Source organism: Equus przewalskii, chromosome 1 (assembly GCF_037783145.1).
Source record: "Equus przewalskii isolate Varuska chromosome 1, EquPr2, whole genome shotgun sequence".
In the NCBI taxonomy this organism is placed as follows: domain Eukaryota; kingdom Metazoa; phylum Chordata; class Mammalia; order Perissodactyla; family Equidae; genus Equus; species Equus przewalskii.
This window is the reverse complement of record NC_091831.1, coordinates 163,852,157-163,924,245: the sequence shown is the minus strand read 5'-3', so window position 1 is coordinate 163,924,245 and position 72,089 is coordinate 163,852,157.

Genomic DNA, 72,089 nt, shown 5'->3' with positions numbered 1-72,089 from the left:
GGTTACAACTAACTTTTAGCACCCATTTACAATCACAAGACCTGAGAAGATGTATTGCCTCATTTCAGTACCTCCTACGAACAAAATTCATTTAGATGGGTTCTCACATTGGTCCTTCATGTTTGCTCACAAGCCAATATGCCTGACCGTCACCTTAGGGATCTGCCACATTCTTCCACTCCTACTAAAACTGCCCTTGACCAAAGTCATCTTCTCTCAAAACAAGCAGAAGCAGCTTTACTTTTACCATTTCTGATATAGCTCTCATGAGATCACCAGTGTCCATGCTAAGGATGCTTTATTCCTCTCATTCGAAGCTTCTACTCCTCAAGGTTGTATATACAGTTGGATTTTGTGTGATGATGAGAAAACAATCTTCCACCTGAATCTGAGGCATACTGTTTGTTCAGATCCCAAAGCAAAGTATTGGGGTTGAGTAGCTTGTGCTCAACATCTGGAAAAGTTTCTCACAAAGCCCTTTCTTTATTTCCTCCTCTCTTCAGCTCCTGCAAGCAACTCTTCAATGATTCTCCCAAACCAGAAGGAATGCTTCCAATAAAGACAGACAAACACAAACAACACAAACCAAACCACACTTGTGTAGAATCAAACAACAGTTCAGATACAGTACTTTATCCACACACAGACAAAGAAAGTCCCATGTCTCTTTTCCCCAAGAATTTCTAACCTCTTCTTCCTGCTCACCCCTCAAAGGGAGACAATATTAAGGGGGTGGTCCTGGCTTGATCTTCTTAGTCTACCTCTATTAAAGATAATTCAGTTTGCTTGTTTTATAGTTAGAAAAGCATGTAGTACATTCATAACTCAATGGCTTATTCAAGGGGTTTAACGAAATAGTCTTTCCAAATGTGAAGTTTATATCTCTAAAGGAAAAAAAGGTAAATTTTTAAATGATTGTGGGTTTTTTTCCCCCAGGCTTCACCTTCAAAGTTTCCCCCAAAATTAGAATCTAAGTTTCCACCAATGAGCATCGATACATTTAGTTAAATTGGAATTTTCACCTGTGTGATATTTGGGTTACCTCTTTGGCTCAAGAGTCTGAGAGATAATTGCAGAGCTGATACTAAATCAAGGTGATAAGGACCTGAAGGAGTTAATGAGATTTCTAGTACTGCTAGAATCCTGGCTCTGTTGTGGTAGAATTTATTTCTAAGATACTATTAGCCCAAAAAAGTGATATAAATGCTTTTGAAAAGTATCTGCAGCAATCTTCAAAAAGCCAAGACAAAATAAAACTAAAAACAAAATGAATGATCCGGAATTCACCACTCTGTCTCTGACAGAACCTACATTAAGGAAAACGCCTGGGTGTTGAAACATCCCTTGAAATATTAAAAGGGTGGTATGTATTATTTGGTTAAGTTGCAAGTATCAGGAAGAAAGATCACTCATAACAAAGATGCTCCATGCTCATTGTTCTAGTAACAATAGACTCAGATGAATAATGGCATGATAACAGGAGATAGGGTTTCAGTTTATCACAGAAATCCTCATAATTAGACTTGCTACACCCGTGTGTGTCTCATTTGAATTGCCCATGTATTACTGATAAACTTTATTGGATTATTTTCTATACCGTATATTCATCTTGGTCTGATCAAGGCTCAGTTGGGTATTGCAATTTGCCGGCTGTGGTCCGTTGGCCAGTGCACTGGAGTTCATTGGCCCCCAGTTCTAAGTCAAGACGTCACTGAGGTATGAACAGATTAGGTTATTCTGCAGCCCGGAGGTTGATCCTTTATTAGCTCTTCAGTATTTGATAATTATAATGAAGATCCCAAAACTGCAAGATCTAATTAAGTTTGGAACTTTCCAAATTGACGTTCTGTAGAAAATTTCATGCTGAATGAATGTGACAATCCAGAAAATTAAAGAAATAGCCTTTTGCATGACTATATTTCATTTTCCTCTTCATACATAGAAGCATAGAATCTTGAGGCTAAAAACAGGGTGGAACAACTTCCTAAATTAAGAACAATTTTGCACATGGCCAAGATTTTAATGTCTAGTTCCATCCAAGAAAAGTTTGTACATAATAATGTTTTTCACGAGTATAAACCAGTTTAATTTTCCAAGTATTTTTATCTGTGTCATCTTGCTTTATCCTCACATCATCTGAATTAGGTAGGAGGGATGGTATCTTGCCACCTCATGTAGCTGTGTGACTGCGCACTGAGCGAGGAGATCGTGGGCTCCATGAGCAGTAAGATAACTTTGTGAGCCACCATTCCTTCCTCTGAAAAATGGGGATGATAACACTTCACAGGGTTCTTGTGAGGATTAGAAATGATACCTAGTGAGTCTGACCTTTCTAGTATACGGTTGTGGTGATCCTCTCTTTGATAGGGCCTGATTGCCTTTGAGCTAGAATCCTGCCCTAGGCAGACAGTGTTTCGTTTCCAGGCCAGGGTGCCTCATCCATTCTGGGATGTGGGAATGAAATAATGTGAGCATCTCAGTCGCAGTGTTTGCTCTTAGGATTAGGAGTTGCAGCAACCAATTTAGCTGTATTTTCTCTCGTGAGTATAAAAACAACCAAGGGAGCTAACTCTTAATCACCAGATTCCATACAAATTTTGTCCACCAAACTGACATAGCGGTTCATTTTGTCCTTGTTTTTCATAGGAGGATAAACCGTCTCAGATGGTGCACCATATTTCTGATAAGTCCACTTTAAACGTGTGTTGTACTCTCTGCTCTTCAGCAGGCCTCATGTGAACTGTTTTCTAGGTTGTATTTGGACTGGTCAGTCTCAGTTTCCTTTTTTCCTCCTGATTTGGAGTTGATCATATCCCAGATGCAGGCTGGTCCAATCTAAGAAGGCTGAGTTATTGCCAATGCAGTGTGCTTTGTCAACCTAGGAAGGACTCCTTCGGCGTGGAAGGCCTCCTCCATGTGCAACCGTCACCCTATCCTTTCATCACTAATATGAGCCAACTCAGCAGAGATGGATTCCTTAGTAATCAACAAAAACTTACTACTCTTGCCTATTTTATTCTGGACAGTTTATCAGATTCTCTGAATGAGGCATAAAGCTTAGGAAAATCCCAGGGTAATAAGATGCAGAGCAGGTGGATTTTCATTGTGCAGAACGGTGGAACACGAGATGGTCTTGAGTTCACCAAAGAAATGGCCCCTCAACAGGTGCTGGGGAGTTTGGGTCCTGGTGGGTGGGGAGATTTGGTGTTCAAAGGGAAGGGGGACAGCACCAAAGTGCTGATGTCTATCATTATGATTTCCTTGGGCCACTCCTGCCATCAAGACTTTCTTGACACACTTCCTACCTTGCAGGAAGGTGGAGTCCTTTGCACTCAACTTCTCCCTCTGTGTGTTCCCTCTGCTCGGGCTTAGGTCATTGCCATTGATTATTTTGGCCTCTTGGCAAGAACAGGCGTAGGCTCACCCCATGGGGAGTTAGATTCTGTTCTCTCTGTCTCTATACTTCTCAGTGTCCCAAGGTGTTTATTTCATTGTCGTTCTGAGAGAATTGAGGAGGAGAGAAACTCACTGCGTCCCTTTTGCCTCCACACTTTCCTCTCTGCCCTGCTTCCTGACTTCCTTGGGAATCCTCAGTTGTCACATAAAAACAGGCACAAGTACAGCCCTTATTTTGATCTGAGAGACAGAACTGCAATTCATTTCACAACTCCATACTTTAGACAAATCTGCCAAATGGCTAATTGCACTATGTTATGCCATTCATTTATTCAACAGATATGTATTAAAATCCCACTCTGTTTCAGGGACTGCTGTAGGTACTGGAGATACATCAGTGAAAAACATACAGATAAAAGGCCTTGCCTTCGTGACTCACACATTCTCGTGGACTAGCTAACATTTACAGAGCGCTTGCTATATAACAGGCACCTTTCACAGCCCTTTCCATGCAATTCGAAGGGCAGTAAGAGTGAATGCTGTTTTCCATAGTCTAGATATATTATGATACTTAGCCTCTAATGGCTTCTCTGATGATAAATAAACCTTTCAGAGCAGATGTGGAAACAGTCCTATCTTCCAGTTTTCCTTCTCTGTGTTAAATATAGTATATGTTCTGAAGTGGTAAGCTTGATGTAAAACCCTGAAAGGATGAAATGAAAGAAAAATAAATAGTCAAAAGTGTATGATCTGTTTTCAGAAGCATTAGGGCACAGAATGTCTAAGTTTGAGTGATTTTCCTTACAATTGGTTAAAGTAAAAACATTGAGAACCCTGTAAATGTACAGTTACCCATATTTTGAAGATTCCTTGGTAACCAGCCAAACTTCTCGACCTGTTGGCTGAGGAGCCCAGACTCTATCACGCAGTGGGTTATTCTCTCAGAAATAACCGGCCATCCCTGCCCGCAACATTTTGTAAACTGCAGGACTCTGGGGAAACAACTCACGTGAAACCAAACACATTAAAATGGAGATTCCCTAGGGCCAGAGATCAGTGCCTGAAATGCCTACTTTTTGTAGTTTTCATTACGGAAGAGCCTTTTTTCAAAATCAAATCTGTATTATGTATTAAGAGTAGTTAGAACTGTTATCAGCTAATTTTTTAATAGTTAATTGGCAGAAAATGGGAAAAACATCAATTAGAATATGGTTAGGAGATATGTCAATTAAAAACAAAGGAAAAATAAACTTAGAGGAACGACAAGAGTGCTCACTTCCCCATCTCGTCTCCAGAGGTCCCTGAGAAAGCGCCAGAAGGTGGAGTTCCCACCAGAAGGTAGGGTGCAGGAAGGCGAAGCTTTGTTCTGCTCATTGCTGTGTCTCTAGTGTTTAGCCAGTTTAGGCGTATGGCAAGCGCTCAATCAGTTTTGTTGAGTCAATGGTTAGTGAACATCAACAGGTTAAAGGAAATAATATATAATTGCTGAATAAAGGTTCCGTTGGCATGGTTCCGAATACTTAAAGAAGATGACCTTTCATGATCAAGACACTGAGATTTACTTTATTATCTTTAGTGACTATCATCTAAACCACAGGGTTTTAAGATCAGTAACAAGAAGGATATTGTTGGTTTTCTTTTTTCTTAAACCACTAATGAATGACTAATAAATAAATTAGCAGGCAAAATCAAGAATAACAACAGCGATTTAAGTGGTAAGTAGGAAATATTGTATTATTGTCATGAGTCAGACCAGTCATTTTGTTTGGAGAATAGGAAGGAAAGAATAGGGGACGGCAGTAAGAAAAGTGCATTCTTTTCAATCTATGTTTTAAATTCTGTACAATGGGCTCCCAATAAATGTTTCTTGACTGCTTTACTGATGTCCACTCTCACTCCAAAGTCAGCAGTATGAACTCAAATGATGACCCAATTTAAAATGGATTAAAAAGAAACATTTATTTCATTTTCACTATGCTCATGTTATCGAAACCCAGTTCCACTCATTATCAGAACTAGTATGCAAATTACTAAGACTCCAAAACTCATCTCTTCACCTCTCATTCTCCCTCATTGCCCCATTCATTCACTCATTCTTCCATTCAGTCATTCTTCTATGCAATAAGTGTTTGTTGAGTGCCCACGATCACAGGGTCTCGCATATGATGGACACTCAACAGACAATTCATTTATTTTGATTTGAAAAATCAAATCCTCTTTGCAGTGTGGAAGATGAGTTGGAAGTATGTAAGTCAGGAGAACCAATTAAGTGTAATAGTCTTGAAAAACTTTTGCTCACACCACATCAGAATAAAACTCTTGACTCCACACACCCTCAAAACTTGTTTGTTCATGACTTATGAACGTGGAATACTGTACTTATATACTATATATGTCATAAAACAGAAGCAAAAATAGAAATAAAAAAGGATACCATAAAATTGAAAAAAGCCAGCATTTTTCTGTCATGCTATTTTTTACTGTAATTAACCAGGATCTCAAGGCATAATATACACTTTGGGAAGATATGGATACAAATCCTTATCAGTCTTTACAATTTAAAAACTTTCTTTCTGAATTTTTGTCAGATGGAATTAGATGCTCATTGTTTGTACCTCACAATGCAGCTGACGAAGAAGATCTTGTCCCAGACATAGGAAATGGTTTGTGCTTCCATTTACTTGAGGTTGGCTTGCGCTTGTATTTTTAGGATTACTCTTACTTTATGTTTGTTTTTGTTTTTTGCAGCAATCTTTTTCAGCCTCGTGTCCTGTGGTAAAAGTTGATTTTGTCAGAATGAGATAATATGATATGGAAACCCACTTGCTAAGTACTGTGATGTTTGGGATAAGTTGAAAGTAAATAAAAATGTCCGTAAAATGACGTCAGTCCCTCCATGTTGTAGAATGCTCACTCTTCCTGTAAGATTCCTTTGCCAATCTGACATGGTATTTGAACATCTGATGTGCAGACCAAGAAAGGGTACAGAATAAATTTGTGTTTTACCTAAAAGTAGAGCTCAATTTTTTCCTAACTTGTGGGTAAAAAATAGAACAATCTAGTATTCTCTTCCTACACTCCAGGGAATCATCATAGGAAGTTGGGGGGCTCACATGTCTGCTTTTGAGGTTATTACCCTAGAGAATGCCAGAATGAAGCGTGGAAGGAGAGATGTGGAAAAAAATATAAAATAGAAGCAAGCAAATGTGGTGCAAAGGTCTTATTCTTTTAATGATTCTTATTGAATCGATTGAATTTTTGTTTTTTAATTTCTACTTCTACAACTCTTATTTTGGTCCACACCTTCTATCTGAAGTGCTACAAGGTAGAATTGTAATTTCAGGTTATTTTAATTTTCTTATTTGTATTTACTTATATTTTCAAAATGTTACACTGTGGCATGCATTGTGAGGTATAAACAATGAAAATCTAATTACAGTTGACAAAAATTCAGAAATATAACTTTTGTGACACTATATTAAATTAAAATGTAAAGAACCTAATTAAACACAGAAAAGATATTTTAAAAATGTTTTGTATTTCTTTTCCAAAGATCTAGAAAAATATGTTAATTTTGGACTTATACTTTCGTATTTTACATATTGAAAATCTTCAGAGTAGCATGAGAGAATCTGAATCCTGTCTGAAATTTTAAATATGCAATAAGATTTTGATAATTTTTATTTTATATATACATATTATATTACATATAGCCCTTTATATATGATGTGTCTAACATATATTAATGTTATATATATAGTTTGTGAATTATATATCCCTTTTCAATTTCATTTTTCTTTATCTTGTTGTTTATTTTTGTCATTTCTTCAATCATAAACATCTTAGCCAGAACCCAGGTAGAGGAAATAAAAAGATACAACTCATCAATTTAATTTTATCTTACCCAGCAGCTACAATAGCAATAATGAAAATTAATATTTATGTTTGACTTTTCGTTTAAATGTTTTCACATTTATCTTTTCATTTAATTCTTCCAAAATTCCGAGGTAGACATTAATATTATTAGTGGTGGCATGTCTCCATTTTATTGATGAAAAAAATTAATGGCAAAGTGGCTTGTTCAATGGCATTATACCATATGTTTTAATAAGCAACTGGCTTTTTCCAATTCAACATCATCCTGCTGTGAGGAGTCAATTCATTCATTTACACTCCTGTTTAGTATTCCATCCCATGAATAAGCTACATTGCGTTGCCTAATCGAGGGCAACTTTGGTGTTCACACTTTTTTTCTGTCACAAACATTACTACGGTAAGCATCCTTTATATGTCTCCTTCTGCACACATTTGAGAGACTTTTAAAGTTGGTATCTAAGAAGAGTAATGGCTGGGTCTTAAGGCATGTTTGTCATCAACCTTCCAGGGAACTCTAAATTGCTCACCAAAAAGGTGGTACCACTTTACACTCTCACCAGAATTTCCATATTCTAATGCCCTTATTTTCATGGTATTAACAGGCTATTCATTTTTTGCCAAGCTAATGGATACGGAATAGTGTTTATTGTTTAATTTTTATGTCCTTGATTATTAGTGAAGTTGAGAGTGCTAAAATATTTTATCAACAAGTCATGTTTACTTTCTGCGTTTCCTTATAACTTTTGTCCATTTTTTTCTATTGAGTTACTTATCTTTTTCTTATTGATTCATGAAAGCTTTTACAGATTCTGGATTATGATCTGGTTTTAGATGTAAGAGTTATAAAAATCTTCTAATTGGTGTCTGTTTTTTAAATTTCATTTATTTTGTCTTACAAAAGTTTTTAATTTAAAAGTAATATTTATCAGTCTTTTCTTCTACAAGCCTTAGTTTTTATACTTTGTTTAGAAAATCTCTCCTCTCTCTTTAAATTTTTGCACAGGAATCTTTAAGTCTTAATGTCTCATTTGAAGTACCTTCTACTTTCTTCCTGAGGATGAGATCTCACTTAACACCAAGGATTTAAAAATTTAAAAACAAATGATTGCAAAGAAGTCAATTGGAACAGGCTACGCACTATGTGATTTCAAAGATATGACATTCTGGAAAAGCCAAAACTATGGAGACAGTAAAAACATCAGTAGTTGCCAAGGGCTTAGGGCGAGGGAGGGAGGGATGAGTAGATGGAGCACAGAGTATTTTTAGGGCAGTGAAACTATTCCCTATGATGCTGTAATGGTGGATACCTGACACTATACATTTGTCAAAACTCATGGAATGTACGAACACAATGAATCCTAATGTAAACTGTGGACTTTAGTTAATAAAAATGTATCAATATCTGCTCATCAATGACAACAAATGCACTAAAATGATAATACTAATGCAAGCTGTTAACAATAGGGGAAAAGAAATTGGGGTTACAGGGGGTACATGGGAATTCTCTGTACCTAAAACTGCTCTCAAAATATTCTATTAAAAATAAGAATTCTATTAATTTAAAGGATGCATGCTCTGACAGTGAACTTGTTTTCACATATGAAAGAAATTGGAATCCTTAAGGAAGCTTTAGAGGAGAACTTATTTGCAGTTCAGAGATAAATTATCTGGTGAGTAAGGTGTCCAGACCAGTATCGGTTTAAGCCTGTTGTCCCAGTGTAATTGCTAATAGTATCCTCTATCACTCTCAAAAAGTGTCCCATTTAGACAACAAATTATATGACCATTCTGCTGGTAGCTCTACAGGTTTGACTGTCAAATATGGGATACACAGATTTCCTTGTGATGAAAACAGGTCGAGGGTGGTTTATAGGTGTTTTCCCAGATTTCCTCATTCTCAGTATAAAAAGCAGCTTGGTTTTCAGCACTGTAATTACCTCTGGCTCTGGGCTCAGAAATGACAGTTATAATTAATAACTAGGGGAAAAAATCATAGTTTATGCCAGGAGACAAGAGTGGTGTCAGTAGAGGTGTATGTCAGAAAGCAACAGATCTTATTCACTGGGAAAAGTAATTGAAATATTTCTTCTGGATATGAAGCATGGAGATAAGTTTACCATTCTCGATTCTTCTGCTCTGCCATTTACCTCGCTCTGCTAGCTCCTTTGCAGGAATAAGTGCAACTGGGCTCCAGGACCAACTCTGCTAAGTGGTCTGAGGTAAGCCACTTAATCTTTTTGGGTCTCAGTTTCCTCATCTGGAAAATGAAATGCTTGAGTCAGATAATCTTCTTTTTCTTTTAGTTCTAAAATTGGATGATTAGATGTTCTACAGTTTTTAGATATGCCACTAGAAGATAAGCGGGACATAAGGCTAGAAAAATAAAGGAGGCAAACAAGTGGAGGGTTCTAGGAAGTTCACACTTGGCATTGGCATGTCCCATGTGAAAGAGTAGCTGGCATCGACCTAACATTCCCACTGAGAATAACTAGGAAATCAGATAAAATGCAATAAACAGCTGTTTGAAAGCATTAGTGAGAGGCAGCTGATTCTTGAGGTGCTGTGATCACAGAGACGAGGGAACCAGTATCCCATGCTTTGCTTATCCCTTATTTGATTCCAATTTCTAGCTAGGTATGCGGTTGAGAATCTAGAGAGCTCTTGCTAAGAGAGAAAGCAGCCTGCAAAGCTTTAGCAACCATGTGGGCTGGAGAGACAAAACTTGGATTTCAGGGCTGTCAAAGCAGCCAGGACTTGAGGGTCCAAGTTCCTGGAGTGAAGAGAAGCGCAAGAAAGTAAGCCTGACCCTTAGCGTTTTCCCCTTTTGGGAACATGCTAAGTTCTTAAGCTGCTCGGGGTTAGAATTTAAGAAGCTAAGCAAAAATGTGCTGAAAAACTGTTGTTGGCAGTCTCATCATCTCAAGGAGAGAAAAAAATAGGATTCAGCACATGTCGAAGAGACGGGGCCTAGTACATAGCTCGGGCTCTCAGTCAGGAGCCTGGGAGAGCCCTGCTGTGGGACTGTGAGGGCAGGGGGAGCAGATATAGATGGAAGCTTACTAAAACCAAATCCAGTCTCTACTCAGCTCAGTCCTGGATAAGGCGAAGGCATTCTGTTTTTACTCTAGCTGAGCGGGGAGGACGACAGACAATATCTTACGACTTTACTCATTTTCATGCACAATGTATAATATTCACTTTAAAAGATGCATGCACACATACACACAAAAAACAGGTCCAGGTCAGTAATGAAGAATGGACTTTTCCATCTGTAGCACTAGCATAATTGGTTAGACATGAAAAAGAAAGAAATGGACTTCAGACTTATGCAAAAATGAATTTCAAGTGGATTAAAGACCTAAATATAAAGTGACAAAACTATTAAATTTTAAAAAGAAAACAGAAGAGAATAATTTTAATATCTTAGGCAAAGAAGGAGTTCTAAAGCAAGACATAAAAATGTCAGAACCCGAAGGGGGAAAAAAAGGATTAATTTGACTCGAATAAAACCAGGGACTTGTGTTTATCCAAAGATACCTTAAAGAAAGTGCTGGTAAAATTTGAAAACAATCAGAACTCTCAGGCATCGTTGGTGGCAAGGTAAGTCAGTATAGCCATGTTGGAAAGCAGTTTGCATATCAGGGAAAGAAACCCAGCTACTACACTTTCTTGATACGCCCTGGAGAAAATGATACATGTGAGCCCCGGATGTAGTATAAGAATGTTTGTAGCAGCACAGTTTGTAAAAGTAAAAGCAAACAAACAAATGCTGGAAATAACCCAAATATCACTCAGGAATAGAATGAATGAATTCTTTATGGCCGCATTCCACTGAATGCTAGCAACTTGTGTTAAGGAGAAAACTGCACCTCTTGCAAGAACATAGATAAACCTCAGGCACACAGGATTGAGGGGAACAAAGCAAGTCATGGCAGGATACACAGGATGTGATTCTATTTGTATGGAATGCAAAGCTTGAGATGATTTCTCAGAAATTATTGAGATAGAAAAAAATAGTGGCAGAAGCAATGCAGAAGTATGAGTTGGATCTTCAAAATATCAAAACCAAACCCAAAACTAGATAATACTGTCTAATTTAATCAAGAAACAAAGAAGAAACACAAATATATGCACAAATTGAAAATGCATGTTTTCTATTGCTTCTCTAATGAATCACCACAAAGGAGTTTGGAACAACACAAATTTATTATCTCACAATTCCGTAGGTCAGAAGTTCAGGTAGGCTCAGCTGGTCATCTGGTTCCTCTGCTCCAGGACACCCAGGATGAAGTCAAGGCGTCAGCAACCTGGGTTGTCAATCAGAGGCCCTGGGGAAGCACCTGCTTCCCAGCTCATTTCAGTATTGGCAGAATTCAGCTGCTCGCCGTTTGAGGGCTAAGGTTACTGTTTCCTTGCTGGCTGTCAGTGGGGAGCCTCTCCCAACTCCTTACGGTTTCTTGCATTCCTTGTCAACATGCCCCTCCAACTTCAAACCAGCAACAGTGTCTCAATGCTTCCAATCTCTCTCACATTCCTCCTGCCACGCTTTCTGACTCCAATCGGAGAAAGTTCTCTGCTTTTAAGGATTCACATGCTTTCATTGTGTCCATCAGGATAATCCAGGAAAATTCTCCTTCTCAAGGTCTGTAGCCTTAACCACATCTGCAAAGTCCCTTTTGTCGTGTCACGTAACATATTCACAAATTCTGTAGATTAGGGCATGGGCGTCTTTGGGGGTAGGGAGCATCAAAACAGAGCACTAATCTGCCCACTATAAAATTGAGGAAGAGACAACAACTACTGATGCAGAAAAACATCAATTATGAAGCACAAGTCTATGCAAATAACTGTGAAAACCTACTGAAATGGATGATTTTCTAAGAACATATAATTTACTAAGTTTTACATGAGAAGAGGCAGAAAAAAAATTTATCCATGGAAAGGAACTAAGAATATCCAATTTCTCACAAAAGTACCAGTCCAAGTGGTTCCAGAGTTGATTTTTTTAAACTTTCAAAACATAGATTGTTTCAGCGTTATCTACATGATTCCAGAAAGTGGAGGAAAGGGTGTGCCAGGTATTATTTGTTGGAATCCAGCCTCTTATCTGACCATCTGTGTTCTCCTTTGTGTTTCAAGGGTCTGGAAGCAGGGCTTTTGCTAGCGGGGTTCTGGTTAGTTCTGCCAGTTGGAGGCGCCAATGCAAGATTAGGAAGGGAAAGAAACGGAGCGGCCAAGTTCTCCTTCTGGCAGTGGTGATGGGTCCAGGGCTGGAGTGAACAGGCTCCTGAGCGGTGGTGATGGACAGTCCAGAGGCAACAGTGGCCACAGCAAATGCATGGCTATTTCTCCTGCAGTGGCTGTAGCTGCTTCCTATAGGTCCTGATTTGGGTGAAAGAAAGTTCTCTTTTGCTCTTCCAGTCCTTCCAAACATTTTGAGATCTAATTTCCTATCTTAACTCCCTCTATGCTTGAAATGCCCTGAGAGATTTCTGTGGTTGGAACCTGAGAGATACAGAAAGTAAGCTTTTGAGTTATTTTTATAAAGCCTGCTCAAACTGGTCACATAATTTGACAAACACAGCATAACAAGAAAATGACTAACTGGTTTTATTAATGAATGTGAATGAAAAACTTCTAAATAAAATATTAAAATAGAAACAGAATTTAAAGAATAAATTTATAAATTATAAATCATGAGTAACTGGGGCTCATCTCAAAATCATTTTTCATATGAATATGTCAAAGAAGGACAAGGGAATAAAAAAACAAGTGTAAGTTTTCTAAAGAAGGAGACAGATTTGTTTCTTGTGGTAATGTACTTACATAGCCCCAAAGCCTCATCTGAAAAGCTATTAGAAACAATATGAATATTTAATAAACTGACTGGTTACAAAATTAATTTATAAAATAATTAGCTTTTATTTCAAAAACAACTAATATTAAAGAACATATCATAGTTACAAAAGCAAGGAGAAAAAACAGAAAAAAGCTTTTGAAAATGTGCAAACCTGCATGAAGAAAACTTTAGAACGCCGATGAGGGGCATAAAAAACCTGAAGATATGAAAAAAATGTATCTTCTTGTTTGTTTAGAAAGCTCAACGTTGCAAAGATATTAATTCTTTGTAAATTAATCTGCTAAAACCATATGTTCTCATCAAAATATCAAAGTGTTAAATTTATTTTTAATTTTTTGAATCTGACAAAATGATTCTAAAATATAAATTTGAGTGAGTACTGAGAGAGAAAAGAAAAGTAATGTGGGCGGTCTAACTGTATCCGAAAATAAAATGTACCATGAATGTTACAGTAATTAAAACAGTATGGCACTGATGCGGGAACAGACCAGCTGACAATAAAGCAGAGCAGGAAGTCCAAAATAGACTCGAGGCCCTGTGAGAATTTGGTATATGATGCAGTTGACATTTCAAATCTTCACAAATATGTATTTTTTAATAAACAGTAATAGGATAATTAGCTAGTTGTATAACACAAGTTTAAATAAACCTAGATTCCACCCTCTCTCATTATATCAAAATAAATTCTGCATTAGTAAAAAATGTACAAGTGAAAATTGTAAATATTAGAAGTGTGCATGAGTGAATCAGGTTTTGTTCTTTGAGTAGAGAAAGCTTTTCTAAGAATAGACCCAGAAACCATACAGGAAAACAACTGATGTATTTTGAACATAAGTATTAAAAATTTTCTTTTAAGTAGGATAGACGGATGGATGGATGGATAGATAGAGTCAAAAGTCAAATTTTGTTTCACTGAGCAAAAAAAGGCTTGCAAAATGTATGTCAAGCAAAAGAATTGAATCCCTAAATATACAGACCAGCACATCAAAATCAAGGTGAAAAGATTAACAAACAACCCAATAGAAAAATGGTCAAAAGATATAAACAAATAATCAAAGAGAAAGAAATACAAATGCCTAAAAACCTTTGAAATATAATCCTAACATTCTTCAAAATTAATGAAACACAGTTTAAAATAATGAAACAGTCTCTCATTAATCACGAGGAAAAATTAAACTAGTCTATCCTTCCATTGTTGGCAAAATAGAATACAATAATTGATACACTTTGTGTAAGTATGAAATGGTTCAATCTTTTTGGAAGTAAGTAGGCAATTCCTACACAAGTTTTAAATTCTTATATCCCATGAAGAAAGACTGTGCCTGGGGATTTCCCCTGCAGACTTCATTGATATAATTAACACGCATTTATTGAACACTTAGCCCGTGCCATTCTCTGTGTTAAACACCAGGATACACCAGTGATCAAGAAAGTCTTTGCCTGTAAGATACCGGCAATCTAAAAAGTGGCAATGCTTAATGACTGAAGAAAAAAAACCTGGATGGTGGGAGAATCTTTGTGTGTTGGTAATCCGCATAACATGATACCATGAAATTATTAAAGAGAATGAGATAAATGTAGATGTACTTTGTGGGAAAAGTTCACGAACTATCACAAAGCAGGAAAACAAGTCACAGAAAGTATGCATAGTAGGGTTTCCCCCCCAAACTTATAAAGATGCACACACACATTCACGCTCAGATACCTATAAAATAACAAAACATCCGGAAGAATACACACCTCAATCAAGAGGTCACCTGTGGGAAGTCGCATGGGAAAGGAACGGGATGTCAGACTATTTCTCTTAATTTCATAAAATTCCAATGGTTTCTTTTTTCCCATAACCATATATTAATTTTTTGATAATTAAAAAATCCATCACAAGTCTTTTTAGAATGAGTTCTCTCAAAGGGTCTTCTGTATTTATTTCTGCAGCATGTTGAGATCTGTTGGTGAGCTCTGACTTCTCAGCTCCCCCCGTGGGAATGGATTCCAGCCTAATTACACAATGCAGCCAGCAGGGACGGTACAGGCAACTTCATTGGGAGCACCCAGCGCACTCCTTAATTGTCTGGCTGTCCATCTCAGCTGGAAGTGACTTCATTCTTGAAGTTGAGCACTTTCTGGCATCGTTGACTAAGCCTCCTCTCACCTTTGTGGAGTCCTCACTTGAGAAGTCATCGTTGCTGTCGTTAACTATTTGAAGGTGCCAATGGGAGGGCTGTCGTTTATTTTGTAATCCAAAAGTAATCATAAAGTGATTATTTTAATATTCTCTCCTTTATATTCAGTGCCTGGGCCACAGTGGAAAAACTCTGTGGGCTTGACACTTCATTTTGCAAATAAACCTTTTCTGGCTTCATTGATGGTCCCAAGGCAGCAGGGCCGCGGGCATCTCAGAATAAAACATCTTTCTTACACAGAAGAGGTTCACAATTCTGTAAAGGTTTTGCCATGGCATTTAAGTAGCCTGATATTCTATGATGCAGTCATACCTGCAAATATGATGGATTATATTTTAGGCACAATGATTGTTTCAGGGGGAAAAAACCTCCACAGATGAATTGATACCCGGCTCCATGCTGGGTCTTATGCATTAATCATGAAGTATCATGCTTATGCAAATGCGTAGAAGCCCAATTAGGCAGAGAGCACAGAGCCCTGGGAATAATGTTATGGGCGATTGGGCCTTTGAAATACACTCCTTGGCCAAATTTTCAAAAGCAAAGCAGATTTGAGATGCCTTTTTACTCTTGAAAACAGGTGTACAATTGTCTTCTTAGTGCTTATTTCATGCCTTCAACCTTAAAATAAAGCTTTCTCCCAGTTGGCATGATTTTCTCTCATTGCTCAACGGGAGCTGGGGAAATTCTGAATCACTGACAAGAAAAGAAAATGTTCATTCAAAATCTAGACGTGCTGAGAATATTGAGGATACATCAATATTGGGGTTTTTTTTGCCACACATTTTGAATGTTTCATATATTCAGTTTTCCTCTGGCAAACTCTGCCATCTCTTATATTTTGTGCGATTAATCAAAATATTCTGCTTTCTATTTTGCAAATCCTCTGCACACAAGGCAAATATTGTGAAGAGAAAACACAAAATTCTGGAAGACAAGCTCTCACTTTTATGTATTACTTCCCATTTTCAAACTTTATTTTGTTAACTTGAAACTGCTGATGTCTTACCCCTGGCTCTTATTCTCATAAGATATGTGTTGGAACTGTTCCAAAATTTAGAGAGGATGCAGTGGTGGGTGAGAATGAGGATGAATAACAAGAAAGATTAGAGAAGTGTGCTATCCCCTATTTAAACTACTCTAAGGTGGTCACTTTGAATGTGATTATGTCTACACTGCTAATTACTCAGCTTAGGCAGATAAATTGGCAAATCAAGTGTTGCTACCCAAGGAAAGTTCATAGGTTAGGAAAAAAACCCAAAAGATTTCTTGCAGTCTTATATATTGTAATTCTTACCTCTATCTAGTTTAGCAAAAGCTTCGGGCACATATTGAAACATTTTCTTATTCAACTGGAAACCAGCTATGTTCTTAAAACCTCATTTCCTTCATCAAAAATATCTAGGAAACTGCTTATTGATAGGTCATTTACTGTATAATGCTTCCAACAGAGCACTCACTGATGGCTAGGGCTGGGGTGGAGGATTGGTGGGGAATAGACAGAGGAGGGGAAGAATGGATGGAGAAGGGGTGGAAAGCGGAGAGAAGACTAGAGGGTCAAGAGAAAGAGAGAGAAAGGGAGACTTTATGGTGTTTGGCAGTCAAAGTTAATGTCTGGAAAACTCTCCTTAGGAAGGAGAAAAGACTTCTTGACTTTTAAAAATGGTGTTAATCCACTGCTCTGTTTTTCCAAATGCCCCTGGCTATGTGAGTAGCACTTCCAATTAGATCTGGTTGAAAAGTTGGTACAGAAATCTGAAGCCCTCCAAATGTGATTTATTACGTTAGGCTATTCAACAAAAGATTGGTTTCTCTTAGCCCAAACCATATTATGGCCTTGGTAAGTTAGTCCAGTCGATCTTTTTTTGATGTAGCTTCTTCATTCTGGCCACGAATCATCCTTTTTTTCTTCTCTCTCTGTCTCTGTCTCTCTCTCTCTTTCTCTGACTATCTCTCCCTTTCTCTTTCTCACATGCACACATTCACAACTTTAATAGTTAGAAAAAAATTTTTAAGTAGCAAGTGTTCCTCACTCTATGAAGACCATAGGAAAAAATTTCTCTGTGTAATCATTTCAATGGAGAAATTCATTTCTAAATACATTTTTTAAAAGCCAGAACCATCAAGTGGGCTTTGTAGGACAAGCACCATATTTCCTACAACTTTCGAGTAGTTATGAAAAGAGAGCTGCACCCACTTACCCAAAGCAGAACCCACTATACAATGCGGTCCTCCCCTGATCTTCAAACTTGCAAAGTATTCCCCTCCCCCAAACCAGAAACCCACAAAGAGAATGATCAAAGGATGAGAGCAAGGTCATGGTCCATCTTCCCAGGAAAACATCTGATTTCCATTGTGCATAGGTTTATTTAGGTGTTTTCTGTTTCCATAGCAAAGAATGAAACAGCAACTAGAGAAATAAGGTGATAGAAAATGATGATGTCAAGTCGAAATTTGTCGAGCAGAAGTTAACAAAACTTGATGATACTCCAGAGTTTTCTTCTCTACAAGCGAGGTTATGAAAAGGACTTTTGTGTCAACGTTTTGCTTCTTCGCTTGCTTTTTGTTTTTGATTTTTGTGTTTACTCTGCAAGACAAGTATCTCTTCCAAATGTGGTTGGGAACAAAGTGACAGAGTGATGCTTGGAGCTGAGAGACAAGTAAAATCATAGCCTTAAGGATTTATACGAAGATCTGGTGAAATGGGACCATTTCAGACAGGAGAGCCTTTGGCAGGAGAAGGTGGTGACCAGTCCCTACAGAGATGCAGAGAAAGAAGAAAAGACAGACTTAAATTTCCTAGGGCACTCCACCACCCCTCACTAGCCACCTCTTACATCAAATACATCCTCTAACTCTGTGGGGGGTTCTCAGGAAAAATATCTTGGCATGACTCTGCCAGTTAGTTGCCAGCAAATTTGCTCCATCCCTAACAGAACCTTGTCCTCTCTCAGGTAGCTGTGGTAAGCTGTTCTGCATTTACTGTCTACACTACTGTTCCTCACTCTATTTAGCCTTTACTTCTAATTAGAACAAATAGCAGCAGTTCTCAAAGTGTGGTCTGGGGACTCTTGGGAGAAACCCAAGCCCCTTTCAGGAGGTCCTGGAGGTCAAAACTATGTTTTTGTAATGTTATTTGTCTTTTCTACTCTTATTCTCTCACAAGTATGCAGTAGAGCTTTCCAAAGCAGCATGAAGTGTGATATCAGAACAGATTGAAGGCAGAAACAGATATGAGATTCCAGCTATCTTTCATTAATAGATATTAAAAAAATTTGCAAGGGCCGGCCAGGTGGCAAGTCTGTGCCCTCCACTTCAGCAGCCTGGGGTTCACCACTCCTCAAGCCACACTGTGGCAGCATCCCACATAAATAGAGGAAGATTGGCACAGACGTCAGCTCAGGGCCAGTCTTCCTCACCAAAAAAAAAAAAATAATAATAATTGCAAAATGTTACAACAATGCTTATTCTTGCTAATTTTTTTTTTTTTTTGAGGAAGATTAGCCCTGAGCTAACTGCTGCCAATCCTCTTCTTTTCACTGAGGAAGACTGGCCCTGAGCTAACATCCGTGCCCATCTTCTTCTACATAACGTGGGATGCCTACCACAGCATGGCATACCAAGTGGTGCCATGTTGGCACCTGGGATCCGAAGCGGCGAACCCCGGGCTGCTGAAGCGAAACGTGCACACTTAACCACTGCACCACCAGGCTGGCCCCTCTAATTTTTTTATTTTGGAAAATATAATGATGTTTCATTAAAATACGTTGTTCATGTTAACATATGATGAGTTTATTGTTATTTTAAATTATTAATAAATAAATGTTCTTAAATTTTCTGGGTTTTAATTTCTAATATGATAAGTACTGGTAGATATAACCAACATAAAAAAAAGGCCTTTGGGATCCTGCAAAGTTTAAGAATGTTAAAGGATCCTGGGACCAAAACATTTGAGAATTCTTGGGCTACAAAGTGAGCAGAGCAGAGCTGAAGTAGGAAGTAACGTCTTGATCTTTGGTGCCAGAAAGTTCTTACAGATTAAGTACAGGTGGGCCTTGCTTTACAATGTGTTAACATTAGAATTCACAAGGAAGATAAAGTATGTGGTGAAATTCCAATTATAAAAAGATATTGAAGAGATTCTTTCAAGTGCACTGCACTTTAAGAATATTTAAATCGGAACTAGTTTTCAAAACCATAAGTGCATTTTCAACTTCTAAGGACACACATAGCGCAGCCTGTGAATACCCTGGCCTTAAGTGTAGGTGGATTTGTTGTAACACTCTTTAGATATGGAAAAATAAAAGTAATTTAATTGGATTTTAAAGGCAACGAAGCTAAGAAATATATATTTGGCCTTTTTTACAAAAAACTCAAAATCTAGAATAAGAGATAGGGAAAGTAAAAATGTGACCGGCTCCAGAAGAAAGAGATTAATATCCTTTTCAGAACCAATTGATTTTAGCATGAGTTTTTTTAAGGTAGAAATAAGAAGAGCAAAGAATCATCCTAGGAGAAAATAGATTATCCTGCCAGATTTGCGGCACAGTGTGGCTATTTGAGGTATTATTAAAAGAAATTAGAGCAAGGAAATTCGATTAAAGTTGGTTTGGGGGGAATCAAGGGAATTAAGGATTGCAAAGTAGAAGCCCAGAGTTGAGTCTGGGGACCTGCAAAGAGAGCCGTTCAACTTGGAATTAACGAATGGGTTTAGAGTCCAGCAAGGAAAGGCTGAACTTGAACTACACAAGAGCCAAGGACGCAACTTGTCCTAGGAGAAAGGTAAAAGAAATGGCTAATGAGCAAGTTCACAAGTTGCACCTAGTTAGTCACAAGAGCATGTGCTGGCAGTGTGTGCAGGGGGTAAGGGGGGGTTGTGTGCGTATATGTGTGTGTGGTGTTGGTGCCCAGATGTTCAGATCCTGCAGCACGTGACCCTGATGACAGGGAGCTTGCAATATTGATGGACCCTGTAGGCGGCCCCTCCTGAGGAGGAAGTGCGGGGGACCACAGGCATGCGGTTTTTTAATAAGTCTCTCCTTCGCAGGAGAAATGCGTACACACTTCTCTGATCTCCGGAGTGCATTTCCTGCCCACAGAGTGGCCACAGTCTTCTCTGAGTCCTGTTCTTGACAGCTACTTAAAGTGCCACGTTTTCAGCAAGGGCTCCTATTCTGACATTTTATTTTCAGCCCTTTGGATGAATTGACATTTGACTGGCTCTCAAGTTTAGCATGAGGAGATGACTTTTGCTTCTCTGCAGTTATAAGACTTGCTGAACTCATTTTTATCAATTTTTTCTGAATATCATCATCTTCAGCCGAAGAAAGGACAAGGAAGATCTTTCTTTAAATGAGAGCTCTTTATAAAGTCGACATTAGCTGAATACAAAAGGTTAGAATGGAAAATTTGGGCCACCTTCGTCGTAGATGTGGCCATAGCCTCTACTTAAAATTTTCATTTAATTTGTTTCATTTAATATATGTCACCTCTATGTGTGGCTAAATTGGAGCTACTAAAATCAAAGCCACCTAATGGTATGGAAACTATTTAAATGGTTAAACCACATGATGGAAAAGAAAAAGCACCAGTCTTTCTGCTCAAACACTGCAGGGTTCCAAGAAATTACGAGAAATGATTTTCTACAATATAGTATCTAATCTGTCTATAATTCCTAGGTTATCCAAGGATCTTAGTCACTTACAGCTCATACATACAAATGCATACACAAAAACACACATTCTGCTAAATGTGGCTTAAGAAATATAGGAAAAAATTTTATGTGGAAAATATACATTAAAATAGAATTTAAACTGAGAAGCTTGGCCTGATAGAACACTTAAGTTAGGAAGCAAGCTTCCAAAATGTACAACCAGAATTAAAGAGGAGGGGAGGATGAGAGAAGTAAGCTTCCGTGGGAAAACAAGGTAAGATTGAAAAAGCTTAAGAGAAAAAAACCACACACACACAGGACATAGGGCCTGTTCTTACTAGTCGTATAAAAATGTTTGAAGGAAATTTCAGGTTTCTTTGGATATTCCAGAGCCACAAGAAGCTCATTTCTGGTAAGGAGAGCTAACAACACCCTAGACACCTACAGTTAGTGGTCAGATACACCTTGCAGAAGATTTCCTCACAAGAAGAAAGTCAATCTGGTGATTGGCCTCTGGCAAAAGATACTTAAAATCATCTTAGTTTTCTTTCCAACTTTAGAGCCATGAACATAAGGGACCCAGGGTAGCTTTCTTTGCTTGGGATTCCATATCTACTTCCTTTTACTTATTCAGCTGCGCTAGGTTCAAAGTTTGCTCCAGATTCTTGGGCATGTTCTGAGATTAGGGTCAGAACTATGTTAGAAATGAATAACACCCCAGAAAACTTTTCTGAATGAGAAATAATCTTAAGAATATTTTTAAAATGTTTAGCCAAGAGAGAAGACCCTAGGAAAGTGATAAAATAAATGATAACATTATTCAATTAAAGTGTAAAACTCATATTCTAACAAAACGAAAGGCCTTCTTTCACAGCTTAGGTGGTGATCGTTATTGTCTGGACACTAGCTTTCTGTAGGGTCCCAGATAGGAACCAACTCCAGATCTTCTAAATCAGAAGATCTTAAAATGTTTTGTGACATGGACTGCTTGGACCATGTGGTGAAGCCTCTGGACTCCTTAGAATAATGTTTTTACAAAGGCAATCAATTATATTGAATAGGAAGTCCTAGCTTCAGAATATATTCATATTATATCCATATATAGGGATATAATATACATATCCAGCATCTATATCCATATTGTACCCGTTTTATATATTTATATTCTAAAGCTGGGGCCAACAGAATCTCCTGATGAACTAGATTTGACCTGGGAGAGGGAAAGTTAAAAAATGACTCCAAGCTTTTTGGGCAGAGCAAATGAGAGGCTGGAATGTCCATGGACATATCTTTACTGGACACTTAGAGAGATGCAGGGGAAGCAACAGTGGCCTATTGCCTTTGATAATTTTTCCTCATCATTAAGCATTCACTAAGCATGTGATGGTCATTGGGCTTTCTTTCTTTCTCTAGATGGAATTTATGATGATCCCTGATGAGAAAGGAAACTAATGAAAAATGGCCATTTAAAAGCTCATCCTGCAATGCAATGTGATCTACTTGTTCTACTACGCTTTCCTTTATTGGCCATTAATTGAGTTATTAAATATTTTTCATGCTGTAATGATGTCAGTTCCTTACATGGCTGCCACTCATGGTCAGACATTCCCTGTGAGGGACTGCTCATGGCCAGCACAGGTGTAATGCTTGATAAAGTGTAAAGAATGCAAAGAAGCCACTGAAGAAAGCATCATAAGCACTCACTGTGAGCTCAGCAAATTCAGGGTATCACTGACGTCAATAGTACTCCTTTATTTAGAACACATTGTATTTGGCTTTTATTTCTGAGTATATCTGATTATTGTTTTATGTGTTATTCTTGGGAGTAGTTAATTAAATGTCCAAGGTCAACTCTCATCAAGGAACTGAGAAGTGTCGCTGGACAGCCCTCCCCATACATAGCCAGCTAGCACAGAAGACCAGTTAATGAATGGCCCTGCTCAGTTCACAGTGATAGGACACTGGGTCCAGCATGTGGCTGGGGCTTCGATTCCTGAGTCTAATTGTCTTAGCTGCTGGAAGAAAAGGAGATGGGGAGCTCACTGTGTGTGCCTTGAAATGTTCCTTGCTTTACCTTTGAAACTGCTCGTTTTATGGTCCAAACTGTTTTAGAAAACTCTGTGCTCTGTAACTATTTAGAGCTGTCAATAAGGAAAGAAAGGAATAGGGAGATCAGAGATGAAGTTTAAACTATGAGGAGAATGATGCCAATTTACACTGTGCTGGGATTTTTTTGAATGTTTTCACTTTCCTTCAGTTTGGCGACTTGGGTTTCAGATTTTGAAGTAGATAAATTCTTAGAGCATCTCCCTGTTTTTCTGACAATAAACGGAAATCTTTCCTAGACTAACATGTGTGCCAGAGAAGGTAAAGTCATAAAAACTATGTGTGTTCAGCAAGGGGTATTGTGGACTTGGAAGTGGGAGAGAAGAGGAAATTGTTGGGATGGAGAAAAGGGGTGAGGAGATAGAAGACAAGAACTAAAGGGGCAAAGAATTTGGTTCCTTCTCCTTTATCTGTACAGTTCTAAACGCGTTGAAACCCAAATTAAGAAAACCACAGAGAAAATGAGTTCTTGCTTTACCAAGTACAATGTGTAATTCACTCTTACAGTTAAGGATATATAACACCTACAGCCAGTGCTAGGCAAAAGTAGAACGTAATTGAAGTTCTTTTAAAAATCTTTCCATTCCTCTCTCATTGGTCTTTAGCCTCCCTTTGGGTGCAATCATAATGCATAGACTGACACTCAGCTTGAGCATCCTGGAAATTTCCATGTGCATGTGCTAAATCTTCTCCAACCCTCCCTTAAAATATACTTGTCCAGTGTCCCAGACTTTGAGTCCAAAATATGACTAGTTAATTACATATTGCTTAAAAATCTCTAAAACATGTGGTTATCTTTTAACTAGATAATTCTCTAAATAATAGATAATTTCTAGCTAATAGCTAAGCTCTTAAGTCATTCTAGATAGTATTTTAATTTTAACAAGATACTCTTATGTCTTACTCAAAAGAAATAACATGGCCATTTTAGATATTGTAAGAGAATGGGAAGAAAGATGTGTTTTGATATGATGATCTTTTCAGTTCCCTTTAAATCTGAACTTTAGGTGACTACCTGTTCGGGCCCATGATACCATATAGGCAAACAGTGCAAAGACCATTGTCCATAGTCATATAGACGTAGGCTATAATGTAATCTTCTAGATTTTCCATCATCAAAATGATAAAATGATTGGTAAATACCCTTGATGAAGAAAGTAAAAAGAATTTGAAATTATTTATGCTGGGAGGAATTTAGTTAACATTTTTAGGAACTGTATGTGAAATGATAGATTCCTTAATTATTCTATTTCATAGAATTAAAAGAAACAGGCTCTAATTGTAGTAGAAGAAACTTATTTAAGACCCAAGGAAATTTGCTACCTTCTGGAGCCTCAAATTTAAAGGCTCAGCAACTTTTACCTCTGTGGATCCTCATGACCAGATTGGATAACTCTCTTGATTGGGTGGTGTGCTTATCAACCAGATGGCATATTTCAATTTCCATTGAGTGGGATCTGGAACTTGCAGAGTTTCCCAGCATTGTCCTCTTCTAACACAAGCCAGAGGCAGCAAAAATGGTGGTTCTTTCTTTGTTGTGAGCTCTCTCAAGGAATATCAAGAATTGACTGAAATCTCTGCCTAATGGCAAGGAGAAATTCTCAAGCTGCTCTTTTGCAAATATTTCAAATTATTTGTCTAACAGTAAATTAGACCTGACATGTTAATTGGTTTAGGGAGCCATGCATGATGTTTGCTCATTTGTGACTAATTTCTAATATGTTAGTATTTTTGAAAAAGAATAGATCAAATTGAAGAAAACTGGGTCTGGAGCTCAATCATCCTGCAACTTCTGTTATCAGAGAGACTACAGACACGAATGTGAGTCTGAGTAGTACATAGTGGCTCATTCCAGGTCTGGCTGATGACTCATATGACCTCAAACACATAATTTCACTTCACCTTTCCTGGGGTTTTTCCTCCAGTAAAATAGATCTAATAATACCCCATCACAGCCTCCCAGGGAAATTGTCAGAGTTAATGAGATCATAAAAATAGTGGGAAATAGTTGTTGAAAAGACCTCAGGGCCTTGTATTCATACTCCCTCTTGCTGTGTGGAAACATCTGACCCATTCATATCCATTCCTTCAATGACTGTGGAACTAAACTTAATCTCTGAGGATGGAGAAGCCGCACCCTCCTCCCACTCAGGTCCTCCTCTGCTATCCTGACTCAATGATTGCATCATTTATCACAGCACTGAACCTAAATTTCCTTCTTAGTTACAGATAGACACCATCGTTCTGTGCCTTTTTCAGTAAACATGGCGAAGAGCAGCATGCTTGCAAAACCCACAGAATCATTGGGAAAGAGTACATCTTGCCATCATGCGCGTTTTGTTTTTTTTCTTCCCTTCGCCTTCTTTTCCTTAGGATTGGTTTCTGGTAAATGATAGAATGGAGCTGGACACATCAATGGCAGAGTCTCATAAGGAACACAATTCCTTCTTCATTTGAGTCACTATCAGTGATAAACAGAGACATTTGGTAGCTTTATAAGCTTTTTGCGGCCAGTTGTATATTTGTAAAAAATATTTTTAACATAGAGCTACAAATAGACTAGAAATTGCCATGTAGTTAAGCAAGCTCTTGGCATTTAGGAACTACTTTGAGAGGTTTACCAACTCAGGTCATGATATATATATATAAAATGATATATAGTGATTTTTATCTGTGAAAGATCAAAGGTAAATAGTGTGTTATCCTTATCAATAGTTCCATTCTGTGGTCCAGTGAGGGAGCTATGGAGAAAGTGTTTTCTTTAAATTTCTAAATTATGGCTGGAGAAACTGAGGCATAGACCAGAACCACAAAAAAATGGGCTATGGAACATGTAGAATGAGAGACATTAGGTGCTTGTGCTGGTTGGAGGGATACATTGTATACTCACTTTTAGGAAGAGAAGTGAGAGATATTTCAAAATTCATCTTTAGTTGAATTGAATTGTTCTTGGTCATTGGTGTTCTATTTCGCATAATCTAATGAATTCTTGCTGCTTGGCTCTGCACCCTGGGGTGATTTTAGATAAGTAAATATGGAAAGCGTTTTCATTTGCACCCTGATGTTGACTCATTGAGTGATCTTGTAGCCTAGCTTCCATCTTTTCAGGCAGGATTAGTTCACTCTCTTTCTTTACAAATGCCACACACACACACTCTGATTATTGTATACCTATCTTACCAAATTCTAATTGTATTTCTGCCAAAAATGTTATGTTTCCTGAAAGACTGAATGAATATATTTTTAGAAAGCTGCCATTTAAAATTACACAGATAAGTAACTATAGAAATATAGTTTATTATTTCCTCCTATTTAGCATTTTAGAAACTATAGCTTTGAAAATTCTAATAGCCATTTGATTTTAGTGTCCACTTTTACAAAATTCTGCTTCCCCTTCAAAATAGCATTTTTAGAAAACAACTATCAAAGCTCGCCATGTCTAAATAGATAACTTTAAATATCCAGATGGGTCACTTGCATGGTGGCATCTGCTTTTCTAACTTTGCACCCTTTCCTTCAAGAAGCTTTCGCTCCTCATACAGCAGGCTGGTATCTCCAGTAGACAGACCTTGTTTTGACTTGTCCTGACATGGTGCTTTGGCCCTTGAACTAGGAAGGGAAATAGAACAGAAAATAAAACAAAAACAAGACTAATGCAATCCTTTTCTTCTTCTTTCCCTACCCAAAAGAATAAATTTCTAAATGGGCTTTATGTCCATAAATTTCTAGGGAAAGAAGAGAAGGAGTAGATTTGTGTTTTTTTTTTTTAAAGGGCAAGATGGGAAAAAATGAGTGATGAGTGAGGGAAGTCTTCTAAGGACCAAGTGTATATAAATGCTACTCTATTGTATTTCAACTCAAGCCATCTTTTTAATATCAAATTATCATATTTCCAGAAAGAAAACAAAGACGTGGAATGATTTCCACTTTCTACAAAGTGTGGAAGGGTGAAGCGAGTTTACAATAGAGGATGGTGGTGGATTATGAAGCATTAAGGTTGAATGGACAATATGGCAGATGCCCAAGAGCATGCAGAAAGCAAGGATAAAAAAGCCCCAAGTCAGCATGAGGGAAATGACCAAAGCCACTTCAAAGTATTCACTAGTTAAAGGTGAGCATCAAAGCAAGTGTGGTATCCAGTGAACAGTAGACAATAGGTCATCCTGTCTCCTGTTCCATCATCAGGGACCAGATTATGCTATCCGTGCACTCTTGGGGACCTGTGACACCAGAGTTCTCCTCCACCCTTTTCTAGCATTATTAAGACTCTCTGGCCACACACCGTATCATGCTCAATTAGTATCTTGGGAAAAAAGGCAGGGAATGAGGAAGATATCTGTGAAATTGAGATTTTTTTTTTATTGTTCAAGAAAGACAACACTATCTAAGAGGAATACTTTGATTACGGCATCAAAATAATCTTAAACTTCTATTAAATGTATATTTTCTCCTGCTAACCAGAGGGTGTTATCTTGAAGGAAGCTACAGATACAATCAAGGCAATATATTTTCTCTGCATGGCTAACTTAACATATTAAATTTTGTAACAGTGCTATAGGTGGTGGAGATTATTTGAAAAGGAGAAATTCTCCTACTGCAATCGAACTCAATGGATTCATCTCTTGGTGAGTGTGGAGCCAAAAAGCACAACCAAGACAGATATGGGTGAAGAAAAGGTTTATTATTTGCACAAGCAATGGAGAACATCGGAGATAAATCCCAAAGCCATGGCTCCCTGAGCTCAGTGCCTGTGGAGACTTTGTATAAAAGGGGGTGGAAGATTGGGGTTTATTTGCATAACAGCTGTGTTCCTTTAAGGCATTTGCATAGCATGTATACATGTTATTACATACATCACATGATCTAAAACTGCCTGTTTGGACCCTCCCAGAGGAGGAGAATTTAAGGTGTTAATGAGTTAAGGTAACTTTAGGACCCGGTTTTGGAACAATTTGCTGGGGTCTTTCTGCAAATGTGTGGTTTCTCTGCAAAACAGCAACATTTGCAAAATGGGGACAGCAACCTCTGCAAAACAGAATAGTTTCTTTTAGTCTGAAAAACACTTGACAGAATATGTTAGTTGTTAACCAGATCCTCAGTAACCCTTTCTTTGCCTGGTTCCCTGGTCCCACTGTTACTTACCAGGTCTCAATTTACTGATGCACTCATTTTCTTTCCAATCACTCTGGAAAACTATTCTTGCTTTGAGAAGGATGCTATCCTGGGTGGTAGAGATGGTAGGAGCCTGCACACATTCTGTTCTAATAGTGAAAATTTTGAAATTTTTCTACACTATTTCCAATCTGTTTAGTTCTCCATCTTTGCACATGAGGGTTACCTGGAAAGCTTTAAAAACATACCCCTCTACAGCCCTGATCGATTAAATCACAGGGTCCCCAGGCAGTTCTAATATTTAGCCAGTGTTGAGAACCATTGGTCTAGTCCATTAGGAAGGATCCTGTGAGCCACATATGCAGCCCATTTCTAAATCTGGGATAGTTTCAGTACCATTAGCACCACAGAATGGCTGTCAACTTTGGCCTGCACACTTAAGATTGACTTTCAAAAGGGTAAATGGTTTTCAATTCTTTAACATCTACTTAAAGTTTTCCTTGCTGTGCTAATGATTTGGTGCCCATATAAAGCACTGGAGTTTTCTACGTTCTCATGCATGGCTATGAATTCCCACCTCCCACTTGGTAAGGCAATTTCACTTTAGGTAAATGAAGAAAACCTGGGGAAACGTCTGTCTCTGACCCACGGTTCTTCCAATCAGTAGAGATAGCATCTTCTTAGGCCCAACTGATAAAGGAGGACTGATGATTTTAGGGGTTAATCGTAACTGGTAATAGGTATTTATTTCTATACATGGTGAGCCATTTATAAAATGATGAACCCAGTGTTCAGACCATCAGGGAAACAATTAGGATTCTTACCCAGGACTCTCTGATCAGAAGGATTTATCTAGGCTCTGAGGCTACCTTCCACTCAAAGAAACTCGCCTTCAAATCCTTAGGCACTTTGACCTACTAATTTGGATTTAACACTATGTTGCTAGCACTAAGTTCCTTTTTTTTAGAACTGTGAACTTTCTCCTAAAGTGTTAGTTTTGAAATCGAGATTCACCCACTGATGAAACTTAGAAACTTTGGATTTGTTTAACTTTGACATACTCTTAAGAACACTCTGGCCACCCCCTCGTGTATTCAAATAGCTTTGCCTGAAAAGCTGAACCAACAAATCTTTAACAGTTACAAGAGTAATGTGTATGGAGAGGCAGTTACTGGCTAAAAATTGGGTTCAAGATCATTTTCAATAGAGCTGATTCGAACAAAACCAGAGAAGTGTCATAAAAATATAATTTCACACACAAGGAGCACATTCAGAGGCTGATGTTGCAATATTAACGTACACTCTCCCCCTTCCTATTTCTCATCAAAATTCTTAGCCATAGAAACTAAAATGAGGAACCGTTATTGTACTCTAAAGCTTGGATGAGGCTTTGAGGAGACGTGGCTTAGAAAAGACAACAGCTTCATATAGTCAAAATATTAAACCTTGTCTCCTGTCATTGGGCTTCAGAATTATAAATTACTAAGTGTCCAGGAAATCTAGTGAGACATATATGAAAAAACTCTGAAGAAAATTTTTTAGAAACAATCTTAATATCAGAGAAAAATCTTAGAGTTGTATATATTTAGCAAAAAAATAACATGCCAAAAAACCCCCAACCCTATAAACTTTTCCATATATATTGGATTTATTATATTTTCTCCAAAGCAATTTGAAAGGCACCGAATTATGTTCCCTTTCAGCTTCCAAAAAAATAAAAACACCATAAGTAATAAAAGCAGAAAAGTTGACTCTGAAATTCATTTTTGTATAGATTTATAGGAAAACTGCTTTGATGTCTTTTCCATTCCCTTGCCAGTTTAAAAAAAAAAGAAAGAAAGAAAGAAAGAAAAGGGAATGCCTATTAAGTTTAACATAAAAAAATCCACTTTTCAAACCTCATTTATCTTTGATGAGCCCCGGGCAGAGGGCCATAATAACACTATGCACATTGTAAGAATTCTATAACCATTCAGAGTCTCTCCCCTTTCTTTTATAATCAGCTGAGTGTTGTTATTGGTCCTCCCTTTAAGGAAGTTAGCAAGGCTGGGCTGACACTTCAGGCAGCGCAGGTTGCTGCACACAAAAGGGAGCTGAAAGTGGATTTCAACATGTCTCAATAAGGAAATCCTCATTTCACTCTCAACAGGTATGAATTTAGGAAGCTTTCTTTGGTATGTTAGGAGCTAATGTCTTAATTAAGTGGGACTTCTCAGGGGTCCAGGTGATCCTACTGGTGTTACGTAGACCCTGCCAATGCCCCTGGCGATTGATGGGGAAATGGATCCCTTGGCCCTTTCTGAAAGCTCAGTGTATGGAATTGCTCAGACCTCACAGATGTAAGTCCTGGCTGAATCCTGGCTCTGATTGTTTCCTCTAGGCATCGTGAAAGCACAAACAGGGAGGGCTCAAGTTAATATGTTAGAGTGTATTTATGTCTCAAACCAAGCGGAAAACTCAACGTGAGTGGAGCTGGCACATGGAACTTTTATTCTCTCTCTATTTCTCTTTCTAGCCATTGGAATGAGAATATTTTCATGAACTGAAAATTCTGGTAATGGGAGAGCTAATCAAAATATTTCTGGAAGACAGTTTTTTTTATGACAGTTTAAAAAGTGTAAAAAAGCAAAGAAGTAATCCATTTTCTAGGAGCAAAATGTCAGATCTGTTTGGTGAAACTAGGTTTGATTGAGCCTGAATCCTAATTTTATATTTAATCATTGTATTTACTGGAGGAAGTTCAGGTTAAGACAATGTAGGTTATTATTTCTGTTTACCCCCTTAAGGCATTTTAAAAAGAAATTATATGCTTGTAAGTCTGGCTTATAGACTTGCAGATGATGCTGGGGAAAAAACTTGGATAGAGGAGAATTACCATGAATGAGTGCTCTTGGCAAAAGTAGGCAGTCTCTCAGGATGAGCTATTTCCTGGGTTCAAGTCCTGGTCAGTCTTTCTTAGACAGAAGTTTCCAAACTGCCTCCAGTCATTTGTTCGTTCAATATACAAAGCTGCCAGAAGTTGCTTTCTGAATACAAATCTGATACTACCCATGACTGTTTATGCCAGTTCGTATTCAACTATATAATGCCTTCAGTACTTAGTACCCAGACTCATTTTCAATTACTGAGGACAGTGTGACATATTAGGACTAGATTGAACTATTCCAGTGTGTTTTAGGTTGATTGGTTTGTTTGTTTCCGGACTTAGGATTCCATTGGCTTTCCATCCTCTCTTTATATCATTTTTCTCTGGATACATTGTGAGGTGCTTAGCAGCTCTGCTTTGAAAAAAATTCTGCTGAGTTTTTCACACTTTAAATTATGGATGTTAAATAGAGGTCCAGAATAGTGGAATGACTGGACCAAGGCCACCCATTAGTTTCTGTTTATTGCTCATTTTAGTACATTGTGTTTCTTTTCAATTAGTACTATTTGGTTTTCAAGTTAAATTTCTTTAATTTGAAGAACGACCTATCACGTTTAGATCTCTGGTGACAAAGTCACAATGGAAGATCGCTGCAGTCATTCATGCTCATCCGTTGTAAAGGTGCCAGAGTGAGACATTTGGAACACCTAATTTGCTACTTTCATGTACACAGACTTGCCCTCTACTCAGGACTCCCAAGCATGCCTCCTGTCCCACATTTCCTTGTAAAACTGCCCTGGAGGAATCGACTGTGGGGCTTGTCAGGCTTTCTTCCAGTAGACCCAGACTGGATTGTCTAACCTTAGCCTACTCTATTTCTTGCAACGGATAGAAACATCAGCATGTGAGTGGCATTACAAGTTAAGAAGGTTGTGAAAACCCTGACAGTTTCCTAAATTGAAGCCAAGATGATCTAATTATTTTCCTTGACACGTGTGCAGTGACTTACGCTATCAAAATGTGTATTGTAATTCTCTTTGCGTGATTCTTGGGATCACCAATATGGTTGGCACTTGCTTATGAAAGTGGAATGATTTTGGGATTCTTTGCAGGACGCATTTCACCATTCTTGGTCTTTATAGTTAAGACGGGTTTTAAAGATAAGTTTAATCAGTCTAAAACAATCCAGTGTGACACAGACAGTGTAGTTCAGTGAAAAGAACCCTGGATCCAAAATCCGGTGGCTCAAGTGTAGGATCTGCCACTTAATAAACCTGGTTTGAGGGAAGTTGCCTATGTTCCTGATTTTCAGTTTCTCTAATTTTTGAATGGGAATAAGAATCTTTGTGTTTTCTTGGGAGACTTAGTGAAAATAAAATAATATGTGTGATTATTTTTTTTAATCGGAAAGTAGTTACTGTACAGATGTAAGATTCAAAGTCAGTCTATCTCCCAAACCTAACACTAGAAGATAGACTATCAAAGGTAGACAATCATTTAATGAGACAAGGCCAAGCATGGCTCTAAAAGAGAAGTTTAATTATTTAAATAGGAGCAGAGTAACTGAGGTTAAAATCATCATAGAGTTTTTGTGCAAATAGACTTGGTGGCTTATAATAGCCTGCAAAGTTACAAGGCTGATACAAAAAACATATTTAATATAATTTTATGTTCTATTAATAGTGGTATAGTGCCAAGAAGATAATAGTTCCAGTGGATTCTTTGGTCAGAACACAGCTGATATATTGGATTCAGTTCTTGGCACTACGTTTTTAAGACAGGCATTTTAAAATCGCCGTATGCCCAGAGGAAAACACCCAGATGGTAAAGTTCTGCAAAAATGAAACTTGCATAGAGAATGGCTAAAGAAACTAGAGCATAGATAGCTCAGAAAAGAGAAAATTTGGGGACATAGTATAGTTGTGTTCAAACATTGATGAGCTCTCAAGCAGAAAAGGGTTTAGATCTAATCTGAGGATTTTCTCGAGAGTAAACTATAATAATAGTTTCCTGGGAAATATTAGGGCATTCCAACCATTATCTTTTACCCCCCTCCCCCTCCTTTGACTATTAGCATACAATAGTCTGATTTGCAAGCAGGGTAAGTGTCTCCTTCCTCCTCTACTGTACAAAATTTCTTACCTGGATGAAGATGAAAACATTCCTAGTAATAGTTGACTTCAGCAGTAACATGCTTTCCTTGCTTCAAATTCTTTTTTTAAATTTAATTCATTAATAAATTATATTGAGGTAACATTGTTTCATAGCAGTATACAAATTTCAGGTGTATGTTATTATATTTCGGCTTCTATATAGACCGTAGTGTGTTCACCATCAAAAGTCTAGTTGCCATCCATCATGGTAGACATACCCCTTTACCCGTTTTGCCCTCTCCCCATCTCTTTCCTCTCTGGTAACCACCAATCTGTTCTTCACATCTATGTGTGTGTTTGTTTATCGTCCACATATGAGTGAAATCATACAGTAATTGTCTTCTCCATCTGACTTCTTTTGCTTAGCATAATACCCTCAAAGTCCATCTATGTTGTCACAAATGGCAATTTCATCTTTTTTTGTGGCTGAGTAGTGTTCTGTTGTATGTATATATATATATATATATATATATATATATATATATATATATACCACATCTTCTTTATCCATTCATCTATTCATGGACACTTAGGTTGCTTCTAAGTCTTGGCTATTGTGAATAATGCTGTAATGAACATAGTGGTGCATATATCTTTCTGAATTAGTGTTTTTGTTTTCTTTGGATAATGATATTTTATTGGTACAATTGCATACATACAAAAGAATGTTTGAGATTGGTTATCTGGGGATGGTAACAGTAGTGAGAAAGGAGGCTTTTGGTATGTGCAATAATTTTTCTTTCCAGAGGAAGATTAGCTCTGAGCTATCATCTGTTGTCAATCTTCCTCTTTTTTTGCTTGAGGAAGATTAGCCCTGAGCTAACATCTGTGCCAGTCTTCCTCCACTTTATATGTGGATCGCCCCCTCAGCATGGTTGACAAGTGATATAGGTCTGCTTCTGAGATCCAGGCCTGGAAACCTGGACCCCTGAAGAGGAGCACGCAGAACTTAACCACTATGCCATGGGGCTGGCCCCTAATGTTCTTTTTCTTAACCTGGGTGGGGGTTACATGGATGTGATGACTTTGTAATAATTAGTTGATCTATATACTTATGATTTGTGCATTTTCCTGTTTGTACACTGAAATTCAAAAATAAAGGTGATTTTTAGAAGGATAGAAGTAAGATATATTTAAGACATAAAATGCATAAAAAATCTTTAAAGATTTCTTAAAACTCTTATAAGCACCAGGAAACCATTACCCAAATAAAGAACTTAAAAATGATCAGTACTGTTGAATTTATCCATCTCTATCTCCTCCTCTTAGAGGTAACTGCTATGTAGATTTGCATTTTTAATTGATTTTCCCTTTCTTTAAAAAAATAGTTTTTGGGGCCAGCCCGGTGGTGCAGTGGTTAAGTGTGCACGTTTCGCTTTGGCGGCCTGGGGTTCACCAGTTCAGATTCTGGGTGTGAACATGTCACTGCCTGGTAAGCCATGCTGTGGTAGGTCTCTCACATATAAAGTAGAGGAAGATGGGCACGGATGTTAGCTCAGGGCCAGTCTTCCTCAGCAAAAAAAACCCAGGAGGGTTGGCAGCTGATGTTAGCTCAAGGCTAATCTTCCTTAAAAAAAATAATTAAAAAAAGACAATAAAAAAATAGTTTTTATCCCAAATGTATGTAATCCTAAACAAAACCTGTTTTCTTTTGCTGGTTTTATAAAAAATGCTTACATACAGTGTGTAGTCTTCTATGATTTGCTTTTTCCATGTTTTTACATGTATTGTCCTTTCTATTGATTTATTGGAATAAACCCAATTGGCTAAAAGTGTTGCAAATACCTTATCTTGGTTTGTGGCTCATTGTTTTACTCTTTGAATGATGTTGTTTGATGAATGGAAGTTTTAAAATTTTAATATGGTTGTATTTATTATCTTCCCTTTTATAGTCAGTGGTTTTTACTTCTTATTTAGGAAGTCATTCCTTATTCTAAGGTCATTCAGCCAGATATTCTGTATTATCTTCAAAGTTTTTAGAGAGTTTCACTTTCACATGTAAGTCAGTCTATCTGGAATTGAAGTAGGAGTCCAATAGATTTCATTTTTTTTTCATATAGGCAATAAATTATGTCAGCACCATTTGTTGAATAGTTCCACATTTACCCACTAATTTGCAATCAACTTCTGTCCCATAACAAACTTATAGGGAACACAGACATGTTTCCATTCTTTCTATGGGATATTTGTCCATCCCTATGCCAATATCACACTAGACTATGTTACCGTAAATCCATAATGTCTTGATAATTTGCAGGACAAAACCTTTCATTTTCTTCTTCTTCTTCAGGATCACCTTGGCTCTAATTGACCCTTTTCTCTTCCATATACATTTTAATATTAATCCATCAAGTTCCTTATAAAGTCCAGCTACACCTATGACTTCAATCATATTAAATCTTCAGTTCAGTGTGGGCAGGTTTGACCTCTTTGCAATATTGAGTCATGTTAACCGTGAGGATCATATGACTCCCATTTACTTAGGACTCTTCAATGTTGTTCATTAGAGTTTTATGACGTTCTCCACACAGGTCTTTTACTCCTTTATGTTTTTAAGAATTATTCCTAGATACCTTATATATTTTGTTGCTATTGCTAACTTTTTGAATTGCATTTTGTACTGTTTGTTTTTGTGGCACAGATATGAAAAAGAGATTTTTATATTGTTATTTTATCTAGTTTCTTTTAAAACTCATTAATTTCAATAATTTATAAGTGAATTCGTGTGGGCTTTCTCTTAAAAAAAAAAATCATACATTTGTGAGTAAGGACCATCTGCTTTTTTCCTTTTCAATCTCTGCGACATTTTTCCCCCTTTCCTTACTGTGTGTCAGGACCTGCAATAAAGCTTCAAATAGCAATGGTTCTAGAGGGCAGCCATATCTTGTTACTTATTTTAATCAAAATACTTAGAGGACCTTCGCATATAAACATGGTTTCATAAGACACCATGGACTCCTTGGAAATCACTCAAAATTGACAATATTTTTTTTTTTTTAGTGAAAAAAGACCCACAATCTCCATCTTCATTAAAACTAGGGGACTGATATAATTCACAGACACAAAAATACATACAAAAGCTTCCAAAAGTAGTCAGAAAACAGGAACAAAATCATGCAGAATTAAAGAAAGAGTTTTAAAGGATTAGCAAGAAAAAGAAGTTCTAGAAGCCAGGCAACAGATACCCAAATGATGCATCGCTGCATTATCTGAAAATAAAATAAAAACAATGGAACAGAAAATAAGCTCAAGATATAATTCAAAAAGACTTTCTTGAGATTTAAAAAATAAAACAAAATGTGAATCTACATATTATAAGGGTACACTTTATCCAGGAAAGAAGAAACATCAATGCAGAAAATTCAACATTGGTACCAAATCTAGTGAATTTGTTGGACTTTAAAGATAAAGGAATAATCTTCTGGGTAGTGGTATAAAAAAGACAAGACACTCATAGGGCAAAAAAAATGAAGCTGGCCATAGATTTCTCTGCAGAAACAGACAGAGAAAAGAGCTACAAAATACTCAAGGGATGAAACCGTGGGCCAAGGAGTTTTTTATTAAACCAAGATGTTCTTCAAATATAAAGACCTTAGATAAATAATTTTAACATGTAAGAAACTAAGGGAATGTTTTTCTGAGTCTTTTTTGAGAAAACTACTGGAAAATTAATTTAAAATCAGAACAGAGCTGGGGAAGTTGTGACAAAATAATTTGTGACATTATTTTGTTGAGCACTGAACATATGTAACTATAAAACCAGGACTCAAACAAATTTGGGGCTTATGGTGACAGAATAGAATGTGAAAGTTCATGCCTGCATATGTAGAAATGAGACAGCTAACTGAATTTGGAAGGAAGAAAGAAACAACATGGAAGGTAAGTTCATTGATTACAAAGGCACTCTGTAAACTAGGAGCCAAAGAATTCTTCAAAGTGGAAAAAGCAGAAACATAATCATAGATGTATTTAAAAGTATAAATGTAAATATTGGTAGAGGCAGTATTAGCAATAAGAATTAGGAAGGAGAGAAGGGGAAATAAAATGGAACGCTATTTTATCAGTGTTCAAAGTAGGAGTAATTACTATCAAAAGAGATAGATTAAGTAGGAGTGTTTTATAAAGTCATAATTATAAAGGTAATGACTAGAACAAAAAGACAGACTTTCATAACTATCAGAAGAAGTATACATGAAAAACAAGGTGAAGAAATGAGACCACTATTTTAAAAGTCTTTAAAAACCTGTAGAAAGAAAAACATAATTTAAAATTACATAATAGAAATAAGATGAGAAATATATTTCATATCAATAAATAAAAGTTAACATATTTTCAGAAAGATTTTCCAATAAAAAATACTTGACATAAGTACATATAAATACACTCGCTATTTCTATATGTGATAAATAACTAAAACAAAGTAGTTCAGAAAGGTTGAAAATAAAAGAATAGCAAATTACACAAGACAAAGGCAAACAAAAAGGAAGCTGGAGTCGTAATCTATTCATCAGGGAATGATTTGGGCCACAAGGCATTAACTGAGACAAAGGACACTCTGTAAAGCTAAAAAGCGCCATTCACAATGAAAATATAGTATTGTTGAATATCTATGAGCCAAACGCCTCACATAAAACAAAAAACTACAAAATAGAGAAATACACATTAAATAGAAGACCCTAACTCACCTCTCAGACCATGATAGTGGTTTAAAAAAAAAGATATAAAAGAATAAAGTAATAATTTTATAGGAAAGTATAATTTACAAAAACCAGTACAGAGGTAAAAAAGTTAGATTAATTTTCATGGAAGAAATAGAGAAAGTTGTTAATTTACTACCTTATATGGCTTTACTTTATACCAAACCTTTGAAGAATAGATTACAAACACTATTTCACTTCCTCCAAAGAATACAATATGTCCGCAATCTCATTTCAAAAGTCAGTTAGATATCATTTTGTTAACTCACATTGCATCTGTGAGAAGTCAAGGTGATTAATGTCCTTGAAGACTGGATTATGACAAAGAGTGGCAGGAGAATTGACATTATCCAAAATATGCAGTGAAGGTATACTGCTAACCCCTCCTGTTAAAAGCAAATGGCTCTGGCGGTTCTTTTTAATTGGGGTAGAGGAACATAGCACAATTAACTTGTGAATTGATTTGCTTCACATCTAGACCGTATCTGAAGACCCCGCCTGTGGAACAGACGCTGTAATTAGAGTCGACAGATAATTAAATTTATCATAATCTACGGTTATTCTCCAAGACCCATCTGCCTCTTGTACAGATGGGAACATTGGGAATTGGTAAGTATCGTCATTGCAACATTTAAAAAATTTTAATATTAACAATAATTTTGGCAATGTCCATGAGAATGTGGTTTGCTTTCGGCTTACTATTTTGGTATGTCTCGCTCCATGGGTCAGGAGTCATGTGGAAATTCTACCTGTCTACTCAATTATATATTCTGGAACTGAGGAAGTAACCATAGACATCTGAGCACATTAGGAGGCAAATGTAGGTCAAAATTTTATGTATCATCTAACTTCATAAATTCCTGCTTTGACTAGCGGTGCTGCAGTGGCATTTTGGAGTCCTAGAGTTTTCTAGATCTATATATTAATTAATGAGTCCATTTGTTTCATTCCCAAGAACACCATAGTTCTTTAACTACCATCAAATTTCTCTGTCAAAACAAGGATCCTTGTCTGACTGACATTCTTTCCCTCTGCCTGTTGCATTAAGTACACTCATCTTTTCTCTGGCTTTTGGCCTCTGCTACTTTACATCCTATGTTTCCCTTAGAAATTAGGGAACTTGGGTCAATGTGTTATCTCTAACCATTATCATCCCTGATCAATAGAGGACAGACACCACAGAGCTTTGCCATGATGTTTTTTCTCCCCTCACTAACGTATTTTTCAATGCCTAAGAAAATGGATGCCTCTGGGTCTTCCTGAGAAACAGTGGGAAATAGCATGGATCGTACGTGGTAAATCCACTCTTAACATTTCTATCTGCCTAAGTTTTTGGATTCCTTCCTCCACATTATGCTAAGGAAGTCCCGCCATCTAAATATTGAATATAGGTCACTATTGAGTCCTGGTTTAGTTAAGTAAGAAAGCCAACTATTAGAGTCATTTCTAGTTGCTCAAGTTAACACATAATTTCAGTGTCTCAGGTAAGTGTACCCAGAGTAAAATATTTGGCTCAATGCAACATTATATTCCATTCTCCTTGGCCTAACACCCTTAGGATTTATTCCTATCCACTTTCTCCAGGTGTATGCTGATATAAATTAGAGAAGTTTTGCAAATATTTTGCTGTTTAACACATCTTTTCCAGGGTCAGATTTTGTACCTGCTTATGTTGGGGAATATGTAATAGATTCCAGTTATGGTTATGGGAGCAATTAACGGTGGTGATCTTAAGGAGAACAGTTATCTTCTTGCAAAGCAACTGCCTTGGGTAAGGTTATTACAGGATCTTCAAGCAGGGGAAGATGAGTCTTTTTGGTCAAGAAGGCAGGCATTTCTTCTACTTGGCCAGAGATGCTCCTATATTGCAGATTTTTCCTCCTCTACCCAAAGGTTTCCATTTTAAGTCTCAATGTCCCTACTCTTTCCCTATCAATGCTTTTACTTTCAAATAACACACTTTACAAGGGTCTGAGTTCAAATATGTTGTAATATAGCATCCCGCACAGCTAGATTTTTAATCTGATTTTCGGCCATATCCGATCTTAACTAAAATAAACAGATAAGGATAACAAATAAATAAATAAACAAATAAGGACAATTTTTGACCATACCTTGTGCTGGGAATTTAAAGCCCTAAGTTTGTGATTTTATTGCTATAAACTCTCCAGAAACAGATGTCTCACCCTATAGTAGTTAAAAGTCGCCATTACTACCATAACAATTCAGTGTAGCATCCAAGTGTTCTCCTAAATTACTGCCTTCTGTAGGCAGTTCATCCCGAATAATGTCAGTTGATAACTTAAGAAATCATGATTCCAAAGCATGCAGTAGTTTACTGGTACCCCGTTTTCCTGTGGGATTTATGACATCCCTGCCTTTAAGCTCACACAGCACAGCAACTCACTCTAAGAATCCAATCTTGGTGAATCTGTTTCTCTGGCCCACTGTTGGTAACAAGTATTGGATAACTTAGGGTCTGGTCAGTAAAAGGGAAATGATGCTTTGCTTTTCAAACAGATGGGATTTAATATAGGTAACTAGTTACAAATGTGTTGAGGAGCTAAGAGAACAAAAAGGGGAAGGTGATGCAATCCAGAGCTCAATGCCGGACACAGCTAATATCCTAAGTCTGCAGTAACAGAGGAGAAAAGTTTGTGTTATAAGAAGTCAGGAACACCCCTTGGCTGAATGGCCTGGAGTGCAGAAAGGACTTGGCACCCAAGGAGGGACTGCCCAGTCAGTGCCGAAACCACAGAGCAAGTGCTGAGAAGCCAGGACTGGAGATGATAAGGGTCTGGACAGACCTGAACAGACAGGTTCTGGGACTGCTGAGAGGGTGTGACACACTGGAACGAGGACTGAGCATGAGACTCAGCCCTGTGCGTGCTGGATGTGCTGAAAGTCGATCTTGAAAGAGGAATAAGAGTCACTTTCCCCACCCTTCACCTTTCAATATCCATCAATATCTCAGAGTGACAGAATCTAACTAGAAGTTAGCCAACAAGAGAGGTTGTCACATGCCAACACAATGAAACAAAGAAGGTGGCAGAGGGGAAGAAGGATATTCACCCAGATGACTGTGTTTCACCTTTCTTAGCTTTCCCAATGGCAGGGAAAATTCTGTCCTCCCAGAATCTGGAGTGTAGGGCATCGACTCTTTGTACTAGTTTTGATTTTTATCAAAGTGCCACCCTGATTTGTCTCTTTTTTTCTGTTTTCACTGGGTTACCTTAGTCTAAGATGCTTCCACCTAATACTTGTCTTGTTTTAATCTTCCAAGTAGAAATATACACCACAAAGTTCCATGAATTTTTATCTTCAAATTCTTACTATTTGTGTGTGTGTGTGTGTGAGGAACATTTGCCCTGAGCTCACACCCATTCCCAGTCCTCCTCTTTTTTCTCTTGAGGAAGATTAGCCCCGAGCCAACATCTGCACCAGTCTTCCTCTACATTGTATGTGGGACGCCTCCTCAGCATGGCTGATGAGTGGAGTAGGGCTGCACTGGGGATCTGAACTGGCCAACTCGGGCCGCCAAAATGGAGCACAGGCAACTTTAACCACTCAGCCATGGGGCTGGCCCTCTAAATTCTTGCAATTTTTTAACGTATACTAGACTCTATGCTAAAGAATTATTGACACATTAATCAGAATATGTAGCTACAAATTTATCCTTTTTTTAATTGTGAAATGGAAATAAAACATGTAGGAATTCATAAAAGAAAATAAAAACTCTGAATAAAACAGAGAGATATGTCATTGTCAATTCCAGAACCACAAAGTTCAGAGGATAGATTTATTACATGAGTGAAACCTATTAGGTCAAGTATTATTTAGCTACATATTGTATGACTGTAATCTCTTATTTACCTCTCACTCCACCAACGATGCGATATATCCTTAGACGTCATTCCCAATGGGCTTTCTTCAGACGTGACATATTCTTACATCTCTGTAGATCATGCTCTTCCAACTGTCCCTTCGTCCCTTCCTCCTAAGCTGAGTAAATGTTCTTCCTTGAGCCAGGCCTCGCTCGGTTGTTCTCATCTTTGTGAAGGACATGTCTAGTCATCTAATACATCTCCAGAGTGCTCAGTTCACACTACCTGTCCATCACTTATCACATGATGTTTTTAACATTTTAGTACAAAAGTGGCAAAATAAGGAAGGCGGATTTTCCGTGGTGTGGTTTACCAAGTGAGCCTAACCAAACAGCAGCTTCAACACTGTTTTTAATCTTTGCTGCTTTCTCTCTCCTCTGTTAAATCATGAGCTCCACTTTGAAGGCAAGAAATAAATGTCATTTGTATTTCTATTTCTAGCATCTAGTTCAATGCTGGGTACCAGTGAGCTTCAATAAATGCCTAAAGTAATTTAATTATATATCAATGGAAAAATGCCAAAGTCACGTATTGTAATGCTTTTGGGTGGTGTGCATATTTCTGATTTTCTGACCTGTTCTGGTCTGACAAGTACCAATTTTCTAACCTCTAAAAACATCTGACAAATATTATTTTGAAAAGTTAATAATATTCCTTCCAGAGATTATTTAACCATTTCTTGCAGACATTCGAAAGGCTGAAGAAGTATATATCATTCCAATTTTTATGAACATGTATTAGTTTTACCTGATTAGTGTCTGTTGGATCCGACCCAATTTTAATCTTACACTCATCATATGGATAATTTATGCAGAAAATATTGCAAAGCTTCCTTTAGAAAACTGGCCTTTCGAAAAGGGGGACATACAAAGTCTCTGTTTTATCACGTTCTTGGTTGGACTAATGTGCCATTCTGGAAGGCAGTTATTGTAACTTATATTTCATTTTTTGAGGAAAAGCTTTGAGATGCCTCTAAGCCTAGGAAGCACAGTCAAGAACTGCATGAGGGTTTTCAGCAGCAGCTACAACCATGCGAGAAAGGGTATCCTTTGTCCAAATGCTGTGGGATCACGAAGCAGGGCATTTTCTCTAAGCCATGCTTACACATGTGGATCTCAGTTGTCATCTGTGGTCTGATCTTAGGGTATGGACCACAGTATAAGCTCCACTTTGGTTAAGACATTTTGTTGTCCTTGATTTCTGAGCATTTCTATTCTTAAGATCAAAGGCCCAAAAGAGAAAAAAAAAAGGCTGGTGAAAGAGATATACGCTCTATACTTAAACAGAGATGGGGGGTTAGAGCGCTAGGATATTTCATCTTCAGAAGCCAGTGTGTTATCATGGTGAACAAATGGACTTTCTGTCTGGGCAAAGGCCGGTTTGCCCTTCCAGCTGACTCTACCCTGCACACTAATGGATACGATGTTAATAGAGTCCAGTTGTCTCATTGTTAAGCTCATTTCTTTTCTCTGCATCTTGACACCATATCAATCTGAGGCAAGCTGTGGCAGGCACATTTCCTAAAAGGATACCCATGTTGGGAAGCAGCAGCCGAAGGCTCAGTGCCAGGATTAGCCATTAGCAGTAGGGGGAAAAACATTCTTGTTGTAGTCTTGTTTGCTGGAAGGCTACCCACTGGCATCTGAAATAGTCCTCTCCTGTCAATCAAACAAATTGTTTTGCAGATCGACTAGGTGTTTAGAGGATCTGAGAATTTTCAGATCTTTAGGCGCTTTTTACAGGAGGCGATCTGTGTTCTGTAGCAATATCTGAAATTTTTTTTAAAAGAATTGGTTCTTCCTTCAACAGTGTGGTTAATGTACCCATTGTGCCTAGAGATTACAGGCAATAATGGTTTTCAGACGTCTTATTAAAATTGCCACCCTTTTGGATGGATACAGGAATATCTTTACCTTAGTCTCCCAAGATATCGAGGTAGCCTGAGTTACCAGAACAAAAGATAATGTTAGCGTTAGGAAAAAGGATGACAACTTTCTTCTTTAATCTTGAAGTCACCTTTGCTCCTGAATGCATGCTTCATATTTTCTCTTATCTGCCCTTATTGTCAAAAGAGATGTCAGTATACAGCATAGGCTGAGAGTAGTACTTATGAAAACCTATGGATGTACCTTAATGGATTAAAATTTAAATTATATAAAAAAGAAAAATGGTGAGGCCGGCAGTGAATGGCCACCTTTGTAATGCAAATACTCCTCTCTCTCTAGTGCTGTTTCAACCAGAGGTGTTCAACTTTTATCTCTTTTATTTCTTTACACTTCCACGTAGAGGCTCCTCTTTACGTTTTATTTATTCCCACTTCTGATTAAGATTTCATCTGAAGAAAGGGTTGTGCTACTAAAAATTATTTTTTAAAAACACTGAACTGTACATCCTATAAAAGACAGAATGAGGTATAATATCATTCTCCAAAAATCTTTGCATTAGGGATTACCGTTTGAATTGTTTATCCCAGTGGGAATTATCCTGCAAAAGAGATCAAGTCCTTTGAAGAGTTCATCACCCTTGTGGCATTCCTGTTGAAAGTTCCTCAATTCTGCCAGGCGCATGTCCTCATTTTAATATTTACCAAAACCTCCTGGCCCATAAAGACCCGAATAGTTACTATCTATACACTATAAGGATATTTTTATAGTGTTTATGAGTTGATTTTTTTTTTCTGATTATAGGAGTAAGTCTTGATAATTGCAGAAAATTTGAGATCATGGTTTGATGATTTTGTACTGTGTCAACATACCTAAGGTGGAACTACATTTCCCAGAATTCCCTTCCCTATGTGGTTCAAGTTTCGAGTTGACTACAAGATAAATTTGTGCAGGATTTGGAATATGGATGTAAAATAGTAGTCAGTTTACTCTAAAGTGTGGTGGGCACAGGCCAGATTGAGCACATTGCCTGTTTTTGCAAATAAAGTTGGACAGGGACACAGCTACCCTTGTTTATACATTTTCTACGGCTATTTTCACGCTACAGTGACAGGGTTGCGTGACCACAACAGAAACCATGTGACTTGCAACGCCTAAAGTGTTTTACTTTCTGGCCTATAGATTATATGTCAATTAATACATATTTTATAAAGAAAAAATTTGCTGACTCTTGCTCTCCAGGTTGGTGCAGGGCTCCAAGGGCTATTTCGGTTCATGCTGGCTGGGTACCTCATCAGTGTGGACCCACTGGATCTCCTCCAACTTCTCCGAGTCTTGAGCCAGGTGTGAGTGCAGGTCTATAGAAATCTGCACCAGCTCTGTCTGCAGGCCATCCGCATCACTGGGGTTACATACGGTGAGAGAGAGACATGGTTTTCTGTTTATCTTTGAGGGTTCCAATTGTCCTCATATGTCCCAATTGTTCTAGATTTTCCATGCCCTGTGTCCAGTTCATTTCCTGATTGCCTTCCTTGTTGACCTTCCTTGTTGACAGTGACTTTAGGCCCACCATGAGATGCCACAACAGCCACCTTCTTCAGACATTTTTTCCAGTTTCCCTTGTAGTCATTGGTTAATGATATTTCTAGGAACATCTAATCATCCCCTTTCTGACCATTATTACCCCCAAGAGTCCTCACTATAATGGAAGGCCCAATCCCTGGAATAAATCCCAATATCATATCATTCACATTTGCTATGCTTTTTTTTTTTTTGAGGAGGAGGATTAGCCCTGAGCTAACATCTGTGCCCATTCTCCTCTATTTTATATGTGGGACCCCTGCCACAGCATGGCTTGATAAGCGGTGCATAGGTCTGTGCCCAGCATCCGAACTGGGGAACCTGGGGTCGCTGAAGCAAAGCATGTGAACTCAACTGCTATGCCACCGGGCGGGCCCCTCTTATGTTTTTCTTGATGAAACTCTGTTGCAGTCATTGGTACTGGGAGTGGGGTGCTGCCATTATAAAAACACGAAATATATGTCTTTGGACTTGGGATTAAGCAGTGGACATTCTCATTTTCCTAAAAATCTGACTTCTTTGATTTGATCTTCTTTTTTTCACCTTCAATCTCTCTCTTTCTGTTGAATCAATCTCATATACTCCATTTCTCTGCTCCTCAAAACAGTAAAATTTCTCCAAAAACTTTCCCGCAAACTATATTTTCTTGCACACCTTTTATCACTCCTCTCACCAATATCGTATGACTTCCATATCAACAGTCCACCCAAACTACCCTTGAAAATCCCACCAATAACCTGCATGTTTCCTAATCCAATGGTGCTTTTCTGTTCTCTATTGTCTGGGATGTCTCTGGCTGAGTTGTCTAACCACCCACCTGCGTTTGATCATGCCTTCTTCTGGAAAATCTTCTCCTTAATTTTCGTATTCTACCTTCTTCTGATTTTCTTCCTGTTTCATCTGTCCTTCCTCACTGTCCCTTGTTAGCTCCTTGTCCTCTACCTAGTATTTTATTGTTGCAAATTAATCTCCTCTTCTCATTTGACATTATATCTCTAGGTAACATAAATTCTCGTAGATTGAACTGCCACCTTTTGGTGATTACTTGACTTCCTAACATATACCCGCAATCTAGATTGCTTCTTTGAGCACCTCACTCAAGATCCAGCTGTTTATTTAACATCTCCATTTGGATGTCCCATAGACATATCAAATTTAACATATTTTCTTTGGTTGGATTTCATAGAAGTGGGTCTTGAGATGGAGATTTGAGAGCAAGTGACTTATTAGGGAGTGTTCTCAGGAGAAACATGCAAGGGAGTGAGGAAAGCAAGCTACGGAAGGTGAAAAGTTAAGCAAAAGTATGTTTTCAAGTGAAGTCTCATCTCTTCCTGATCCCCCAGGACCTTTGAACTAACTTGAACTGCAGAACACGTCCTGGTCTGACTCCTTTGTGCACCACCCCATGTGATGTGCTGCCCCAGGAGAGTGGGCAAAACTACCAGGCATCCTTGGATATGGATTTTCTCATAACTCATCTGGTAATAAATCCTGATTTGGTAAGCATGGACACAAGTCTATCGTCTATTGACCTCATTTAATTTGAATATTCAACTACTATTTGAATAGTCATGCCATATAATTTTTCTAAAATCAGAAAACTTCCGAATTCTGAAACATGTCAGGTCTCAAGGGTTTGGGATTGTCTTTGTACTGGTATATCTTTGTACCTTTGTACCCAAGAGCCTAAATGCACTTCTTATCCTTCAGGAAAGGTCACAAGTGTGAGCCTTACCAGGAGAACTGCAAGCAACCAGGAAACGGACAAACTAGAATGCTAGAAATGAACCCAGGTTGAGCTATCTCTAAGTGGTTTGAAAAGTATTGTTATTTTCATAAGAAATACGGTTTTTGCTAACATACAACTGGTTTATTATGGCTATTTTAAGTGAATTAATAGACATTTAAAATATTAAATAAAATCAAAATTTACTTAGTCACTCTGGTCACATTTCAAGTGTCCCATGGCCACAAGCGCCCAATGGCTACCATATTGTATAGTGCAAGTATAGCACATAGTAGATGTTCAAAATTTTCTTGCACTGATATTGATTGAGATAACTCCACCTGTGCTATTGATTACATTCTTGTGACACACTGTCTCATGACCGTGTGTACCACCTCAAACTCTTCCTCTGTCTAAAAGTAATTTTTTCCTTCCCCTCAGCTCTCCCACCCCCAATCTGAAAAATAATTCCTATTTTTGAAGCAGCATCAATCAATGAAATATTTTGATTCTCCCTTCCTTGAAAGAATCAATTCTTTCATTCTTTCTCTTTCACTGTACTTCTATGGATTTCCATCACGGGATTATTTTTCACACTTTATTGCATTTCTTTAGGTAGATTAAAGGCTCCTGGGTGGCAGGAGCTGGGTCTTATTTGTCTTTGTATTGTTGCTGTTTGGCATACTTCTGGCACATGAAAGTCACTCAGCAAATGCTGGTTAAAGGGACAAAAATGGGAGGACTCCCTCCTCTTTTTACTTTTCAAGTTCTTACATCATCTATTACTTTTACCTCTCATGTCTTCGACTCTCAACTAACTTCTCATCTTTTGCATACAAGCATGCTAAAGTCTTTTTTATTTAAAAAAATTATATTTATGAAGCTTTCTTGATGTCATAATTGGAGGATACATAATTGGATGTACCAACGTTTAAACATATAGATATTTCATGTGTGACGATAGTTAATAATATAGAAGTCTACAACACTTTATTCATAATTCTAAAACCTAACGTGTTCTAAACATCAAAAGATTTTCTTATAACTCATCTGGTAATAAATGGTAATAAATCCTGATTTGGTAAGCATGGACGCAAGACTATAGTCTATTGATCTCATTTAATTTGAATATTCAAATATATTTGAATATTCATGCCATATTATTTTTCTAAAATCAGAAAATGTCTGAATTCTGAAACATGTCAGGCCTCAAGGGTTTGGGATTGTCTTTGTTCTGGTATATCTTTGTGACTACTTATACATAGCAAATATATAATATGTAGATTTTTTAGAAGTAATATGAAAACAATTTATCAAAGATAGTTTAATTGGTTTCTTCACAAAGTCATTGTATGGCTTGTTGTTGAAGTTTTAAAACTCCAACAAGAATTCTGTTTAGTGCTTAATAAAGTAAATTGTTCTCAAGATTTTGAGAGTGTAAAAATCAGGACATTTGTTGTTTTCTCTTCAGACAATGACCAGATGACTATAAGCTTTAGTTTCATTATTTTTAAGAAAGAGAATATGCTTTTTCAGAGCCAAAGGTGGTTACATAGCCAGAAATTACAGAATAGTTCTGGAATTTCTATACTTAACACTGTTTATATTCAAAGTTGCAGGATACTCTGTCGTCTTGATAGACATAGTTCTACCAGGCAGAATAACATCATCGTGAAATGACATGGCAGATACTTGACAATTCATATACACACGGAGGTTCACACTCCAAAAGCAATCATGGAAACTTAAAGCATGATTCATGCTCAAGGATTGCGATTCTCCCTCAAATTTGTGACTGCATTTCCGGTAAATAACTCGGCAGTTCTTCAGTAACCATGGTTCCACTGACCACAGGAAAGCTTGGCAATGGTAGTGGGTGGAGTCTCCAGTGGGCATTGGCCCAATATACGTGAACAATTTGAGTGTGAAGGCACTCACTTCCTGGAACAAATCAGCAATGTTCTTCTATCTTCCCCTGCAGTTTCAAATTCATTGTATTGAATTACTCTATCATATCAGTAAAAAATATAATCTTGTGAATCAGTGGTGAGTCAACACGTTGGAGATTTCAGAGATATCTATTCCCAAAAAGTGCCTATCTGGGAAAGCAGTTCAGTGAATCACTCTATCAAGTTTCAGTGACTATGTCAGTTATTAAGCTGATGTCTTGCAGCATCAAATCCATCCGGCCATATGCAACTTTGGGAGGCTGGGGGCTGGGACTCTGTAAACTGCATTTCTGTGTTGCCACTTGACTTCCTGTTGCACTTGGCTTACAGGAGGCACTAGAGAGAGTCAGGGAGGCTGGAGGACAAAAAAGGGACAGGCTCCTTCCTGTTTATTTTCTATTCCTGATTTTATTTCTTGCTCCTGTCGTTGTTACCCTAGCAATGCTTCCTCACTCTGGGAGCAAAGTTTTTTTTCTTAGTAGCAGCAAGTATTTCAGTTGGCTGTTTTTCCAATACTCCCAAAACCAGCCACAGTGAAGCCCTTCAGAGATACCAGCAACAGCTGGCATGTGTCCTCCTTCTCAAAGTCTGGGTTCCAGCTGCATTGCAGATGGATTGCAGGTACCAGTACGAGACAGCCAGAGACCCCTCCTCGGAGATTCTGTGTTCCCATTATCTGATGCTCATCCTCTTCTGAGTGTCTAACTTCTAATAATGCTAACCTCATCCTCTTTCTCCCCAAGACTAGGGGTTGTAGCTGCTTCCTGCTGTTACTATCTCCTTGATATCCTAGCATTCCCTTTTGACTTTAGAGTTTTCCAATGCCTGAGCTAAAAATTCTGTATATTAAATCTCCCAGTTAAAATAACAGGTAAGATTTCTATCTTCTGACTACACCCTGACTGCTGCAGTGACATCGCTATAGGATTGTACTAAAATAAACTTAAACATAGGGCTTTAATCCAGCTTCTCCTAAATACTCCTAACTAGTTAATGTCTCAACCCAAACATACCACCTTGATTACTTTCACCACCAGAGCAAGCAGCTCGCCTCATCTGCAGGTTCAGAGTGCTAACTCTTACGGTAAAGTTCTTCTGGTAAATTTTATCTGTTAACTCCTCTCACCCCTTTTTATCAAGTGTAGAGGCCTGGTGTAGCAGGTAAACTTATTTTTCGCGTATTTAGACTAAACATCTCAAACTTATTCCTGAAAAAACATTACTCACTTATGAACTAATGTATGCTAGTGTAATTAAGAAAACTCGTTTTCCCCCCAAAACCCAGGTGATCTCCATTTGACCTTGCTGGTCACATGCTGGATACTCCTCCTACAGAAAAATGTCCAAAACAAAAGTTTGTATTGTGAAGTTTTTGTTTGCTTGTTGTTTTCTTTTACTATTTCAAAATCGTATTCACCCTGACCTTCTCTTTAAAATAGATACCCGGACGCTTGCTTTAGTATTTCCATTTTTCCTGAGGCAAAGCTCATATTAATGCCAATATCTATTTCTATATATCACCACTACACTTTTTAATCTGTTCTTCGAATCCCTTAGTGAAGATTTAGGCATGTGGAGGATGGCAGAAACAGCATAGAAAACAACTCCAAAGTCTTTGGTTTTGTGGAAATCAGTTTTTGTAAGCTCCGTAGTTTAGCTTCTTTTTTATAAGCTGTTCCTAAATGCCCTGAAATGAGAAGTAAATCAAAACAAATCTCTTGGATTATTCGTACTGCTCTTGCATCGTATATGTAAACACCGTTTTCCAGTTGGTAAGCATAAGTGAGACGGATCCCGCCCAGTTTCCCAGCTTACAGGGCCACTACATGGGAAGAAAACAGAGAAGAGGCTGTTTTGCTTTTGTTTGAGATTCACAACAGCTGTTGTATTCTTCTTGACTGGTTCCAAATTTAATAAGACTCAATAAATCTCTAAGAAAATAGCCCAGAGACAACGCTATTGTTTTTATTTTGGCGTTGAGCTCGTAGTACAAAGTCTCTCTCTTTTCAGCACTCTTTCTGGCTAATTTCAGAGTAGATTATGCCAAATATAAACCCCAAAACATAGCCCAGAAAAGCACAGAGAAAATCACGTCTCTGGCAATAGATGTCAACTAATAGAAAGCTTCCCTTAAAACCTAATTCAGACTACTAGCATCTGCAAATCAGGTCTATGAAATTGCTTGTCCGGCTATCCTCTGAGTCTTAAATGCCCTTTTCAAACCATAGCTTCAAATTCCTGGCTATTGTTAGCTTGTAAGTAATTTGAGGGAAAATATCATCAGAAGCTTATGTAATTTCCCTGGTCTGCACAATGCTCCCCAGCCCACTTCACTGGGATCACTGTCATAGAGATTACATACCCAGTGTAAACAGCCGAAAGGAACACACTACTGATGCGAGTAATATATTTTCAATTTTTAATGAAGTGTTGCTTGTCCACAACATTATCTCTTTTAGGTTCCAGGCTGTGTGCCAGTGATAAACTGCATAGCTCAACATCTTATCTATTTTTAAGTGGCCAGTCTTTAGAGGTAAATTCCCTGTTTTCCTCAGTGAATTGATCCAGCGTCTGGCTACCATCAAATGCTTTACACAGTCTACGACAGGTGATTATTTTTTTGGTGAGGAGTGGGAGACTGAAACATATTTCTGCAGAAGTTTAAGTGATACACACAACTGAGGCAAATCTTCCCATGAGGCAGGGGTTCTTGGGATTTCCACCTGGGGTGGGGACTATACATTATAAATGTAAGCAAGTCTGTCTGCTAGATAAGCAAGTAAAAGGAAGAACCATCCTCTATGCTTCAGATTATTTGTAAATAAGTGCAAGTAACTCTATTTCCAGATAGGATGGGATAAATAATCCAAAACCTAGGCCGAATGAAAACAACATCCTCTGTGAAGACGGAAGAGAATCAAGATCAGCATCAAGTGGCTGTTGGATGGAAGAAAATGGCTGAGGAGAAGGAAGGAAAACTCTGAGCCACTGGATCTCTACTTTAGAATCGGAGCCTAAAAAGGAAGTTTCACAGGGATCTACAAAGGTAATGAACAGGTACCAACATCAGCAGATGCCTTTGCTGCAAAGAGACACAAAGGTTGCTGAGTCTGGTTTTGAAATGACTTGTTAAAAGGTGAGTGTGGTATTCCTGGAGCACACATCTGAGATCTGCTGGAGAGCGCAGTGAAATTGACAAAACTCATGGACTGCTAGCCAGTTTGGCTGATTTACACGATGCTGTGAGAACTTCTCTCATTTATTTCTTTGGCAAATCTGAGGTCCTGTTAGAAAGCTAAAGGTTAGAAGGAGGCAGCCTGTGCTTTAATTTCTCTTCTTTAATTTTCAGCCTGTGACTTTGGAAAATAAACAAGAATGTTTAGAAGAGAACAAGACATCAGAATTTGAGGTTTTGCGCCATCATTTGGGGTACCCAAACAATGGAATTAGAAAAAGATCACGTTTGTCTGTTCTGATCAAAATAATTTTAAACCAGAATTTGAGGGGAAGGCATTAATGAAGAAATATAAGTGGGTAAAGCTGTAAAACTTACTATGAGGTTGGCAATGGTTATATCATGAAACAATAATGAAAGAGCAGAGCAGTGTTTCACAGAAGAATAAAAAAAAGAATTCGAGAGCTATACTAATATACAATATGTTACAAAGTGTGCCTTAAATTTCATATACTTAATATTCTCATAAGGCAGGTATCACCAAATCTTGATGGTAGGACAGATGGCCCATAAATATTTAAATAAAATATTTTGCTTAAAAAGTACTTCCAGTAAATGGGAAAAGAGAATACGTAAAAAAGAAAAAAAAGGTGCAAATTTTCCTAGAACAAATTAGAAGATAGATGCCTGCTAAAGATATTTGAATAAAAATAAAACTGGAGAAAATCGTGATGTTGAAAAAAATGTATAAATTTTGGGAGTAACATGTGTGATTCTGTTCTAATATAAAAGTCTCAGCTGTATTAGCAGTGGAAAGACGTCAACACTCAGACATTGGCTGAAGCCGCATTCGGCTACAAACACAATATCTGATAAATTATTGCCTTGCTTACTTGATAATTTGTTCTTTCTTCAAGAGGCTGAGGAAACAACCAGTGGAATTGATATCCTAGATCAGTGGGGTCCCCTTGGGCATGGCTTGAGGGAGAGGATTTGTCTTTGCAAAATCCACTTTCCCCTTCACATTTGCAAACCACTGCCTTAGGTTTGCTTCTAACCAAGACGAAGCTATAGACTATTAAAGGATTGCTAATGGATTGTTAAAGGATGTGGGGTTATCATACCAGATATTAACATATCAGATTAGGTTAAATATTTCTAGATGAAATGGTTAAATAATCCTAAATTAAATAGTTCTAGATATTCGGAAAATAGATTTCGAAAAATTTAGCAAAGGGTGGATACTCACAATCATTGAGCAATTGCTCTGCTCCTGGCACTGAGCGAGGCACTTACATAACTAAACAAAAATTATTTAATATTTTCTTAAAAGTCATTATTACATGACAATGTGTTATTATCACCAAATTACAAGGGGAGGAAATGAAAATTCAGAGATTAAATCACTTGCTCCAGCTCCTAACAGGCAGCCAGCGCGGAGCTGTGATCTGAACTCATCAGTCCAGGCTTTACGAATGTGACTGTGACCTGAAAAACTCGCAAATCTAAAGACCCTCTTAAAATGCCCCTACCCTAGGTACCTAAAGAAATCCTTGAAATGGCACAGGAAATCTGCATGAGTTCAGATTGAAAAGACACACATGCAAAAGATGGAAGGTGGGCATTCCACAGGGTGGCATAGTCCCATGAGAATCAACGTTAGGAAGGCTGAATCCATTATCAACCATGTTCTAAGCATGAGAGAGAGGCAGAGAGAGCAATGCACTACTGCTTAGGAGAGATAGCATAATATTATCAGATTACAAGGAGGCAAAAACTCTCCTCACCCAACTTTTATATTCTTCACCACATTTCTAAGCATAACAATAGTAATGTAGTGCGCAAAGATCCAAGAACTGTAAAAAGTTTGCATTCCAATACCCGCTCCCACTGTTAAATCTTTAATAGCATTTGTAATCTCTTCTGTCATCTGAGGTGTTTCCAATCTTAATTTACCTCTCCAAGTCTCCATTGTGCTCCGTCAGACACGGTCTCTAATTAACGACCTAGGGAAAGTCACTGTGCACCCACAAAGAGATCCACAATTGGCTTAATTAGGACCAAAAAAAGCACTATTAAAATTGAAGTTTCATCCTGTGCCTCTGTGCGTGTATAAGCCTTTTATATATGGAAAATGCTTGCATTTAGTCATTTTACACACACTGGATGTAAATTATGAGTTTTATCATTCTCAGTGTGAGGTCAGTGGAAATGTTCAGTGTATTAGTTGTACTAATTACCTTGGCAGTTCCTTTTTTCCGTCAAAGTCTTCTTAGCATGCAGCAGCCATAGAAATTGTTGAGGAGTAATAGCTAAAGTCCTAGTTACTAGGACTAAGATAATAGCCGAGATCAGAGAGAGGGTCTCTTTCTGGTATAGCTCCTTCTACTTCTTTTTTTTTTTTTATTAAATCATTTTCTATTTCAAGTGTCTGGAATTAGAAAACAATGGAAGAGCTATAAAATTGCCCTCCAGCTTGGGCTTAGATCTGCTCCTCAACAGTGATCGCGCCAGAGCTCAATCCATCTCTGAGCAAAGCATGAGAACTTTTATGTTTCCGGTTAACAATGTGGGCTCCCAAGAGTCTTTCCCTGGATCAATTACAGAGCTGAAACCCTCAGCTGGCAATCTGTACCCTTTCCAATGGAGCTTTTCTCTTCCTGGCATCTCTGTGTGTTGGCAGTGGTGTTCTGGACGCGGTCTGTACTGACTCATGAGAGCTGATTGTTAAATTTTCAGGAATTTTGTGTGCTGGTTGATGTCATGTAGGAGCTTGAAATGGGCCATGGTCGGAGTATTTACACCACAAAATCAGCAAATCAACAGATCAGGGTCCTCCCACCCCAAGAGCCAGTTCTTAAACATTTACCAGCACACCACTGATAGGCAATAATTCCTTACTATTGCCCTCAGGGCTAATTGGAAGGGTCATTCAACAACCCAAAGAACAAATTTTCTTGTTCCTCCTTTCTGAAAACAGCAAGTAGCGGCACTAATACAGCTGAAAATCTCTTAGGAAAAACCTCCCATTCCCCAACCCGACTCCCAAACTCCTTCCCTCCCCAGCCCTCATTTTCCAATCTTTTGCCTTTTCAAGTTTGTGTCAGGTCGGAAATGCTCCCAGGTTGGTTCTTTTTGTGGTGTTTTTACTAAACGAACATTGTGCTTTTTATTTGATTTCTACCATGTGCAAATGTGAACTTTATAATACGGCCGTCATGTTAGGGCTGCTGGGAAGTTTTTAAAGACTAATGGCCACAATTCAATTCTAGATGGAGACCCAAACTCAGGTTAGGTAGACTTCCTTTTCATTCCCAATTTTGCTGAGTCATTGCAAGAAGGCAAATACATTAAGGGAAGTCTTGCTGTCAGAAAGCTTGAGTCTGAGTGCTGGACATACCATGCTGGTTAGGAAGGGGAGGGCTGGGGAGCACTTACTCCTGGTGTTTCTCTCCTGGGAGAGGGCCCCACTAGAGCAAATCTCCGGATTTTTCTTTATCCCCTGCATACTACTCTCTGGGAGAGGTGCAGTGGTTTACTTTATTCATGAGTGTCAAAGTACCACTTCTTCCTTCCTGTGTGGGATCCGGTTGCCAAGGAAAGAGTCAATCTGGTCCCTCACCACCCCCATGCTGTACATTTCACATGGTAAGAACTCCAGCCAATCTGGTTGTCTGAGACAGACAGGAACGTCTGTAATTATTTTAGGGTTCTGTATTAGGAAACCCTTGGTTCTTATACACCCATATCATGTTCTTCCATTTAATCTTAATAATAAAGGTAACATTCTGGTCTCTGTTTTCAGACTCTTTGTCTCCATTAAAGGTTCAGAATTCGGAAGAGTGTGATCTTTTGGGTCCCTTCCAATGCCAAAACTAATGTAATTTTGGAGAAGTCACTTAAATTCTGTTTCTGTATTAGTACAAAAGAGGAGAGTTACCAATGTCATAGGGTTCCTTTAGTCACCAAATATCTGTTGAGTACCAATTATGTTTACTGTGTGCTCAGTGTTTGTCAGGCACTACCCAAGGTACTAGGAATATTATGTCCCCGACACTGTGAGGGCAGCTGCAGAGACTCACAAAACTTCCTACCTGCAGAGAGTCCATAACCTAGAAAAGAGCTATAATATAGTACTCTAAGCGCCATAATAGAAGCACAGAGAAGAGAGAACCTAACTCTGCCTGGGTGGAATTCAAAGAGAGAAAAGACATATTTTTTCTTAAATCACCTCCTCCCAACAAATCTTTTACCAAACTCATTTTTCTTTTAGTTCCTATTCACAGTTTCTGGGAAATATGTTAATGAAATAGAAATGGGGGAAACAAAGAAGATGAAGAACCTATGTATTATCATTGTTCCTTGAAAAACCAAGACTTGGTCATACTAACATTTGCCAAACTGTATTAATTTGCTAGGGCTGCCATAACAAAGTACCACAGAGTGGCTGAGACAACAGAAATTTATTTTTCACAATTTTGGAATCTAGAAGTTCAAGATCAAAGTATCGGCAGGATTGGTTTCTTCTGAAGTCTCTCTCCTCAGCTTGTGGAGGTCATCTTCCCCCTGTGTCTTCACATGGTCTTCCCTCTGTGTACGTTTGTGTCCTAACCTCCTTATCTTCTCGTAAGGACACCAGTCATACTGGATTAGGGCCTCCTCTGCTGACCTCATTTACTGGATTTCTTCTTCAGAAACCCAAACTCCAAATGCAGTCACATTCTGAGTTACTGGGGGTAAGGCCTTCAACATATGGATTTCAGGGGGACACAGTTCAGTCCATGACAGCCACCTTGCATGAAACTTCTCCAGCAGTAGTGAGGAACATAGCCACGATCTTGAGAAGCAGCATCCTGAACACCCCATTCAAGAGGTCAACAATTTGCCAAATTGCCCTTAGCAAGCGCATCCTTTTCCTCACTTATAAATCCCATCCTTTCTATGTGAACTGCTAGTAATGCTGGCTTATTTCAGATGGTTTTTATGTATGGAACTAAGCAATTACAAAATGGTTAAAAACTAATGACTTATTAAAATTCTCCTCTATTCATTTTTATTAGACGGAAGAATTTTACCTAAGAGACCATGGCATAATGTATGTTTCTAAATCTCTCTCTTGTTTACTTTTTCTCTCTTTCTTATTCCTTGCAATACTAAGAGTTGCCTCAGGGGGCAAAATAAAGGAATAGAAGATCAATCAAGAGCTGAATTCATGCAGCTGCTCTCATCCAGCTGAGGTCTCTGTTTATGTATTTTTCAGGAAATTATAGAAACTGTTAAAAGAGAGTGTTGCAAAGATGGAAAGCTCTTAGCAGATGATTTGCCTTGGGTAAGAGACCTTGTTGGAAACATGTCTTGCATCTGAAATTATCTAAACTTGAGCATAGCATTTACTGCATGTTAGAATTCCATTGAGTAGAAATCTACCATATCCTTTGCCGTGTCTGTGATACACCTACAGATAGGGTTGGAATTTTACCATCAGCCTGTGCAATATGTATGGAATCTGGATCAAAATGTCTTTTTATGCTGAGGCCTTGGGCTTCCTTGTCATCCTGACTCTGTTTTATCACATTCTACTTTGCTGTTTTATTCTTAAATGTATTTTATCATCGTTTGCCTCCCTCTCTGCATTTTATTTTCCTATTTCATATCTCAATAGATTTCCTTTTGAAGTTCTGGAGAGTTTTTAAGAAAACAGTTCAGGCAGAAACCCTAATTTAAATGAAAATATCCAAATTAAATACACTCAACTTCATGGGTAAATGTACCCACAGCAGCAATTCACTTGGAGACCCATGTAGTATTTCATACTTTACCAGGTGAAAAATCTCTAATAGAGAATGTCTTCACTCTAATAAAAATTTAATGATGAGGATTTTGTTTTTCCTTTCATCTCGATATTGCTAAAGTGTTGAGTACTTGAACTTGAGGAACAATCAATCATTGTATGTCTGTTAGTCTTCTGAGACACACAGGTTTTCAAGAACCTAAATGTTAGTGCCACATTAATTGATTTGCAAAGAAAAGGAGAGAAAAGCCTTACTGAGTGGCAACAGCTTTACTCTGCCTGTACAACATAAGTACATTGGCAACTATTGAATTAATAAAAGTACTTGCAATGCAAATTTATTTTTCTCATTCCCATTCAACATTTTTTCTCACCATGTTCTCTGAAGCAGAGGATCAGTGGGAAACTGGTGAAGAATACGAGGGATCAAAATGAACTATATACTCACCACTCCTTTTCTCTAGGAAAACATCATCTTTTAAACCATATCAATAATACTAACGATAAAAATAATAGTAATAATTACATTAACATCTCGTATTTGTTGTGAATTTATTGCCTGCCATGCGGTATTACCCCTTTTAAATTTGAAAATGAGAATGTACTACTATTATCCTAATTTAACAAAATCAAACTAAAATGTTAGAAAAACCTGAGATCACACAAATACTAAATGGCAAAACGAAATCTTCTGTTTTCCTCTGAGCTATCTCGCCATTTTTAACCATTCTGATATATTAACCAATGGACACAACTAACTTGAATTATCATTCATCTGAAAAAGAAATTTTTGATTGATTATAAAAACAATTTACTGTCTCAAAAACTCCACTTCTCTGAAACTTTTCCCAATAAATATTTAAGGAAGGAGATTTTTATGTCATTTTATAAAAATGTAAATTGACTTCGAAAAAATTAATGTATTTCTCAAATGCAGGTAATAAGGGAAATGGGAATTAAGTATTCTGGAAGAAGAGAGAAATTGTGTTAGAATATTAAAATTTTAATAATGTTCTGCTCCTTGCCACAGATGTAATACTTGTGTTTGAATCTTGGACTAAGCCTTGGGAGTTTTATTTTGAATTGGCAAAAAGATTTTCTTTCAGCTTCGGCTTTCTTGTTTTCCAGACTTCAGCTGTTTGTGTATCTGATTTTGTTGTTATTCTTTTATTCTCTTATGCCTTTTCCTGCTTCCTCTTTCATTTTCTTAGCTCTCTTCCCAGAAGATATCCTTTCAGAATACAGGCATATTTCTAAGGAAACAGCTTAGGCAGTGGGCTCCCCAGAGCTCAGGTCTTGAGAAATGAAATGGCTCAACATAAATAAAACAAGTAATCACTTTCAGACTTGGTCAAAAATCCTGAAAGAGATACTGGTTCTTTGGCCTGCTATTTCCTAACTTCTTCCCACCAATTAACACTTCATTTGTGTGAAAGTGTCAGAAGCATTTTGGAATGTGAGGATAATTAAGGTTTTAAGACAACTGAGTGTTAATGTTTGCTGTTTGGTTTGGATGGCCCAACTCCAAGAAATTTTCCTTAAAATACTTTAGGTCCTGATATATAGTATTCTCCCACGTTATCAAGATATTCTATGAAAGAAAGCTGGGCCAGCACATTGGTCCTATGCAGAAGTGAGTCTAGATGCCAAGATTAATTATTGGAGATCTCCCAGAGGGGAAAAAGTCCAAACAAAATAGGACTCAGGACTTTAGCATCATTCAGATGCTTTCAGATAACTATATAACTAAAATGTACTTGCTGATGGATCGTTTGTTGTATATTTCAGACTTGCAAAAAATTTGAAAAGTAAACCTATCAGCCTATATATACTGATGTAAGCACAAAGAGATCCTTCCAATTGTAAAGAGTTTTCTCAAAGTAGCAGTTTGAGTACTGAAGGGTATGGTGACTGAGCAAAGTTAGAGCCTTCCACTTTGGACCCCCGAACTTCATGGTTTCATATGATTCCTTGAGTTACCATGGCAACCACTGCCACCAGATGAGAAGTCCTCAAAGGCATAATCTTTCTCTCATGCTTCCCGGCAAATTTTCCCTCACCCAATCCAAAATGGCCTCTTACACACAGGCAAGCGCTTTCGTTGGTGCCGCTTGACTTTATTACAGGCATGAGAAAAGTTCTAGAATCTGATGATGTATAGGCAAGAATTAACACAAAAATATCTTCAGTTTTTGAAGTGATTACAGTTGTTGATTACCAAGGACAGTCTCTCTGAGGGTCTTCTGACTTTGCAATCCAGGGCCAACTTTGCTTCTCTCTGCCGTGGTTTGTTCCACGTTTTGAAACAGAACGTAATCTCTCTGTGTGTCTGATTTAATCCTTGGATAACTGATTAAAGCGTCAATCCTGGCCAGGCAGTAGTCAATGGCTATCTGCAAGTATAACATTTCTGTTGCATTATTGGCTTCTTTTCCAATCTCCTTTGGTGGCTTCTCCAGACCTAAAACATCATAGGACACCAAAGCTCTGCTTTCTTTTTCCACATCATGACTGGAAATTTCTGCTTGCTTGTCCTTCATATCTTGTTCAGAATCCTGTGGTATTTGTGACATCTTAGAACATGGAAGGACCAGGTTTTCACTACATCAGACTCCTCTTCTTCATGGACTGTTGTAGTGTCTCAACTCTGCCTACATCTGCTAGATTTAAATATTTAGTGGAAAATATCTTATTTTGTTGAAAATCTCTCGGTAGCTATAACCAAAGCTTCTTGAATTTAAGGAGGTAAATGTTATCTCCCAAAAGGTAAAATACATTTGTATTTGTATCTGTGTATATACACACAAATATAAAGAAGAATAAGCATATGTAATAAATATATACTTATTTTTATTTCATTTTAAGTCTGAACAAGTTCCAGGGTAAGACTTTAGGTCTTCTGGGGAGTGAATATGAGCTGGTTGATCTTCTTAGCTTAACTTCTATGTTTTCGGGACCCATACTTATCTGGATGCCTGTACTGAGACTGTTTCTCTACAATAGTAAATATTCCAAGGAGATATCAATCCATATATATGGTTATGATGTAGCTGCTTGTTGGTGGAAAATACTTATCCAAGAACTTGGTGCTAAGTCTTTGCTCATTATAAAAGAGTATCATGATGACCACCTCTCTCCCTTTGCCCCCATTGCTGCCCAGAATCTCTTTCTTTCCTGAGCTAACTCTCCACTTATCTCTATTTTTGGATTGTGCCATGGCACAAAGCAGTTTTGAATTTGCTACATACTTATTCAACCTAAATAAGTGGTCTGGAATTTTGCATAAGGCATTTAAAATCTTATGAAAGATTTAGGCTTATTTTTCTCTCATAGCCAAAGATACATTATGAGACTAACAAATCAGCCTAGTTTGAGGGAATTCTCATTACTGGATTGTCAGAGTATTGGCTAAAATGCTTCAAGCATTGACTCATGACTAAATGTTTTCAGAAAAATATTGTGTGATTTTTAAAATATTTGATCAAGCATGTGAAATGTAATGCATTGGCACAGCAGAGAATGTACTGGAATTTTTTAAATTGTTATTTGGGATCATTTTGGAAGGATACCTCATTATGTAAAAAGTCTTGTGATTCAAAATAAAATGACAATGATAGAATGAGCATAATTTGAGATATGGTAATCACTGAGAGTCATTGCCTTTTGCAAAATGTTAAGTAGGAACATGTCAAGTGGGGTTGGAGAGAGGAAGATAGTTCGACTGTGAGAAAGAAACTAGATATAGACAAGCTAAAAAGTACTATAACTTAAAAGAATTGGAATAGATATTTCATAAAATAGTCTGCAAATTCATTCATTAAGGAAGTATAAAACAACTGAATTCACCTTCTCCTTTTAAATATTTTGAATTGCTCAAACAAAATGAAGCCTCCAGTAGTTTTGATGATATGGGACTCCTTTCCTTAAGTGGAGGATTTATCCATTGTCTAAACAAGTCGTTTTTGAATATTTTATTGAGCATCTGTTATGTTAATGGAAGCTCTCCAAGTGCTGAGGGTTTTACAAAGTAGAAACATAGACAGAACGGTAGAACTTAGAAGAATCTTGGAGATTGCACTTAAATATAACCTTTTTAACAAATGAGGAAATAAAACTAATGTAATGCCTGGCCATTGTTCTGAAAGAGTTTATAATCTACGTGGGTAAACATAGACTTGTTCTTACGAAAAATTATGTAAAAATGTTAAGCCAGAATACTACAGTGGTAAAAATAGGGACTTTGGAACAGAACTCTTCTGCTTACTAGCTGTGTAACCTTGGGCAATCTACTTAACCCCCTGAAGACTTCAGTTTCATCAATTTAAAGAGCATATCTTATAGAGTTTTTTTGGAGGATTAGACATGATTATGTTTCTAAAATGTTTAGACCCATCCTGCATATGATAAGTGCTCAATGAAAAATAACAGTTATCATTAATATTGAGTTCATACTGCCTTGGAAGAGCCATACAGCATCATGGGTATCGGTTGCCATAGGAAATTGAAATCTAGGATGGCAGTGTCCAAGATGACTCAGTTTTTTCCCTTGTTTTGTCTTCTCCTTTCCCTTTCCCTTCCCACTTCCTTCCCAAATAAAGTTACACCATAAAATAACTAAAAAATACACTTTTCTTCTGTCTTATATCCCACTAGTGTCCTCTGCACTGCCGCCACACACACATATCCACTAAATGTTTATTACCTTAGAGGCACAAGCTCTCAGGATATGGTGACAATTTCTCCATAGACGATGATGGGTTGGCCTCTTTGGCTGAATCTATTAGAACAATAGCATGATAATTCAAATCTTCAGTAATAATCAGCCAGCTAATAGTAGCTGTCACTTGCCTTTTAGAAAAGCTATGGCTTCTTCCACTTTAGTGTTTTTGCAAAACATGCTTTTGAAATAAGTAGTTATACAATAATTTCCCAAACAAGTTTCATTTCCTGAGGACAATTAACGGCTCCTGCTCTATAGAGATGGAAGTAAGATCATGCCTCAGAAAGTCTACCCCTGCTGCAACGTCCCGAGGTACCTCGTGCTACTTTCTGATTTCTATGTAGAAATTCTTTTAATGCCATTCTTTTGCATTTCATTTTCCTATCTACATGACCTATCCCTTGCTACCCTTTTAGCCGGAGGTTTCAATTGACTTGCTGTATTATTTTTCAACCTTTTAACATATTTATTGTTCCATAAACCTAGATGTTGATTTCCTTTCATACTTGATTTAATTTATTTTGTGAGTTTGTGTTCAATTTATGGATTTTGAGGTAAATCTCTCTCATTGGTTCTTTACACTATAGACTGCGTAAAATCTGATTTATGAAAGTTCACTTTGTTTTTGATGTAAAAGCAAATATCACATTTGATTTGGCCTCAGTCACTTGGGGTTATTAAGGAGGGGGAATATTTTTGATATGAGTGAAATTAGCCCTTTTGATTTTGAGCTGAGCAAAGAAGAGGGAAATTGACATTTGCCTGGGTTTGATATTTGAGCTCTGATCTTTGATTATTTTTAAATGTTTATGTAAATCTGAGGCCTGTCTAAGCAATCTACTATTAGCAAGATTTTAGCAAATCAGCAACCATAGCAGAGACAGATGTTTTAAAAACTAAAGCTACTTCCATACTTTTCAAAAGATTTCTTTTTCACTTAAGAACATCAGAGTAGTACTGATCAAACAATTTCACTTTAAATTCTAGATTTTCATGAATGAACTAAGCACGTCCCTAGGGCCTATTCTTGTACCAGTCCAGGCTACCCATCTTTCATCTGCTAGGGCTTTCCAAATTCAATTTCGTGAGATATACATGGGTATTGCTTAACATCAGACATAATGTGTATTTAAAGGAACTGCTCAGAACATTCCAATTAGTCTTTAAGAGATACGTAGATATTTTTTATTGTAATTATTGCAGGGCTCATAATTGAGTATATTATTCACCTGGATCTTCTCAGTATTCTGCAAAATTTATTTTATCAGTTTCAAACCATTTGTTAACAATTCTTGTGTTTTCAAGATAGGTTTTCTCCTCTCAATATTTTACCTAGTTTATTTATTTATTTAATTTCTTCGTTTTTTTTTAGGAAGATTAGCCCTGAGCTAACATCTGCTGCCAATCCTCCTCTTTTTGCTGAGGAAGACTGTCCCTGAGCTAATATCCGTGCCCGTCTTCCTCCACTTTATATGTGGGATGCCTACCACAGCATGGCGTGCCAAGTGGTGCCATGTCTGCACTTGGGATTTGGAACGGCGAACCCCAGGCCACCAAAGCAAAATGTGTGAACGTAACCACTGCGCCACTGGCCTGGCCCCCTACCTAGTTTATTTATTGAGGTCTTATTGATGCAGAGACTTTCTGCTTTCTTTCCAGACAATTTTTAAAAGCGTGACATATTATCTTAAAAATAAGTAAAGATACCTGTTTGGAGCTATGGAGAAGTAACTGGTATTAAACAAATCCTTCTACCTAAACAACTAAAAAAGGTGAGTAAAATACAAAGAAAAAAGTCACCCAATATAAAATAATTTGAATAATGCTATGATTATTAAAGAAATTGAGATCATAGGTTTAAAACTCCACGAAAAGATATCTCAGATATACCCAGATGGTTTAACTGCAGAATTCTACCAAATATTTGAAGAGTTAATACGAATTATACACGATTACTTCCAGACAGTAGAAGAGGAGGGAACACTTTTCATTCATTTTATGAGACTACTATTAGCCTAATACCAAAACAGGACAAAGACAGTACAAAAAAGAAAAGTACAGATAAATATCCCTCATGAACATAGACTCAAACATACTCAACAAAATTTTAGCAGACCAAATTCAGCAACATGTAAAAATAATAATAAACCACAACCAAGTGCAAAGCTAGTTCAATATTAAAAAAAATCAGTCAACATAATCCACAACATCAACAGGCTAAAGAAGAGTCAAATGTTCATATCAATTAATACAGAAAAATATTTGGTAAAATTCAACACTTTATTTAAAAATGACAAAAACAGTAAAAATAAAAAATCCAATTAGAAAATGGGAACACTAAGAACATCCACATTATCAAAAAAGATACTAGAAACTAGATCTCTCACACATTGCTGGTGGGAATGTAAAATGGTACAGCTACTCTGGAAAATAGCTTGGTAGTTTTTGAAAAATGAAACATTCTCTTCCCATGTATCCCATAAACTACACTCCTGGTCATTTATCCCTGAGAAATGAAAATATGTCCACTCAAAAATCTGTACTTGATAGTAACTTTATTTGTAACTTCCTCCAGCTGGAAACAATCTTAAATGTCCTTCAGTGGGTGAATGGTTAAACTGTGGTACATCCATACCATAGAATACTACTCAGCACTAAAGAGGAACAAAATATTGAAACATGCTACAAATGGGATAGATATCAAGGGCATTATGCTGAAGGTAAAAAGCCAATATTAAAAGTTCACGTACTGCAAGGTAGTGGCAGTCAAACTGCAGAGGAATGAGGGAAGTGTGGTATGTTAAGAAGTGAAGGAGCTTGTTCTCTTTCTTTAAGAATTTGAATAATAAAAGGAAGAATACCAATTTGAATGGTTTCTGGAATTTGCCATCTTTCATTCTATTTACACCATTGTTATAACTAATAAGATAATCAATATGTTGTGTAAACTGATACAATTATTTTTAAGATGTGCCATTTTTCTCTCTTAAGTAAACCTGGAGTATATGACTGGGCTAATGTCTTTCACATTTAAGATGTTTCTGTGATTCACAAACCCTATGCTGTAGTGAAGAAGCTAGTCTGTATCTTTGTTGAAATATTCTGTTTTATTTAGAAGATTCAGGAAAAAGGGCAGAAATGTCATTTAACATCCCAGGCTCAAAAAGAAAGAAGACGGGGGGAAAACGATTTTTCAAAAGTCTAAGAGAAAGTTCTCCCATTATTCTCTATCAAAACATTCATCTATTTTCTCATAATGCCAATCATAGCTGCAATTTTAATTTTATATCTGTTTGCTTACCCATTCTTTGCCTGCTGGCCCACCCAAATGGAGATTCCATGAACTTTCAACTAACATAACTGGTGCCTATGCTCTCACATTACACCTCAGGAGGGGAGAAAAAATAATTTTTCCTCTACTTTTCTAGTTCTTGGTTGAGATCTCCCTGTAATAAAAAGACAGATTAACAGGAAAAAAACAAACAGAAGTTTAATAATATGTATACCTCCTGTATACATGAGTGAGACTCAGGAAAACTGAGTAACTCCCCAAAATGGACCAACCCAGCACCTTAAATACTATCTCCAACTGGGGGAGGGACAGTTATGGGACGCTACTGAGCAAAGCACAGTCAACAAGGGTAAGGTGGTTATGCAGATTTAGCTCATTGCCTTCTCTTTCAATAGAGTTTCTAGAGATTTAGTCATCCTTCTCTTCCTGGTACAGAGAGGGAGACATCCTTACAAATGGAGATTTCCCTTATAACTGTAAAATTCCCTTACAAAGGTAACTTTTATTTTGTTTTCAGAGCTTTTCCTGTGTTTGCTGTTTCTTAAAAAATACCCATCTTAAAATAATCCTTATGCCAAAAAGGCATATTTTGAAGTGGCAAATTCCGCTCTGCTTCACCTGGCATGTATCAGACTCTTAGTAAATATCTGTGCAAGCAAGAATGAATGAGTAAAGGATTTGGCACCAAAGTTTTAAAAATCTGCTAGCTTAAGTGAAGAAAACTCGCCAAAATTTATAAACAAGGAGGCCATTCATTTAACTAATACTTACCGATTACCCGTATGTGCCAGGCATTGTTCTAATTGCTTATGATACCTCATTGAGAAAAAACAAATACCAACACAAACATGTGTGTCCTCATGGAGCTTACATTCTAGTGAAGGAAAATAAAAAGATCAAATGGATGAAAGGAAGGACTTTGAAATGTATCATCACTCATAAACTTTGCCTGGATTGAAAGGTGAGTGAAACCAAGAGTTTGATCTCTGATGAAAAGAAATCTGACATCTCTGACATCGTCATCTTTCTCTTTTCTTTTTCTTATCTGGAAGGATAGCTGATTAAGAGGAAGCTATAGCCAAGCCTCTCTTTTCCAAATTTTTGTTTTTGACAATAAGCTGGTGTAAATTTTGGACACTTGGAAACCTTTGGAATGGGGTTGTGGAAAGAAGTTTAGGAGCTAAAGTAATGGAACTACTCCGTATTCATTCAAAGTAATGTTAGCTGTGGAGAGCTGAACTATGAAGTGACATTGTACATAATACAAGGGAAAGGGGCACAAATCCAGCTAGGTGCTGTTTGGAAGCTACCGATTTTTAGAAAGAATTATTTTCTTCCTAAGCATTTTATACATTAAATACAATATCCTAAATTAGCCTTTCCTCTTAATATAGTAGGTGTGGGGAATCAGAATTTACTACCCCAAAATGTGTCTCTTTGGCTTGATTATACTCAAAAACAAAGACTCTGAAAGAAGCTTTGACCTTCCCTAACTACCTAAAGGAATTAAAGATAGAAGGTCTGTTCCGGGAAGGAGCTAATACCGTAAGTATAGTGTAACGTAAAATGGGTGCAATAGACAGGGAGGAACCTGACAAGGGCCTTTTAATCAAAGTCCTCGTCCTCTCTCATTTTCTTTACAAGGTTTAGTCAACATTTGTTTACCAAACATTTGCTTTTCCTCCTTGTAAACTGCCTTCCTCTCCTTTGAAGTCCCAAACCACTACCCCCAACATCCTCCTTTGTCCTTAGCTGATGATGATATTTAAGGTAGTGACTTCTGCCATTTTGGTGAGTTACTCAGGTTTCCCAGGTTTCTCCCATGTATATGTGTTACTAAATTTGTTTGATTTTCTACTGTTATTCTGTCTCATGTCAGTTTAATTCTTCGACTAGCTATAAGAACCTAGGTAGAGGAATAGTTCTTCCTCCACTACAATTGGTAAACTATTTATAATTTTATTTTAATAACATGACATGTAGTAGGGGGGAAAAAGCTCCATTAAGAGTATTCTGTTCTAAGACTTGATGTCTCACTAACAATGGCCATTAATAGCACTATCATCCTGAGAGAGGCAAGAACCATTATGCAGCATGTGGCAAAAGCATAGTTCACAAGTAGTATCAATTGTTGACCACTTATCAGATTTACAGAGAACATTTGAAACCACTCTGATCTCAGTGATAATATCAAGAATCTTCAACTTCAAAAAATTTCCTCCACACACTTTGTTCAGAGGGGGAAACTGAGTCACAGAATGCTTAAAGGAAATGTACAGGAAAACAGTAGCACAGCTGGGGAAACATAAAAAAAACAAATGCAAATCTCTACACATAAACACTTTGCTATTACAAAAACTCCTGTACTGTATTTCTACAATTAACATGCAGATTATCAAAAAATGCATGAAGTCCTTCCCATAACCAGGGTCATATAGGGGTGTCAATCATCAAGATATTCTTGAGGGCGACATCAGGGGAAATGACATTATGCTGAACTCCATTTGTCAGGGAAACGCATCAGGGTCATTTTTAACATAAGTGGGTACAAGGAATAGAGTCACTGCCTCTGTTTCCCGGACATTCCCTGCTCTGGAATCTGTGGCAAATTGCTAAAACAATCCCAGCAGGTATCCTTCTGGAGCAACAGCATCTTCATTTAGGCCTGTGTGTGTAGATACGTGTGTGTGTATCTGTGTACCTTCACCAAAGCTAATGAAAATTTCTTTTTGTCATATTGCCTCTCCCTTGTAGAAAAAAAACAGTTCTCCTAGCTTAACTCCCTCTTGATAGATCAAACTCTTAACGCTTAATGTCTGAATTGTCACATCCAAAAGAGGCCTTATAAATCCAAACTCTGTTGTTTATATTTTTACACTGAAATTTCTCAATTGACACTCCATTGTATTTATGGTGTCTAAATTGCTCCACCAGATGAAATTTTACTCACTGGTTATTGATGCTAGTTTCATAAGGTCACTTGAAAAAGTTTATTTCCCAGACCCTTTGAAAAGGAGGGTTTCCTAGGAAATGGCAAATGCACATTGGCGCGCGGCTCTCTGGCTCTGCAGAGCACAGCGCTGTTCGCCTCCAAGCTTGCCGTTCAGAAGTCAACATTGTTAGAGAGAAAAGATAGGACGCTGCTTCAACCTTGAATGGGAGGGAAGGAAGAAATAGCATTTTCTCAATATAAGCCCCTGTGATAACACCAAAATGTGAAACTTTATGAATGCTGTTTGAGAGATTCTATTTTTTGATAACTCAAAAATTGCGTTTTTGGCAGGGTGGTTTCGGAAAGGAACACCGGGGCTTTGATTGGGTCCTCTGTTTTTATCTGCAACTTTAATCTATATACGGGGAAGGTTTCCTTTGACATTTGTAGCAGCATTTCTGAGATTGATGCTGCTGCCTATTATTATACAGGAGAACATTTGATACTAAAGGTTCCCGCAGCTCCCATCAGCTTTCTATAGCAGGTCTGCTCTCCTGACATTTAACGTCCCTTAAGCCTGATACGGTCTGATAACTTCAACATGCAGCTGCTTTGGGGAGAAATAAAGAACTGCCGTATCTTTGATTCTTCGTGGGGACAGTCACTACCTACATCACCAGTCACCCATCACTCTTCCCCCTTAATATGTGTGAATTAAAGTCTTGGAAAGGTTCACGCATTGTTTCCGTGTGTGTGTGTACACACGCCGAGATTAAAGCAGATTAGAGAAAATGTAGTCGTTTTATGAACACAGCCAAAGGACCCAGCGTCTGTCACTCTGTTGAGATGGCTAGATTATCATTCTGAAGCTGACCTTGGAGAGAGCCTGGTTGAAAGGAAAAATTTCCTGGGCCTCAAATATCAATTTTTCACAATCACTGTTTTGTGTGTATGCCTAGGAAGAAGCATCTTTGCTGTAAATGCTGCAGCCAACAAAAGTTAGAATTACCTTTCTAAGTATAATTCAGAATCCAGATTGGATCCTGGTTGGAATAAACTAGTCTATCCACTAGTGGATGAATTGCCAATGGAATAACGTGTATCTATAATAAGAATGAAAATTTTGTCTATATCCTGATCTGAAAGATGCCCAGGATATGTTATCAAATGTAAAAAACAAAGTGCAAAAAATTGTCTGTAGTAAGCTATTTTTTTGTGTGTAAGAAAAGGTGAAATATTCATGTTCGCTTGCATTTGCGTAGGAAAACACTGGAAAGATATTCCAGAAACTATCTAAAGTACTAACCAGTAGAGATCAAGCTGGGGGAACAAGTGGATAGGGACAGGAGTATGAATAAGAGCTCTTGATTTATGCCTTTTTGTACAATTTTAATTTTTAACGATGTAAATGTGATATTCACAGGTAGTATGTTCATAAGTAATATTTAAAATTTTTTAATTTAATTTTTAAAAATATTAGGGCTTTCATTTTCATTTGGCTTTTGTTTAATATCTAAGGGTAATAAGTGGGCTCCAGGAGACCTAGATTTTGCATTTGGTTTAAGCCATTGATCTCCAAATTGTACCACTGAGTTCCTGGAATGATTCTAACTAAATTTTAGAATTTGCACTTCCTCATTTGTGTACCTGTTTTCTTTAGCCCATCATAAGCTCATAAAGGGCAGGCATCATATCGCTGGTTACAGTGCTAAGCACAGACATACACCACTGAGTAACATTTCCAGAGGTATGTGCGGTACGTCTGAAATTTGAGAAAGAATGATGACCCACTTTCTCAGCAGTAAAGACTGATTATTTTTTAAGCTCATGGTATTCTATAGCCAAGATAATAGTTTATAAGAATGCTGTTTTTCAGTCCATTGCTCATGAAGAAAATTAACCTTTCTCATTTTAGTTATCTTGAGAACTCAATTTCAATACAAATGAAAGAATAGAATATGAACTTTCTGAAGCTATCTTCTTAGCATAATCCAAAAAAAAAGGCATTGTTACACTGTAGTCAACATGCAATGAATGCAAAATACGGGAAATTTAAAAGTCTAAGCTTGGCAGAAGCATGTCATGATACCTTTGTTAAACTGGGAATGGAAAATGAAGTTAACTCTTTCATATCTCCCCAAACAAAGGAATGTACCTAAGCATTACTGTACCGTGATACAATTTAAATAACAAAATATTCTGGAACACACTCAAAGAATTAGCAAGGTCTCAGCTATTACCCGGGAATAACACATATTCAGAGAAAACGTAGACAAAAGATATTGTAAGTGCTAGAGAGACGATAGAGTCAGGAATGAGTCCAGAAAGAAGACCGATTTTACCAGAAGAAAAATTCAGATGCTTTCTCATGAAATCTGAGTAATCCACGTCAGGGTCGGACAACGTAACCTGAAAGGCTTAGAACTTTTGAAAACCTGTCTGGATCCATGAGGGCCTTGGGAAAGAAGAAGAAAAGAAGATCAACAGATCAGCAGTTCATTGTCAGGTGCACAGGTGATATATAATCTGAAATATTTAGGCATAAGTCTTGATTTTTCTGTGTGAAATTTTTAGGAAAAGGGCAAAGCTTAGTAATAATTTGCTTTTTATTCTGAGTGTTAGTGGCGAATTGTTGACAGGTTGTTAATATATCAGCTTTAACACTGAGAAGGAGGGAAAGAAAGAGAGAATAATAATCATGAGATGAGAATCTAGTGAAGGAAGAGGGGAACAGTTCCTCTCTGCTCTCATCCCTAATCTTGAGGTCCGATGATTTCAGTTCTAAACAATATGTTTCTGTGGAACAGCGATTTCACAGCCCTTGTTCTGCAGGGAAAAACACTGCTTGGAGCAGTATTTTCTGTTCTCTCCTCCTGTTCTGAAGGTGGAGGTCCCATCTCTCCAGCTCAGTCCTGGTATACCTGGCCTCCTCTCTATGGTCTGGACTACCGCACATTTCGAAGGGAAGACAGAAGACGCAGGATGAGGATTATAATCCTTGGGGTTCCTTGTGTCACCTCCTCAGGACATGTCCTTGTTCTACCTTGTCAATTTGCGGATGAACAATTGGTTGCCAGTTAACAGGCAGAAGCTCTGACCTAATTCTCCTTGCCTGCTACACCTCTGATTTTCAGGGAATCCTCATGAAGAAACACTTTGGGGAAAACACGAAAGTTTTCGAGTTCCACAACTATGTAAATAATTTAGCAACCTCTCAAATGAATTTGCATTAATATAGTCAGGGTTCCCAGAGT